The 70,911-nt window shown below is 40.9% G+C and overlaps 3 protein-coding genes, 2 long non-coding RNA genes and 1 pseudogene across 20 annotated transcripts in view; 3 read left to right on the top strand and 3 right to left on the bottom strand.

Annotated features, from left to right (window-relative positions):
- Positions 1-8,791, top strand: part of apc (APC regulator of WNT signaling pathway) — a 46,387-nt gene extending 37,596 nt beyond the window's left edge. For both annotated transcript variants that reach the window (XM_051412028.1, XM_051412027.1), the window contains exons 13-17: positions 1,814-1,953; positions 2,043-2,120; positions 2,203-2,319; positions 2,435-2,649; positions 2,734-8,791. In XM_051412028.1, the coding sequence (XP_051267988.1) occupies positions 1,814-1,953; positions 2,043-2,120; positions 2,203-2,319; positions 2,435-2,649; positions 2,734-7,744 (5,561 nt within the window). In that variant the 3' untranslated portion in view covers positions 7,745-8,791. The remainder of the gene's footprint in view (positions 1-1,813; positions 1,954-2,042; positions 2,121-2,202; positions 2,320-2,434; positions 2,650-2,733) is intronic.
- Positions 8,792-13,097: 4,306 nt separating this feature from the next.
- Positions 13,098-22,500, top strand: fsd1l (fibronectin type III and SPRY domain containing 1-like). Of its 5 annotated transcripts, none has more exons than XM_051412071.1 (14): positions 13,610-14,597; positions 14,838-14,940; positions 15,637-15,732; positions 15,840-15,968; positions 16,136-16,237; positions 16,340-16,362; positions 16,646-16,767; positions 16,957-17,193; positions 17,288-17,386; positions 18,831-18,960; positions 20,161-20,249; positions 20,765-21,019; positions 21,099-21,187; positions 21,774-22,500. In XM_051412071.1, the coding sequence occupies exons 1-14, from the start codon at positions 14,560-14,562 to the stop codon at positions 21,873-21,875; spliced, it is 1,614 nt and encodes a 537-aa protein (XP_051268031.1). In that variant the 5' UTR covers positions 13,610-14,559; the 3' UTR covers positions 21,876-22,500. The 5 variants fall into 5 exon arrangements, with proteins under 5 accessions (XP_051268033.1, XP_051268031.1, XP_051268032.1 ...); XM_051412072.1 differs by having other exon boundaries at positions 15,837-15,968; positions 16,142-16,237; XM_051412070.1 differs by having other exon boundaries at positions 13,611-14,597; positions 15,837-15,968; positions 20,164-20,249.
- Positions 21,163-21,693, bottom strand: LOC127370225 (uncharacterized). Of its 2 annotated transcripts, none has more exons than XR_007886170.1 (4): positions 21,599-21,693; positions 21,411-21,504; positions 21,275-21,368; positions 21,163-21,227 (listed from the first exon to the last, which is right to left on the bottom strand). It is a non-coding gene; the product is annotated as an uncharacterized LOC127370225 (long non-coding RNA). The 2 variants fall into 2 exon arrangements; XR_007886169.1 differs by having other exon boundaries at positions 21,411-21,551; positions 21,599-21,686.
- A 999-nt stretch (positions 22,501-23,499) lies between the features above and the next one.
- Positions 23,500-69,265, top strand: LOC127370203 (multidrug resistance-associated protein 1-like). Of its 9 annotated transcripts, XM_051412033.1 has the most exons (35): positions 25,880-25,966; positions 29,129-29,200; positions 29,277-29,323; positions 32,604-32,670; positions 32,777-32,818; positions 32,949-33,376; positions 33,735-33,914; positions 34,026-34,151; positions 34,390-34,527; positions 35,764-35,889; positions 36,532-36,593; positions 38,215-38,328; positions 40,278-40,490; positions 42,348-42,525; positions 42,865-43,026; positions 43,122-43,214; positions 43,289-43,492; positions 44,859-45,005; positions 47,541-47,628; positions 48,603-48,799; positions 51,788-51,964; positions 52,182-52,349; positions 59,961-60,150; positions 60,537-60,609; positions 60,801-60,909; positions 61,288-61,495; positions 62,365-62,675; positions 62,764-62,963; positions 63,229-63,355; positions 63,983-64,084; positions 64,340-64,486; positions 64,684-64,842; positions 66,268-66,434; positions 68,139-68,333; positions 68,535-69,265. In XM_051412033.1, exons 6-35 carry the CDS (start codon positions 33,335-33,337, stop codon positions 68,641-68,643), a joined length of 4,512 nt encoding a protein of 1,503 aa, XP_051267993.1. In that variant the 5' UTR covers positions 25,880-25,966; positions 29,129-29,200; positions 29,277-29,323; positions 32,604-32,670; positions 32,777-32,818; positions 32,949-33,334; the 3' UTR covers positions 68,644-69,265. The 9 variants fall into 9 exon arrangements, 8 of the variants coding, with proteins under 8 accessions (XP_051267990.1, XP_051267993.1, XP_051267997.1 ...); XM_051412037.1 differs by lacking the exon at positions 32,777-32,818 and having other exon boundaries at positions 33,311-33,376; XM_051412036.1 differs by lacking the exon at positions 32,777-32,818 and having other exon boundaries at positions 33,297-33,376.
- On the bottom strand, positions 26,007-54,955 carry LOC127370222 (uncharacterized). Of its 2 annotated transcripts, XR_007886166.1 has the most exons (3): positions 54,440-54,955; positions 50,919-50,964; positions 26,007-26,143 (listed from the first exon to the last, which is right to left on the bottom strand). It is a non-coding gene; the product is annotated as an uncharacterized LOC127370222 (long non-coding RNA). The 2 variants fall into 2 exon arrangements; XR_007886165.1 differs by lacking the exons at positions 26,007-26,143; positions 50,919-50,964 and adding an exon at positions 40,734-40,915.
- Positions 38,366-40,230, bottom strand: LOC127370211 (quinone oxidoreductase PIG3-like; annotated as a pseudogene).
- Positions 69,266-70,911: the final 1,646 nt, after the last annotated feature.

Raw genomic sequence — 70,911 nt, 5'->3', positions numbered from 1 at the left:
CCGCCACCAGGTGGCGCTCTGGTATAGTTATGAATATGAAATTCACAGGCCACGTGTAGAGTGGTGCCTGTAGCTCACATACCAAAAATCATGTTTGTCGTGGTTGTAGCGCCCCCTATAGAATTTCTAAAGAGCAGTCCCGGCGCCACGTTTCACCGATATGTATGAAACTCGGTAGGCATGTCCAACGTGCCAAGAAGTACAAAAAAGCCTCTGGGACCCATACCCCAAACCCCACGGGAAGTCGGCCATTTTGATTTAAATTTACACTTTCTGCAAATTTTTCGCCTTGTATTTGAACAAACCCGTTAAAATGTACGTATTAGATTGGGTTCAAATTTTGTCAGTAAAGTCAGAAAATGGTGCTGATTAAAAGTTGTGCTATTTGTGACTGTACATTGAAGGGCGTGTCCGTGGCGTGCCGTTAAAGTTGGTCATTTTGAACGAATGTCAAACTGTGATGTCATTTTTGGCATTTCAGGGCTTCTATTTTAACTAACTCCTCCTACAGGTTTTATTGGATCTACTTCAAAATTGGTCAGTGCAGTCAGTTTTTTTCGTGGAACATTGTGCCCGTGGCGTGGCGTCCCGTGGCATCCAATTTCAAACCTTCGCCATGAAAGAGGGATTCGTCATCTCAATGAAACTTCACATGTTTGATAAGAGTCCCACCCTGAACACGTCTATGTGATAATATTCAGTAAAAGTGAGAGCGCCACCTAGTGGTGAAAGGAAATGTCATTTTTTTATACTTCCATGTTCTACTCCTAGCAGGATGATCAGATCCAGCTGAAATTTACTTATGAAATGCAAAACACATTGTTGATGATATGTGATGAATGTTGTGAGTGGGTGTGTCTATGGCGTGGCAGGAAATTTTGATGTACCGCCACGAAACACGAATTCGCTATAACTTGAGTGTACATTGTCCAATCAGCTCCAAACTTCATATGTCTGATAAGAGTCCCGCCCTGAACACATAGTTATAGCGCCACCTAGCGGCAACAGGAAGTAAGTGCTGCGTGGCTATTTTGAGCTGATTTACGTGACATTTTCATTCAATTTTATTTGTATAGCGCCAATTCATAACAGAAGTTATCTCAGGACACTTTTCAAATAGAGCAGGTCTAGACCGAACTCTTTAACATTAATTACAGAGACTCAACAGTACCACCATGAGCAAGCACTTGGCGACAAGGGCAAGGAAAAACTGCCTGTTAAAAGGCAGAAACCTAGGACAGATCCTCCGGCTCTAGGTGGGTGGTCGTCTGTCTCGACCAGTTGGGGTGAGAGAGAGAGAGAGAGAGAGAGGCAGAGAGAGAGAGAGAGAGAGACAGACAGACAGACAGACAGGTGCACAGCAACAACAGTATTGGCAATGGCAGTCAAGCAGGACCATGGCAGGAGGCTCCACCAGGATCCATGAGAACCTGCGAGACGAGAAAGCACAAGAACTCCGGGGAAGAAGTGGAGTTAGTAACATGCATTAACATACATTAATGGAACATGAATGTTGTGGTCCGCACGTGTTACGACGGCACGTGACGCGGGCGCAGCCAGCCTGAGTTGCGTGGAGTGCGAGGTCCCGTCCAACGCTGCTTGCAGCTTTAATTATTATTATTATTATTATTATTATTATTATTACTATATATTTACTTTTCAACTTTTTAAAGCTGATTTTTATTAATGTTTAGCTTGATAAAATGTCATTTTACATTTGATCAGTTTTTTATGCTTTATAATGCAGATTTGTAAGGATATTTTGAGCGATATTGATATTTTCTGTCTCTGTGTGGGTTTTTTGTCCCTGCAGGTGGTCTGCAGGCAGTGGCGGAGCTGCTGCAGGTGGACTGTGAGATGTTCGGTCTGAGCAGCGATCATTACAGCGTCACGCTGAGGCGTTATGCCGGCATGGCGCTCACTAACCTCACCTTCGGAGACGTGGCTAATAAGGTCGGAGGAAAACACAAACATGTTTACGTGTTGTTCATGTTTCTCTCTTAACCAATCAGATCACAGCGTTGTGTTGTTTGTCCCATCAGGCCACGCTGTGCTCCATGAAGGGCTGTATGAGAGCGATGGTAGCCCAACTGAAGTCTGACAGTGAAGACCTGCAGCAGGTACATTCACCTGTTACCATGGCAACCATCTGACCCCTGTTCTCAGTTCAGTGTCTGATTTTGCGATTATTTTGTTTATCAGGTGATAGCAAGTGTGTTGAGGAACTTGTCGTGGCGTGCTGATGTCAACAGTAAGAAGACGCTGCGTGAGGTCGGCAGCGTGCGAGCACTGATGGGCTGCGCTCTCGAGGTCCAGAAGGTAAATAAAACATTGTATTTGTTTATTTTTGTTCTGTAATGAGATCTGTACTGAGCGTGCTCAAATCACTTCCTCTGTAGTTTTCACTTTGTGTTTTGTTCTTCTGCTCCTTCAGGAGTCAACTCTGAAGTCTGTACTGAGCGCACTCTGGAACCTGTCTGCTCACTGTACGGAGAACAAGGCAGATATCTGCGCTGTGGACGGCGCTCTGGCATTTCTGGTAGGAACGCTGACGCACCGGAGCCACACCAACACGCTCGCCATCATCGAGAGCGGCGGTGGCATCCTGCGCAACGTCTCCAGCCTCATCGCTACCAACGAGGCACACAGGTAAAAAATTTTAAACAAGTAAACAACTCCTAACTACAAGCACTGTATGGATTGCATCCTGACTCCCTGCGTGATGTCTTGCAGGCAGATCCTGCGTGAGCACGGCTGCCTGCCAACTCTGCTGCAGCACCTGAAGTCTCACAGTCTGACCATCGTGTCCAATGCCTGCGGCACACTCTGGAATCTGTCAGCCAGAGACGCCAAAGACCAGGAAGCATTATGGGAGCTGGGCGCTGTGGGCATGCTGCGCAACCTCATCCACTCCCGACACAAGATGATCGCCATGGGGAGTGCCGCTGCTCTGCGCAACCTGATGGCCAACCGGCCAGCGCGCTACAAGGACGCCAGCGTGGTGTCGCCAGGTGCCGGTGCACCATCACTGCACGCCCGCAAACAGAAGGCGTTATTTGAGGAGCTGGATGCCCAACAGCTATCAGAAACTTTTGACAACATCGACAACCTGAGCCCCAAGGCAGCACACAGGAAGGGGCGGGGCTGTAACAGCGCCGGAGGAGGTGGGAACACAACACGCTCATACGCCAATACGCCGGTGCTTTCGAGCCCAAAGAATGGAGATGGATCAAAGAGGACGAGTGAGGAAGTGGCGTATGCTCGGCCGGTGTTCCCGCCAAGTGTCAGAGCGTCCAGCGATAGCCTCAACAGTGTGACGAGTGCTGACGGCTACGGCAACCGCGGCAAGACCAAACCGTCATCAGAACCATTCTACTCGTCAGACGAGAGCGGAGCCAACAAGTGCTGTGTGTACAGGAAGTACCCGGCCGACTTGGCACACAAGATCCGCAGCGCCAACCACATGGCGGACGATGACGGGGCTGAGCTGGACACACCCATTAACTACAGCCTGAAGTACTCCGACGAACAGTTGAATTCTGGGAGACAGAGTCCAAGTCACCGTGGTGGCATCGAGAGTGACGAGGACGATGAACAGGACGCCAGGCTAAGGAGGCGGAATGACGGCGACTCAGCAACAACCAGCAGCCGCATAGCATCTGTCCCGCCGCCACGCTATGCCACAGCAGCATCAAACTACGGCGGTGACTCAACAGCTGAGCAGCCAATAGACTACAGCCTGAAGTATGGCACTGACACCGCCCGCAAACCGCTGTTCAAGCCAGAAGAGACCGCTGCCCCTTCAGTCCCCCCTCCGCAGTCATCCTCAGGCAACAAGCTCCGCCCCCCTCCGCCCCCAGCCAATCGGGCAGGGCCAAAAGGCAACCAGGAGTCGACGCAGACATACTGCGTGGAGGACACGCCCATTTGCTTCTCCAGAGGCAGCTCGCTCTCCTCACTATCATCAGAGGAGGAGGAGGAGGAGGAGGAGGAGGACAGTGATGTCATTGGGAGGAGGAGAGGCGGGAGCGTTGTCTGCGGCGGCGGGAGTAACGACTACCCGACACTTCCTGTCAGCGAGAAAGATGCGCATGAGCAGCAGCAGAGGCAGCAGAAGGAGGCAGAGAGCCAGACTGCTGCCGCTGCCGCAGCCGCCGCCGCCGCCGCCTCTGCTCCCTCCACACGGGGAAGACGAGGCCACCACCATCATCACGGTCACGCCCATCACCACCATCACCACCACCACGTGACGTCGTCTTCGGGCGCCAGGACTCCAAAGAGTCCTCCGGAGCAGCCTTATGCTCAGGAGACGCCGCTGATGTTCAGCCGTTGCACGTCGGTCAGTTCACTCGACAGTTTCTCCACCTCGTCCATCGCCAGCTCTGTGCGCTCCAGTGAGCCTTGCAGCGGCGTGCCCAGTGGTGTGGTCAGCCCCAGTGACCTGCCCGACAGCCCCGGACAGACCATGCCGCCAAGCCGCGCCAAGACGCCGCCACCAACTCAAAACACAAAGGAGCAGGAAAAGGCCAAGAAGAAAGACGAGGAGGAGAGCAGTGCAGACGTCCTGCTGCACTTCGCTACAGAGAGCACGCCACACGGCTTCTCCCGAGCCTCGAGTCTGAGCGCGCTCAGTCTGGATGAGCCATACATCGCAGCTGAGATGACGAAGAAGAAAGAGGAGGAGGACAGGGGAAACAAGGAGAGGGAGGAGGAGGTGGCAAAACCAATCCTTGATGAATCAGACGATGATGATGACATTGAGATCCTGGAGGCCTGCATCAACATGGCCATGCCCAAGTCGTCACGGAAACCAAAGAAACCGCAGCAAGCTGCGCCACGGAAACCCAGCCAGCTTCCGGTTTACAAGCTCCTCCCAACTCAAAGCCGTGCACAGTCCCAGCCGAGGAAAGATGTACCTCTGCCACCATCGGAAGAGGTACCGAGAGTTTACTGTGTTGAGGGGACGCCGCTCAACTTCTCCACCACCACCTCGCTCAGTGACCTCACCATCGACTCCCCACCCAATGAGGAGGCAGCAGCAGCCGTCATACCTGTAGCCCCTCCCACCTCTGCTCAAAGGAGGGAGGCTGGACTTCCTGAGGGCGAGAATGGCGAGGACATCCTCGCTGAGTGTATCAACGCCGCCATGCCCAAAGCCAAACCCAGAAAACCAATCAGAGCTGCAGCGAACAGTGAGCACCTCCAAGCTCCCCCCCTCCCCCCGCCTCTTCCTCCTCCAGCCCCGCCTCCTCTGGGCCCACAGCAGCAGCAGCAGAAGAAGAAGCCAACGTCGCCAGTGAAGCCGATGCCCCAGCGGGCGGCGTACAGTGTCGCCACGGCAATAGCTGCCAAAGCAAAACCAGGGTTTGCCTTTGACTCACCATGCCACTACACGCCCATCGAAGGTACGCCGTGCTGCTTCTCACGCAATGACTCGCTGAGCTCACTCGACTTCGACGAAGACGAGGGTGGCGAGAAGGACGAAGAAGAGAAGAAAACAAAAGAAGAAGAAGGAAGGAAGAGGAAGCAGCAGACGGCAGCGGTTTTTCCTCGAACGAAACCTGCGACCAACCCGCCGGCAGCGGACGAGAAGCAGAAGTTCGCCATTGAGGACACGCCCGTCTGCTTCTCCAGAAACTCGTCCCTGAGCTCTCTGAGTGACATCGACCAGGAGAACAACAACAAGGAGTTCGCACCGCCGCCGCCACCGCCGGAGCAGCAAGATGGAATCAAAGCAGGAAAAAAGTCACCTCCTCCTCCACAGTTGGAGTCAAAGCCCCGCCCACCTGCGGCCAGTGGCTACGCCCCCAAAGCGTTCCACGTGGAGGACACGCCCGTCTGCTTCTCCAGGAACTCGTCGCTCAGCTCACTGAGCATCGACTCGGAGGACGACCTGCTGCAGGAGTGCATCAGCTCTGCCATGCCCAAGAAGAAGAAGAAAGCCACCACTGTCACTGTCCCTGCTGCTGTTGCAACGCCACTTCCACTTCCCAAAACCAACAACGGCATTCTGGCTGAGGAGGAGCCTTCAGAGGCACCAAGAAGCCCTGCCTCCCCTGACTCTGAATCCTTCGATTGGAAGGCAATCCAGGAAGGTGCAAACTCCATCGTCAGCAGTCTGAATGCCGCCGCCGCCGCCGCCACCTCACTGTCCCGCCAGCCATCATCAGACTCTGACTCAGTCTTGTCCCTGAAGTCTGTGGGCTCGCCATTCCGCCTGGCAGCAGCTAATAACAACGCAGAAGAAGAGGCGGAGGAAAAGAAGGAAGCAGCGGCGAAGCGAGGGGCAAGGATCCTCAAGGGTGGAGAGCGCACCACGCTGGATGCCAAGAAGAAGAAGGAGCAGGAAGAAGAAGAGGAGGAGGCAGCAAAGGCGTTGAGAGGTGGGAAGAAGGTGTATAGGAGTCTGATTACAGGTAAACCGAGGGCGGAGCCCGCAGCCAGGGGGCGGAGCAAACCCAGAGCAGCAGCTGTGGCCAAAGCTCCAGGAAGTAGCGATAGTGCTGACAGAGGAGGCGGGTCCTCTCGGGACTCCACGCCATCTCGCTCGTCCTCTGCAACCAATCAGAAAGGAGGGAAGCTGTCGCAGCTGCCGCGCACAGCATCTCCAGGAAGTGCATCATCATCATCATCATCGGCCTCCAGACCGGTCAAACAGAGCACAGCGGCGAGGAGCAGCGGTGGCATCCCAAGGAGCGAGTCAGCATCGAGGGTCAGCAGCTCCATGGCGGCCAAGAAGCAGAGGGCGGAGCCAGAGAAGCCGACACTCGTCCGTCAGTCGACCTTCATTAAAGATGCTCCCAGCCCGACACTGAAGAGGAAGCTGGAGGAGTCTGCGGCGGCGGCAGCAGCATTAGAGTCTCCGACTAGCCCTGACACACAACTACCATCAACAACTAGGCGACATGATGTCAATCGCTCCCACTCTGAGAGCCCGTCACGCCCACAGGAAGTTACATCTTCGCGGTTTAGCCGCACCGGCACCTGGAAGCGGGAAAACAGCGGCGGGGGAGGAGGGAACGGTGGTAAACACTCAACATCGTTACCACGTGTTGGGACATGGAAGAGGACAGGAAGCTCGTCATCGGTTCTGTCGGCATCATCGGAGTCTAGCGAGAAGGGGCGGAGCGAGGAGGAGAGCGCCATGAGGTCCAAGGGAACATGGAGGAAGGCAAAGAGCGGCGGTGACTCATCTGCCGGGCGGAGCTTCACCGACAAATCAGAAGACGTGTGGGTTCGTCTGGAGGACTGTCCTGTCAACAACCCACGCTCGTCCTCTTCCTGTTCAGCCCGCTCTCCCACCGCTGCCAACGCCCCGCCCGTCATCGACAGCCCCGCCCTCTCAAAGATCCCCTCATCCTCCTCATCCTCCTCCTCCAACCTCAACCTGCGCCGGAGCTGCGAGAGCCTGGATGACAAGCCGCCGCCGCCACCATCTGAACGCCAGCAGCAGCAGCAACAGCGCAGTCAGCAGCGCAGTGGCGCCGTGGCGGCTCGAGTCAGCCCCTTCAACTACACCCCGAGTCCAAGAAAGAGCAACACTGATGTCACCACCACCGCCACACCAACCACCACCACATCATCATCTACAACCCCCACACGACCTTCACTCATCCCCACCCCCGTCACCAAGAAACGGGAGCCGAAGGGCGGAGAAGGTGGTGGCGGCGGCGGCGGTGGCGGCGGTGGTGGTGGCGGCGGCAGTGGCGGCGAACGTGGCTCCTACATTGTGACGTCAGTGTGAAAAAAATCTGGAAATGGTTGGACACAAAATGGCCGCCACTGTTGGGACAGTTAACAGGAAGCAGGAAGTGTAAATATGGAAAGTGTTTGTGAACTGTACAGGAAGTGAGTTCGTATTTAAGTGCTAGCCCCGCCCCTTCACCTCTTTCCTCCCTCCTCATTGGCTCCCCTCAGCTGTCAGTCAAGCTCCTTTATTGGACAAGAGAAAACTTTAAAAATGAACTTTTTATGTTTTTATACCACTAAAATTATGTGTAGCGCTTAGCTCCGCCCCTTCTGCCTATCCCCCTGCATGTCCCGCCCCCTACCTTAACAATGACAATTACCATGGTGACATAACGATGATGATGATGATATTTGTAGCGTCTGAGCTGATTCTGCTCTTTTGGAAGTTTTCATGTTATTTTGAGTTTGGTTCTGAAACATTTTCAGTCGACATAATAAATGTATTTTCTCCTTTTAGAGTCTGAAACAATGAAAATATAAAATTTTAGCAATTATAATCAATTTTTTTCCCCCAATTATGAGGATTTTCTCACAAGAGTCCAAATAATCCAAACGTGTGTTTATTTGTTGAATTCATCGTTTTCATCTGGAACATTTATTTTTAGATTTTTCCAGTTTGGGACTTTTTTGATCACAGACTTTCAAATTAAGAGCTGGATGTTTCAGAACCTCTCTCACAATCTGCATTTACTCCAGAGAGGGAAGTTTGCTGCCAACTGTTTCATTTGAGTCCGTTCTTGAATTCCTGGTGAACTCTGAGGGTTTTAGTTGGCTGAAAACTTCCCGCTCTGTCGCCTTGGAAACAAATAACACTGTAAAACGTAAGTTATTGCTGTAAAACCTTAAAACCTTTTAACTTTAAGCACATAATTTAAAACAAAACTGATTTTTGCCAAAAATGTTTCCACAGTGTTGATTAATGGCTGTAAGTTGATTTTCACTGTTTTTATGTTGAAGCTGGAGGAAAACGACGGAAAGGTAAAAGTTTTGGTGAAATATTAAACAGATGATAAACAATAAAATTCAACATTTTAGGTGCAAACTTGCGGTTTATTTGTGTGCTTGGATGAAATTGTACAGTTTGTGTTGATGCGGTATGGAGGCCCTGAAAGGACATGAGCTAGAACCCATTCAGGGCCTCCGTAGTGTGACGTTCTGGTCTATCCACCGTTTAAAGTTGTAATAACAGTCAAATATTCTGAGAAAAACTGAACACAACATTTGTTCTTCAAGCAGTCTTTGAATAATATATAATAATAATAATTAAAGCTGCAAGCAGCGTTGGGCGGGACCTCTCACTCCACGCAACTCGTGGTTTGCTGCGGCCACGTCACGTGCCGTCGTAACACGTGCGGACCGCAACATGAAATTTTCACGTCACCCCACTCACAAGCTCTCATCGCCTGAAGCTGAGGGAGACCACTCTACGTTGCCACACAATTCAGACACTGCAAATGACTTGCGCTTTCAGAGAGGCTCTTCGCTGTGAAAGGTGGAAATGCAGCGCCATGCCACGGACACACAGTTTGACACACAGTAAATATTTGATTAACTTATGATCACCAATGTGTCTAGACTGCAGTGATCAAGTGTCCTAGGATTCTGCCTTTTAACAGGCAGTTTTTCCTTGCCCTTGTCGCCAAGTGCTTGCTCATGGTGGTACTGTTGGGTCTCTGTAAATAATGTTTTAAAGAGTTCGGTCTAGACCTACTCTATTTGAAAAGTGTCCTGAGATAACTTCTGTTATGAATTGGCGCTATACAAATAAAATTGAATTGAAAAGAGTACTGTCCAGTTTTGAAGCAGATCCGATAAATTCCCTAGGAGTGTGTTCGTTCAAATACAAGACCACGGTATTCAAAACGGCCAACTTTGAGGACACACCACGGACACACCCTTTTACGTACAGTCACAAAATGAACAGCGTTCATTCAGCAACATTTTTTGACTGTACTGACCAATTTTGAAGCAGATCCGATAAATTCCCTAGGAGGGATTTGTTCAACTACAAGGCGAAAATTCACCGAAAATGACCACGGACTTCAAAATGGCCAACTTTGACAGCACGCCATGGACACGCCCTTCAACGTACAGTCACAAATCGTACAACTATTAATCAGCAAGATTATTGACATGTACTGTCAAGTTTTGAAGCAGATCTGATAAATTCCCTAAGAGTTCGTTAGTTCAAATACAAGACCACAAACTTCAAAATGGCCAAATTTGACGACACGCCACGGACCCACCCTTCAACATACAGTCACAAATTGAACAGCGTTCATTCAGCACCCTTTTTTGACTGTACTGACCAATTTTGAAGGAGATCCAATAAATTCCCTAGGAGGAGTTCGTTCAAATACATGCCCAAAAAGTCAAAATGACCACAAAATGGTGAAAATTTAAATAAAAATAGCAGACTTCCTGTGGGTTTTGGGACATGGGTCCAAGAGGCTTTTTTGTATGTCTCGGCATGTTACACAGTTTCATACATATCGGTGAAACGTGGCGTCGGAGCTGCTTTTTTAAAATCCTGTAGGGGGCGCTACAAACACGACAGACATGATTTTTGGTATGTGAGCTTCAGGCACCAGTCTACACGTGTCCTGTGAATTTCATATTCATAACTATTACGGTGTCTGCATAGTGATTTACCCTGCCACCAGAGCACCACCTAGTGGCGTGATTTTTTCCTTTTATGTCCCCAGATGCTACGTGCAAAATTTCGTGCGAATCGGACCAGAAGCACATGGATGGAGCACAAACACATAGTTTTTGGACATTTCAGGCTCTAGCGGAAAAAAAAATCTAGGCGGAAGTGGGCGTGGCCTATAAAGGGAGGTTCAGCTCCATTCACTGAACGCGTGGACTCGTTTTTGAATGTGAGACAAAGTATGCAGGAGTTATTAGCCTAAATGCATTTTGTATGATAGTAGCACACCTAGTGGCCGACCTGAATGTGACGCATAGAATATCCGATTTTACACCATGCCAGACAACTTTGCTATTATTAGATAGTTAATCCTTAGTTAGATATTAAGGATTAAATGTATGCAGAATTAAGGGTGTGGCCGCTTTGAGTGACAGGTGGGTGCCGTTACACTTTTCAGTAACCAGACTTCATTCAGCTCCGCCTCTTTGACCATATATGGATCAGCCAGAAGTCGGCGGAGTTAAGACTGCCAAGATGGCGACGCCCAGAGCCGATCACACTGACAGTTATTGATAAAGTAATTGATATGCACTTAATTCAATTCAGTTCAGTTTTATTTGTATAGCACCAATTCATAACAGAAGTTATCTCAGGACACTTTTCAAATAGAGCAGGTCTAGACCGAACTCCATATAACATTATTTTATAGACCACAAGTAGCTCTGCACTTGAGCGCAGTGTCCTCATGGGGTAATAGGGTACTATGAGCTCTTATACACATACAGTTATTGATAAACATATATAGGAAATAATTTGCAGGTCATCTTTTGAATTTGTGTCTGGTTGACTAAACAACAGCAACAAGATACTGCTGATAATCTGGTCCATACAGATGGCTGCATTTGAGCATCATCGATGGAAACAGAGTCCGCCTCCTCTCATCCGGCACTCCGTCTGCTCTTTTTCAGTGCAGTGGTTTTACAGTGCACTGGTTATAGTACAGTGGTTTTACAGTGCAGTAGTTTTACAGTGCAGTGGTTATAGTACAGTGGTTTTACAGTGCAGTGGTTTTACAGTGCAGTAGTTTTACAGTGCAGTGGTTATAGTACAGTGGTTTTACAGTGCAGTAGTTTTACAGTGCACTGGTTATAGTACAGTGGTTTTACAGTGCAGTAGTTTTACAGTGCAGTGGTTATGGTACAGTGGTTTTACAGTGCAGTGGTTATAGTACAGTGGTTTTACAGTGCAGTAGTTTTACAGTGCAGTGGTTATAGTACAGTGGTTTTACAGTGCAGTGGTTTTACAGTGCAGTGGTTATAGTACAGTGGTTTTACAGTGCAGTAGTTTTACAGTGCACTGGTTATAGTACAGTGGTTTTACAGTGCACTGGTTATAGTACAGTGGTTTTACAGTGCAGTGGTTTTACAGTGCAGTAGTTTTACAGTGCACTGGTTATAGTACAGTGGTTTTACAGTGCAGTAGTTTTACAGTGCAGTGGTTATAGTACAGTGGTTTTACAGTGCAGTGGTTTTACAGTGCAGTAGTTTTACAGTGCACTGGTTATAGTACAGTGGTTTTACAGTGCAGTAGTTTTATAGTACAGTGGTTTTACAGTGCAGTGGTTTTACAGTGCAGTAGTTTTACAGTGCAGTGGTTATAGTACAGTGGTTTTACAGTGCAGTAGTTTTACAGTGCAGTGGTTATAGTACAGTGGTTTTACAGTGCAGTGGTTTTACTGTGCAGTAGTTTTACAGTGCAGTGGTTATAGTACAGTGGTTTTACAGTGCAGTAGTTTTACAGTGCAGTGGTTATAGTACAGTGGTTTTACAGTGCAGTGGTTTTACAGTCAGTAGTTTTACAGTGCAGTGGTTATAGTACAGTGGTTTTACAGTGCAGTAGTTTTACAGTGCACTGGTTATAGTACAGTGGTTTTACAGTGCAGTGGTTATAGTACAGTGGTTTTACAGTGCAGTAGTTTTACAGTGCAGTGGTTATAGTACAGTGGTTTTACAGTGCAGTGGTTTTACAGTGCAGTGGTTATAGTACAGTGGTTTTACAGTGCAGTAGTTTTACAGTGCAGTGGTTATAGTACAGTGGTTTTACAGTGCAGTAGTTTTACAGTGCAGTGGTTATAGTACAGTGGTTTTACAGTGCAGTAGTTTTACAGTGCACTGATGTGGTTGCATGGTTATAGTACAGTGGTTTAACAGTGCAGTGGTTTTACAGTGCAGTAGTTTTACAGTGCAGTGGTTATAGTACAGTGGTTTTACAGTGCAGTAGTTTTACAGTGCAGTGGTTATAGTACAGTGGTTTTACAGTGCAGTAGTTTTACAGTGCAGTGGTTATAGTACAGTGGTTTTACAGTGCAGTGGTTTTACAGTGCAGTAGTTTTACAGTGCAGTGGTTATAGTACAGTGGTTTTACAGTGCAGTAGTTTTACAGTGCAGTGGTTATAGTACAGTGGTTTTACAGTGCAGTGGTTTTACAGTGCAGTGACCTATATCTCTAATGAAATGGAGTAAAAGGGGAGAGTGGGCGAGTGATATAAATAATGAATGAAAGAGAGAGAGGTGAGGCTGATTCTGTTGACTTTAAATCATTTCAAAATATTTTACAATTTTAATAATGATTATTATTACTATTATTATTATTATTATAGTTTTCTCTGTCAGTTTTCTCGTCAGACTCTTATTTTGACAATAAAGGAAGTGGGGCTGTGATGTGTATGACTTCACTTCCTGTCAGTGCACTGTCCTCGCTCTCTCTCTCTTTCTCTCTTTCTCTCAAGTGATGGACACACAAAAGGTAAGAATTTGATCGATTAATGATCAATACCAACATCTGATCTGTCAGTGAGACAGCTTGATAATACACGGAGGAGAGAGAGGGAGAGGGGGGAGGGAGAGGGAGGATTAGCTAGCTGTTAGCATCCAAAGTCCCTCGCTCTCTCTGTCATTCATGCTCTATATCTCTCTACTGCTCCCCTCTCTCTCTCTCTCTCTCTCTCTCTCTCTCTCTCTCTCTCTCTCTCTGGTCGAGTCAGCTTCACTTTGAATGAAGGATTTAGAGATAAGACTCTGTCTCTGGTCGTGTCAGTATCAGTTTTTATCTCTGAAACTTTATTCAAAAAAAATTTTCAGGTGTTTTTTTTTCATCAGGTAACTTGACCTCCATTATTCTCTATGTAACTCTATCTCTTTCTCTCTCTCTCTCTCTCTCTCTCTCTCTCTGTCTGCGTCTTGCTGCAATAATTTGACTTTTGGGCATTTCTCCCAGTAAATAGGGGAGTTTCTGTGTGTCTGATAATAATTCGAATTCGGGGTATATTTGGGAAATGTTTGCGAATTGTTTTTCTCTTAAAGTTTTGAATTTAGGGCATGAGGTTAGAAAGTGCAGCTCTGTCTCTACCTGTCCTCTGTCACACTGGGAGCAGAGTCTTTCCTCTTCTGGTAGCCAGTTCTGTCTGTGGCGACCCGTTTCTATGGCCAGGCTGTGTTCACTCAGTCTGTACATTGTCAACATTGTTCTTAATTTAGGACATTTTATTGTGCTCAGGTAATTTGCCAGTTTGAATTCTCTTTTTAGGGTCAGATAACATTGTAATTTACTTTGTGTTTTGGTCGTTTCTTTCCAGTGTTCAATATATTTTCTTTTTGCTTGTTGATAATTTGGTTTGGTCTGATTGAGTTGGTGTTGCTGTCCTGAGGCTGTTGGGGACATGTTACTGCAGAGAGCCTCAGGACCAGCTGGCTGAGGGGACTCTTCTCTGGTTTCAGCTCCTGGTATGTTGGGGCTTTGTGATGGTATGTCTGGGGGTCAACTGATTTAAGTGATTGTAAAATTGAATTGATCTTTTCTGTATTTTTAGTAGGAGGGGGTATTGGCCGAGTTCTGCTCTGCACAGATTATTTGGTGTTTTTCTCTGCACCTGCAGGATGCTCTTACAGAACTCGCTGTGGAAAGATTCTATGATTGTTTTGTCCCATTTGTCAAATTCATTATTTAGTTTTGGTCCCCAAATTTCGCTGCCATACAGAGTTATTGGTTCTAGTACAATTTGGAAAATGTTAAACCAGATTTGGATTGGAATATAGATTTTAATGTTTCTCTTTATTGCATAGAAAGCTCTCCTTGCTTTGTCCCTCAGATCTTTCACAGCCATGTTGAGGTTTCCTGTGTATGTAATGTTGAGGCTGAGGTAAGTGTAGTTTTTTGTATGTTGTAACTTAGTGGTGTCTAAATAGAAATTGTGTGTAACCTGATATCTGTATTGTTTCTGAAAGATCATTATCTTAGTCTTTGCTGTGTTTACTGTCAGGGCCCAGGTCTGACAAAATCTCTGCAGGAGATTAAGGTGCTGCTGCAAACCTTCTTTAGTAGGTGAAAGCAACACTAAGTCATCTGCATATAGCAGACCTCTGATCTCTCTGTTGTTCAGGGTGAGGCCAGGTGCCGTGGAACGCTCTAGAGAGAGAGCTCTAAAGAGAATTGGACTGAGATTGCATCCCTGCCTGACTCCCCAGCCCTGGGAGAAGAACGCTGTTTGTTTGTTTCCAATCTTTACGGCACATTCACTTTTTGTATACATGTTCTTAATCAGATCATATGTTTTTCCTCCAATGCCACTTTCAAGTAGCCTATAGAAAAGGCCCTCGTGCCAGATGGAATCAAAGGCTTTTTTGAAGTCAATGAAACATGCATATACCTTTCTTTTCTTAATTTTTAATTCTTGATCAATTAAAGTCTGGAGGGTAAATATATGATCCGTTGTGCGGCAATTTGGCAAGAAACCAATTTGGCATTTATGCAGAATATTGTGGTCATCAAGAAAGTTGACAAGTCGTTTATTAATGATGTTGCAGAATATTTTTCCCAGGTTACTGGAGACACATATTCCTCATATTTATTTCCGGATTTATGAATTGGGGTTATTAAACCTTTGTTCCAGATGTCTGGAAAAGCTCCAGTTGACAGAATAGTATTAAATAGTTTTAGTATAGCCAATCTGATTTTATGGTCTGAGTATTTGATCATTTCGTTGAGGATTCCATCAGTGCCACAAGCCTTTTTTCCTTTCAGGGACTGGATGACTTCTGTTAATTCTTGTTCTGTTACTCTCTGTGTGTCTCTCTCTCTCTCTCTCTCTCTCTCTCTATCTATCTATCTATCTATCTTATTATTCAACATAAATCATTCAACTGTAACTGAATACTCTAACTGAATACTGTGTTGAACAGGAAGCTCTGCGCCGGATCATCAGCACATTGGCCAATAAGAACGAAGAGCTCCAAAACTTCCTGGAAACAGTCGACAACACACTGACAGGACTGCAGGTCAGCAGCTGATTGGCTTAGAGGAAGCAGATGAAGGGGTTTAGAGAGGTGGGAGGGAATAACTTAAATTAAAAAAACACACTAAACTTGATCTGTCCAATCAGAAGGAGTCATGTAAGGTGACGTCAGCGCTGGAAGCGGAGCTTGAACTTCTGAGCTCCGCCCTGGAGGAGAAGGGGGCGGAGCTTCGTGGCATCATTAAAGAGGAAAAGTTGAGGAAAGAGGCGGAGCTTCAGGTAACCTTTTCCTCCATTTTTATTTATATTCATATCAAATGTTTATATTTATGTCAGATTTTATATCTGTATGTATATATTTCATATTTACACATGTATATATTTTCTGATAAACTCACAGGACCGTTACATTCTCTGAGGGTTGTTGATTGATTGTTGTTCCTCAGAAGCAGCTGTCGGACGGGAAGGTCGCTCTGCTGTCGTGTGAAGACCTGCTCAAGTTCGCAAATCAAACACTGACGATCACCAACGAAGAAGAATTCCTGACGGTAGAAAAAACATCACAATGTGTCATAAAACTGTAAACAAACGACACTCAGGGGTTCATTATTGGAAATTACTTTATTAATTCATATTTCAATCTTTTACAGGCTGCCAAACAAATCAAAGAAGGGTACGTTAAAATATGATCTTCATGTTTTAATGATGTTTGTGTTCATTTATCCTGTTTGTCGTCACATTGTAATTATTATTGTTTTTTTACCTTTCTGATTATTTTTTGTTGATTTCAAATATTAACACAGTTTAAACCAATAAATGAAAGTTTAGCGTTATAAACCAATCACAGCTCTGATTTGATGATTGGCATGTAAACCCCACCCCTCTAACAACCCATAACCCGCCCCCTTTGCACACATAACCCCCGCCCGACTGGCTCCCGCCCCTCCCGTTACCAGGGTAACCATGGCTCCAGCGTTTCGGCTGACGACTCGTCCAGCGGCATCAGACAACATGTCGCACTTTACAGTCGACTTTAGCACGCAGAGGGCGGGGCTTCAACGACTTAACTTCCTGCCAGGTTAGTCACACGTGGTCCGTTATCTTGAAGTGATGGACATTATTCCTGAGTGTTGATCAGGTGAAGTCGTAGCAACGCATCACAGTGTAACTAGTTTCCATGACAACAGAGCAACTTGCTGTAGATGAAGACTGTAGAAAGCTCCAGAAGCAGCCAGTAAGAGGACCTTTATTTGAGGTATGTTTACAGTTCCCAGGGCTCCAGAGATCGACGTCTCCAGCTGCGTGGTCCGGGACAACGCCATCATGGTATCCTGGCGACCAGCTACTGAGGTTGACAGCGAGGATGACATCAGTGTCAGTGGACCAATTGAACGCTACGAACTCGAATACCGAAAAACAAACTGCGACAGCTCGCTGAGAGCCGCAGGAGGGGCATGCTGGGAAAAAATTAACGACATCAGAGAGACACACTTCTCTGTCTCAGGTAAGAGATCGGAGGTCGTCGCCTCAGCTGTACTGTGTGGTCAGTTAGCTAACATGAGTATTTATTGATTTATTGATTATTTGTAATATTTTAGGTCTGAAATTTGACTCTCGCTTCATCGTTGTTCGCGTTCGAGCGAGAAACAAGGCGGCTGCCGGCGAGTTCTCAGAGCCCGTCGCCATGGAAACCAGAGGTGAAGACAGGAATGAGTGAATTAATGGGGGGGGGGTGACAACAACAACAAAAGTAACAACAATACAAGTAGAAATGACTAATAATAACAATAATAATAATGCGTTTATGCTGTGTGACACTAAGACCTCATTAAAATAGACATGAAGAACACTGTTGGATCAGACTGTAGGTGTCTGTTACAGTGTGTAACAGTAGTTTTACAGTCTGTTACAGTAGTTTTAAAGCTTGTTACTGTGTGTTACAATAGTTTTACAGCATGTTACTGTGTGTTACAGTAGTTTTACAGTGTTACAGTAGTTTTAAAGCTTGTTACTGTGTGTTACAGTAGTTTTACAGTGTAACAGTAGTTTTAAAGCTTGTTACTGTGTGTTACAGTAGTTTTACAGTGTTACAGTAGTTTTAAAGCTTGTTACTGTGTGTTACAGTAGTTTTACAGTGTTACAGTAGTTTTACAGCGTGTTACAGTGTGTTACAATAGTTTTACAGCGTGTTACAGTGTGTTACAGTAGTTTTACAGTGTGTTACTGTAGTTTTACAGCATGTTACAGTAGTTTTAAAGCTTGTTACTGTGTGTTACAGTAGTTTTACAGTGTTACAGTAGTTTTAAAGCTTGTTACTGTGTGTTACAGTAGTTTTACAGTGTTACAGTAGTTTTACAGCGTGTTACAGTGTGTTACAGTAGTTTTACAGTGTTACTGTAGTTTTACAGCATGTTACAGTAGTTTTACAGTGTGTTACTGTAGTTTTACAGTGTGTTACTGTAGTTTTATAGTGTGTTACAGTAGTTTTACAGCATGTCACAGTAGTTTTACAGCGTGTTACAGTGTGTTACTGTAGTTTTACAGCATGTTACAGTAGTTTTACAGTGTGTTACAGTAGTTTTACAGCGTGTCACAGTAGTTTTACAGCGTGTTACAGTGTGTTACTGTAGTTTTACAGCATGTTACAGTAGTTTTACAGTGTGTTACTGTAGTTTTACAGTGTGTTACTGTAGTTTTATAGTGTGTTACAGTAGTTTTACAGCATGTCACAGTAGTTTTACAGCGTGTTACAGTGTGTTACTGTAGTTTTACAGCATGTTACAGTAGTTTTACAGTGTGTTACAGTAGTTTTACAGCGTGTCACAGTAGTTTTACAGCGTGTTACAGTGTGTTACTGTAGTTTTACAGCATGTTACAGTAGTTTTACAGTGTGTTACAGTAGTTTTACAGCATGTCACAGTAGTTTTACAGCGTGTTACAGTGTGTTACTGTAGTTTTACAGCATGTTACAGTAGTTTTACAGTGTGTTACAGTAGTTTTACAGCGTGTCACAGTAGTTTTACAGCGTGTTACAGTGTGTTACTGTAGTTTTACAGCATGTTACAGTAGTTTTACAGTGTGTTACAGTAGTTTTACGGTGTATTACTGTAGTTTTACAGTGCACATCCTGTTTTGTTGCAGCGTATAACTTTGGGTTTGATGCGGCGACGGCTCACCCTGAACTCAAGGTTCAGAGTGACACTGTGACCTGGGAGCCGCAGGGGGTCAAGGGTCATGACCCCCGACTGAAAGGAAAGGAGAATAAGAGCAGGTGAGGAGCTTTTGATTGTATCACATGATCTTCCTCAGCAAACACTGATTCAGTTTTATTTGTATAAATGATCTTAAGACACATAAATATATATAAAATAATACATATATTAACATATTTCATTCTTTAATGTAAAACTGTATAAATAAATATATTGCTGTTATTGTAATTGATTATGTATCAATATGACAACTGATCTCAGAACAGCATCATTCCAACACTATAAAGAGGTCAAAGGTCGACACCTAGAGAGTGATCAATAACCAATCAATCATTACTGTGATGGTCACAGAGCTTCAGTTCAGACTGCAGGATCCACGAAGAGCTGCTATTGATCTATTGATCTATTGATCTATTAATTGATCATATTTATTTTATTTTATTTAATTTTCGGTTTGTTTTCATCTTCAGTTGTTTGACCTTTTTGTCCCTCTGCAGTCTCCGTACTCTTCAACACGCTCAGGTAGAATCTGTCATTGCTGACCGGTTGCCTAGCAACCACTGTGTCACTAATCACTTTCTTCATCCATCACTGCTGACATCACTGCTGACATCACATCTTTACAGTTCAATAAAATCTTCATGTTTGTGTGTAATTTGTTGTTAATTGATGTTTTCATTTCTTTAATTAAAATCTAATTATCACAAACATTTGACTGACTTTATATAAAGTTCAGTGTTTGTATTTATTTAAGATTTATTAATTATTAATTTAAATTCTCTTTACCATAATATTACAGTTAGATACTTATCTGTTCTCGCTAATGTTGTCATTGCTAACGCTGCTGTTAGCGCTAACACTGCTAACACTTCTAACATTGCTAACAGCGACAGATGATTTCTGTCCCTTTATGTTTCTGTGTTGTCGCTGGCTCCAAACCTGTTGTTGGTTCTGGATGTTAAATCCTGTTACCTTAACGACCCAATAGATCAGGAAATGCTTTAAATAATATTTATAATTTATTATTATTTTGTGTTGTTATTCTCATATTTTTCATCTTTCTCTTTGCTGCATCATCGCTTTGGCACGACCTCATTGGCTGTTTCACCTCACTGTTGTTCCACTGTGGGCGGGGTCACACACTCACGAATGTGCACCAAAGAAGAAAAGATGCAAATTCTGTCATGTTATTCTCTCCGAGATTAAACATACCTAACTGTTTCACCTCTGACTTGTTTTTTAACGTCTCATTTTACTAGCAGCAGAAGTGCCACACCGTCCCCCAATAAGACAGCAGGAAGTCGAGCAGGACGCGATCGATTCGCTGGAGAGTCGTACACAGTGCTGGGTACTTCCACTGTAGTTTGATCTGTTCTCTCAGGACACTTATCAAATAGACCACACTCTTTATAAAATGATTTACAGAGACCAGTTAGAGAGAGAGAGAGAGATAACAAATATAATAGTAGAAATATGACATAATAATGATAATAATTAATATATGATAGTACTTATGTTAATGAATGCTGTATTTGTACATTAATGTGAAATACTAATAAAATTAATGTACACATATTTTATATTTGTATTAGATATAATTTAATATAATAAAATAATAATTATTGATTATTCTAGTTGGTTTTTATTTGTAAAAAGTCCTATTGTTGACTTTTATTTTGACATTTATAACAGGAACACCCATTGTTTAATCTTAATGACTATTATTTTGAAAGTTGCAACAGGACAGGCTTTAAATATAAACATTTTAATTTAAGAGAAAAGTTCTTCAAACTTTTATATATTTTTTGTTCATGCTGGAAAAAAGGCACATTTCTTTTTTTTTTCTCTTCTCCCGTCTCCTAGGTGACCAGGAGATGAGTGGCGGGTGTCACTACTGGGAGCTCCGCCCCCTGGATGACTGGAAGTCATTCAGTGTGGGTGTGGCCTACCGGGCAAGTCTGGGCCGCTTTGACCAATTAGGGAAGAGCGCTGGTTCATGGTGTCTCCACGCCAGCCAATGGCTGCAAAGCTTGCTCGCCGCAAAGCACAATAACCGAGCGAAGGCATTGGATTGGCCGCTGCCGCAGCGGATTGGGATCTACTGCGACTACGACAACGGTACGAAACAATATGAATAAATGTTTTATTTAAAAATATGTCCTGTTTTTATTCGTCACTGAGTCTGTTTGTGTGTTAGGTGATTTATTGTTTATCGACGTCGAACACCTTCATCTTCTTCATGCCTTCAAAACGAAGTTCAACCAGTCGCTTGTCCCCGCCTTCACTGTGAGTACTGCAATAATACTACATATAGTACTACATCTACCTTCACTGTGAGTACTGCAATAATACTACATATAGTACTACAGATACCTTCACTGTGAGTACTGCAATAATACTACATATAGTACTACATCTACCTTCACTGTGAGTACTGCAATAATACTACATATAGTACTACATCTACCTTCACTGTGAGTACCAATAATACACATAAGTACACATCTACCTTCACTGTGAGTACTGCAATAATACTACATATAGTACTACATCTACCTTCACTGTGAGTACTGCAATAATACTACATATAGTACTACATCTACCTTCACTGTGAGTACTGCAATAATACTACATATAGTACTACAGATACCTTCACTGTGAGTACTGCAATAATACTACATATAGTACTACAGATACCTTCACTGTGAGTACTGCAATAATACTACATATAGTACTACATCTACCTTCACTGTGAGTACTGCAATAATACTACATATAGTACTACAGATACCTTCACTGTGAGTACTGCAATAATACTACATATAGTACTACAGATACTCGCACTACTGACCATATTAAAACTGCATTGCAGGTTTGGTGCGGTGGTATCAACATAACTACGGGCCTGCAGGTGCCGAGCTTTATGGGTAATCTCCTGTCGACCAGTCGGAGCCTCAGCAACCTGTCACAGTAGTTCGACCTCGTCTCTGTTTAATTGTATTATATTTGTATTAATTATCAATAATTTATTAATTTAATATATTTGAATTTATTCATGTCAATGTAAGATCATAAATAACACTTATAATGTGATATTATAATAATAATGAAATTATTTGTGAAATTGTTATCAATGATTATTTTAATTTAAAAACCATAAATACCTTTAAGAAAATATATTAACTTGATTTTTCTTGTCTGCTCTTATTTTGACAGTCTTGACCTGAAGCCATAGTTTTAGTGTGAGTGCTTGTGTGAAGTAGTGATATTGTCTAAGCTAAAGCTTTTATTTTGATTGAATTTGTATAAAAGGAAAACATTGTTTTTAAATAACATTTTATTTGAGTCTTTTATTTTGAAGGTTATAACCAGATGAAATTTATTTTGAAGTCTGTGAGGAAGTTCTGTTTAATTTGTGTGAAAGACCTTTATTATGAAATACCTTCTGGCTTTTATTTTGAAGGTTGGGACTGAACTTCCTGTCATTTGTGCCAGGAATCAGTAATAATGTTTGTATTTATTGATCCATCCTGTGTGTTAATGTCACATCTGACCTGGAATCATCATTCTGATCAACAATAAAAGTTAAGATTGCAAAATGTCTGCTTTTATTGTGAAGAAACTAGGATAATAATCCCTGTGCAGTCGCAAACAATGCTGTTGTGTTGCTGTGGTTGTAAGTAAAATGCAGAAATGGAGTAGCAGCCATATATGATTCAAGTGTTTTAATTGATCCTAGAGTAGGCTTAAGACATTCCTCTTTGATAAAGCTTATAGTTAGGGCTGGATCAGGTGAGTCCTGAACCATCCCTTAGTTATGCTGCTATAGGCCTAGGCTATCGGGGGATTTCCCATGGTGCACTGAGCTCCTCTCTTCCTCTCTCTTTCTGCACTCATTCATGTTCCATTAATGCATGTTACTAACTCCACTTCTTCCCCGGAGTTCTTTTGCTTTCTCGTCTTGCAGGTTCTCATGGATGCTGGTGGAGACTCAGTATTACTGATATTATTATTATTGTTATTTCCACCTAGAGTCTGGGTCTGTGCGAGGTTTCTGCCCCATAATAGGAAGTTTTTCTAACTTTGGATAAGAGCTGAACTGAAGTGTTTTTACTCTTTGAGAAAATAAAGAAATTCATAAACTGTTGTTTTATTGTTTGATGAGTAAAACACATTTAGAAAGAAATGTTCTTTTTCAGATCGTTTTTATTGGTCTGTCGTGTTCTTTATACATTGAAATGCATCCGTCTGATGATCCGTCGCTGTGACAACAGAAACTACAGTTCATTATAAAAACACTGTGAAGAGACCGATGATACACCTGTAGGAGAGGTGTTATACTAACAAAGTTTGATTGATTTTTGATTGATTGATAGCATTAAATATGGTGTCAAACACATGTGAAAATGTATATTCATACAGTACATCTGTAGGTACTCCTTCTCCTCCTCCTCCTTTTCTTCAGGTTACTCTTCCTCCTCTGTCCTCCTCTTCAGCGTCCCTCTGGCAGACCTCATACAGGCGGAAGGAGGTGAAGGCGGTGGCGAGCAGACAAGAAGCGCCGAGGATCAACCACCAGCTGAAGGAGGAGAAGGAGGCTCCCTGCAGAGAAAAGAAGGAGGAGGAGGAGGAGGTGGAAGAAATGATGTGATATAACTGCTGTTACCTGTTCAGGTGAATTCCCTCCACCACAGACACTACTGAGGTCCAGTGACTGTCAGCTGATTAAATGTATAATCTGTAGCATTTCCCCTTGAATCTGTGTATAAACACTATCTACTATCTCCAATAGTCGAACAGTTGACGCACTTTCCATTAGTCGGATATTAAAACACAAAAACAGCGTCTAACAGGAGCTGCTCCTCGTCCCTGGGACAAGGTATCAGAGGATTGTTGCAACACAGACCTTTTCTCTTGTAACACAGGAAGTCTCTGACCACTGCACTGCAGGCTTAATTTGTAATCAACACTGCTGAGTCACTTCCTTATGACAGTTTTTATTACACTTCTATGGCATATTTTGGTGGGGGGTTTTTTTATAGGTGAGATACTAATATACACTTCACTGTTACGGCTTTCTTTCACAAATAACTCAAAGTGGGCTTGATCTTGATCTGTTTATGGCTTGTTTATTACATATTTTCATAGTATATTGATGTGGCGTATTTCTTTTGCAGCAGCTGTCAGCTCAGTCTTTCTATGGGAAGAGGAGGCCTGCTGTGCCACAGATTGTTGTTGTGCCAGCCCACCTAGACATCACTGACTTTGATTTGCAGCATAAAACTGAAACTTTTTAAAAAAGTCAAAAAAGAAAAAATGTCTTCTTATATCCATCAATAACACTCCAGGGTTGAAATTTTCCATTTCAATGAGTTCCCTATAAAGGGTTAATATATATGTTTATAAAGCAGTGATCAAATAAATATATCCCTTCATCTATACATTAAAATACATTATAATAGTAGAAATAAAGGCTATTATGCTCAATGATGTTGTTGTGTAAATATGGTATTAAACCCCAATAATCATAATCGTACCCATTCATTACAACCACATTAATAATAATAATAGAGTCCAGTCATTTAGTTTGTTCAGTCACTCACTGATAAATCAATACTTCTGATCAGTAGGAATATCTGATTAGATGATGAGATCACTAGTTGGTTACCTTGGTGACGCAGTAGAGTCCAAAACAGACGAGAGCGATCAGAGACACAATGTGAACACACAGATGAGGACGAGAATCCTGAGACATGATTGGTCCTTTCAGAATGTCAGCAGCCAATCAGGACGCTCCTTTTTGTCGTTAAGGTTATTAAAATTTCATCCAAATGAAATATAATCTGAAATTAGAATATAAAAGAAGAGATAATAAAGGAATATATTTAATGCATCATCATAGAAAATGTAAATTCATGTTATATCAATCTAACCAGAAAAATAAAACTAATCAAATAAAGAATAAAAGTAAACAATAGTGTGTGTGTGTGTGTGTGTGTGTGTGTGTGTGAGAGAGAGAGAGAGAGGCAGACTTTATACCTGCAACTTTAATCCAACACTCTAAAAAATCTAATCCGAAACTATTAGTTAATTAACACAAACTGCAACACTGTAAAAGTCTGTTAAAAATACTTTATATTTAATAATGAAATGTGACTTCACAGAGACATTTTTAATGTTTGATATTGTCATCACTCACTAACATATTTAATGTAAAAATATTAATATGTTTAATGTTAATATGATTCATGTTTAACTATGTTCATTCCATCATATATGGTGTGTGTGTGTGTGTGTGTGTGTGATTTGTATAAAATAAATGCAACCATTTAACATGAAAATGATATATAAGTTATATAAGTTTAATTTGAATCAACTTAATGAATCAAAGATGTTTTTCTGTTTACGCTGCATTCAGTCTGGATTAGCATTTAGGGCTAATCCTCCATTCACTGTGATGACAGTGTGTGTCGGCTCATATTGCCCCCTTTGTGAGGACCAGCTTCAGTTTTAACCATCATTGTCAGAAAGGTTCAGACTATTCAATCAATAATCTATAGTCAATAAACAGTATATAAACTAGAGCTATGTGAACTGTTCATGTCTAATATTAATCTTTGATATTATGATAAAGACATTAACTTATCTAAGTTTTATTATGAATTAATTTAATAATCTTTTTATAATTTATATATTATAATTGATACTAGATATATATAATAGTATTACTTGCTCTTTAAACTCAAATAGACTTTATCAAAACTGATTATTCACATTAGTATAAATAATTTTTTTAATGATCTATTTGATATTTTTCAGTTTTGTTTAAGTGAAAAAAATGTAACAAAATCTGTTTGGAAGAGAAAAACACAGAAAAACATGAATCAGGTTTTAATAAAAATAAAGAATTAAACAAAAACAACAACGAGAGAACGAGAGGGGAGGGGCTGTGGGGTGAGGAGGTCATCTCCATGGTAACAGAACAACAGAGCACAAGAGAGGAAGAGCAGCAAAAGACTGAGAGAAGCAGAATAAGAAGAAAGAAAGAATAAAGTGGATCAACAGGTGAGCAGGAAACACATTTCCCACAATTCCATTCAATTCAATTCAATTCAATTTTATTGGTTTAGCGCCAATTCATAACAGAAGTTATCTCAGGACACTTTTCAAATAGAGCAGGTCTAGACCGAACTCTTTAAAACATTAATTACAGAGACCCAACAGTACCACCATGAGCAAGACCTTAGAGACAAGGGCAAGGAAAATCTGCCTGTTAAAAGGCAGAAACCTAGGACAGATCCTTCGGCTCTAGGTGGGTGGTTGTCTGTCTTGACCAGTTGGGGTGAGAGAGAGAGAGAGAGAGAGAGCGAGAGACAGACAGACAGGTGCACAGCAACAACAGTATTGGCAATGGCAATCTAGCAGGACCATGGCAGGAGGCTCCACCAGGATCGATAAGAACCTGCGAGACGAGAAAGGACAAGAACTCTGGGGAAGAAGTGAAGTTAGTAACATGCATTAATGGGACATGAATGAGTGCAGAAAGAGAGAGGAAGAGAGGAGCTCAGTGCACCATGGGAAATCCCCCGATAGTCTAGGCCTATAGCAGCATAACTAAGGGATGGTTCAGGACTCACCTGATCCAGCCCTAACTATAAGCTTTATCAAAGAGGAATGTCTTAAGCCTACTCTTGAATGTGGTGAGGGTGTCTGCCTCCAGAACCACAACTGGAAGCTGGTTCCACAGGAGAGGAGCTTGGTAACTGAAGGCTCTGGCTCCTGTTCTACTTTTAGAGACTATAGGAACCACAAGTAGCCCAGCATTCAGAGAACGTAGTGTTCTAGTGGGGTAATAGGGTACTATGAGCTCTTTAAGATATGAAGGGGCCTGACCATGAAGAGCTTTATAGGTGAGGAGGAGGATTTTAAATTCTATTCAACATTTTACAGGGAGCCAATGCAGAGAAGCTAGTACAGGAGAGATGTGATCTCTTTTTCTAGTTCCTGTCAGTACTTGTGCTGCAGCGTTCTGAATTAATTGGAGCATTTTAATGGACTTATTGGGGCAACCTGATAATAAAGAGTTGCAGTAATCCAGCCTTGAAGTAACAAATGCATGGATTAGTTTTTCTGCATCTGTCTGTGATAGTATGTGTCTAATTTTTCCAATATTACGTAAATGAAAGAAGGCAGTCCTAGAGGTCTGATTTATGTGGGAGTTAAATGACAAATCCTGATCAAAGATAACTCCAAGATTCCTGACAGTGGTGCTAGAGGCCAAGTTAATGCCATCTAGAGTGACTATGTCTTTAGACAATGAGTCTCTAAGGTTTTTGGGGCCAAGAACAAGAATTTCGGTTTTTTTCTGAGTTTAACATCAGAAAATTGCAGCTCATCCAGGATTTTATGTCCTTAAGACATGTTTGTAATTTAGATAATTGATTCATTTCATTGGGCTTGATTGATAGATATAACTGCGTATCATCTGCATAACAGTGAAAGTTAATGGAGTGATTCCTAATAATGTTGCCTAAGGGAGCATATATAAAGTAAATAGTATTGGTCCAAGTACAGAACCTTGTGGAACTCCATGACTAACTGTAGTATTTATTGAAGATTCATCGTTAACATGTACAAACTGCGAGCGATCTGATAAATATGACTTAAACCAGCTTAGTGCGGTTCCTTTAATGCCAATTTGATGCTCAAGTCTCTGTAAAAGAATATTATGGTCAATGGTGTCAAATGCAGCACTAAGATCTAATAATACAAGTACAGAGACAAGTCCATTGTCAGAAGCAATCAAAAGGTCATTATTAACTTTAACCAGAGCTGTCTCTGTGCTGTGATGAACTCTAAATCCTGACTGAAAATCCTCAAATAAACTATTGTTATGTAGAAAGTCACATAAACTCTTTGGCGACTACTTTCTCCAGAATCTTAGAGAGGAAGGGGAGGTTAGAAATCGGTCTATAGTTGGCTAAAACCCCTGGGTCAAGAGTGGGCTTTTTAAGAAGAGGTTTAATTACAGCTACTTTAAAGGACTGTGGTACATATCCTGATAATAAAGATAGATAGATAGATAGATAGATAGATAGATAGATAGATAGATAGATAGATAGATAGATAGACTTTATTAATCCCCAGAGGGAAATTGGGTCGTCATAGCAGCCAGGTACATTAAAATACAATAAAATACAACAATAGAATAAAATACAGCAATAGAATAAAATACTTAGAAAAGATAAAAAAAAGATAAATAGGTAGGTAAGGTGCAAAGAGTTGTAGTTGCAAGATGGTGGTAATAGTACTGATGACATGATGGTAGTGGTATTGTTAAGAACAGTATATAATAATAACAGTATATAATGATAATATTAATAATATTTATAATAAAATAATAATAATATGTGTATATACTATGATGATTGAACGATATACATGTATACACATAGATATTATACATTAATATTGATATAATGTAAACATGTGTCATATATTCAGCCTGTGCAAGGTGTGCATACATACATACTGTAATATATATACACAATATATAATATAATGTACACACACATATATATACACAAGATATGATATGATATAAAGCATATGTATAATAGATACTTGACTATACAAGAAGATATACATACAATAGATAATATCTCATATATTGTTATATAATAATAATAGTACTATATGATATAATAATAATAATAATAACAATAATAATAATAATTATAGTAGTAATAATAATAATAATAGTAGTAATAATAATATATTATTAATATAATAATATATTTTATAAATATGATATATAATATCAACATCAATAATAACAATAACACATATCACATATGATAGTATATGTTCCACAGGTAGATTTAGTCCAGTTCTGTGATTGTGGATCTGACAGAGGCAGATGAGTTATACAGTCTTATAACAGTGGGGAGGAACGATCTCCGGTATCGTTCCTTAGAGCAGCGTGGTTGAATGAGTCTGTTGCTGAAGCTGCTCTTTAGCTTGTCCAGTGTTTTGTGGAGGGGGTGGGAGGGATTGTCCATGATTGCCAGCAGTTTTGCCAGCATCCTCTCCTCCACCACCTCCTCCAGGGTGACAAACTTACATACTTGGTGCCTCATTGTGGAGATTACAGAATAAATCTGTATTTATATCATTCATCATTAATCATTAATGATAATTACTACGTAAATATCCTGTTGTTTCCAGCGACCTGTTCAACCCAAAGTTCTCTCCAAACACCAAAGAAGAACAACGACGAGATGGAGGAAGACTGCAGAGGTAATACAAACAGACAGACAGACAGACAGACAGACAGACGGAGAGAGAGACAGACCTGTTCTTGTCTGTGTTTTAGATGGAGCAGAAGTCTTGATGGAGATTGACCAATCAGCAGGGGAGGAGGTGAGGAATATCAGTAACATTTAATAATAATAACATTTGGGTGCCCGGTTAGCTAAGTTGGTAGAGATGGTGACCCACATATGGAATTGCTGCAGCGGCCCGGGTTTGAGTCCGACCTGTGGCCCTTTTCTGTGTGTCATCCCCTCTCTCTACCCCCTTTTCCTGTCTGTCTTTGGCTGTCCCTATCTAATAAAGGCATGAAAAGGCCAAAAAAAAACCTTAAAAAAAATAAAAATAAAATAAATAATAATAATATTTAACTTCTACACTGACGAATAAAACCTTTACGAACTGAATCTGAGAAAGAATTGGGGAGGCATTTGAATCTATTGATCTGTATGATCAGTTAAATGTAAGAATTAAGTACAGTACATTTTTGGATGTGGAGGACAGTTTGTTCTGGGAAGGTTTGGGATATTCCTTAATAACTTTGATCGCCGGGTCTTGTTCATATGGCAACACAAGCAGTGGCAGCGAATCAGAGAAGTTGACAAGTAACGGTGAGCGATGCAGGCGAGGACCAAAGAACCAGTAATAAAATTATACATCTCTCCAATGTTCTTCAGTGTGTTAGTCATTGTAATAGTCTCTCTCTCTCTCTGTCTGTCTCTATCTTTTTCTCTCTCTTTCAAATTCAATTCAAATTCTTTCTCTCTCTCTAGCTGTCTCTCTCTCTCTCTATCTGTTTGTCTCTCTCTCTCTGTCTGAAAATCTACATCCTGTTTTACCCTAGCCTGACTCCGCCTCACGTTGCAGCGCCAGATCGTATGTAAACAATACATGTTGAAATGTTTTGTAATGGACGATGCTGTCGTGTGCCACATTCACCCTTCACCCCCAAAGTCCATCGAACAGAAACTAATATCCATACACATTCACACACCAATGCATGGCATCGGGAGCAATTTGGGGTTCAGTACACATACTTCGACATGTGGCACCAGGAGTGGGGGGTTGAACCCACAACCTTCCGACTAAGGAACGACCCACTCTGCCTCTGAGCCACAGCCACCCTGATGCTATCTCTTTTTATAGACCGACACCCTCATGTGGAAACACATTCAGTAAGTGTGTGAATGTGTGTTTGTCCACTTTTAACAAACATTCACACAAATAATCGAACAATAATAATACATTTGATATAGAATATATATTTGGAGTTGTCACAGTTACGTCACTGCAGTTGGAATGTTTAACAATCAGACTTAATATTCTTCTTTTGTCACAGATTCACTGTTTTCTTCTCATTGTTGTCATCAGCTGTTGATCAGAGACTGAAGCTCTGACACTGTACACTAATCAATAATAATAATAATAATAATATACACTGTGATCAATAATAATAATAATAATATACATTGTGATCAATAATAATAATAATAATATACACTGTGATCAATAATAATAATGAGAATATACACTGTGATCAATAATACAATAATAATATACACTGTGATCAATAATAATAATAATATTAATGTACACTGTGATCAATAATAATAATAATAATGTACACTGTGATCAATAATACAATAATAATATACATTGTGATCAATAATAATAATGATAATATACACTGTGATCAATAATATAATAATAATATACACTGTGATCAATAATAATAATTATTAAAGCTGCAAGCAGTGATGAACCGGTCCTCACACTCCACGCAAATTACATTTCCTTTTACCACTAGGTCTTTCACCACTAGGTGGGGCTCTCACTATTACTGAATATTATGACATAGACGTGTTCAGGGCAAACGTGTGATGTTTCATTGAGATTGGACCATGTACACTGAAGTTGTGAGGACGTATTCAGGGTGGGACTGTACACTGAAGATATGTCTGTTTTATGGCCAATCAGAAGATTTGACACGTCGCGGGCATGCAGTTAAACCTACAGTCACAAATAGCACAACTTTTGATCACCAATGTGTCTAGGTTGCAGTGATGGAATTTGAAGTCAATCTGATAAAATCTGTAGGAGGAATTAGTTAAAACAGAAGCCCTTAACTGGCATGGCATCACAGTTTGATTCAACCTAGCCAACTTTGACGGCACGCCACGTATACGCCCTTCAACGTACGTAGACAAATAGCACAACTTTTAATCAGCAACATAGTTTGACTGTCCTAATTTTGAAGTAGATCCAATAAATTCCCTAGAAGGACTTTGTTCAAATACAAGGCAAAACGTTTGCCGAAAGTGAAGATCAAAATCAAAATGGCTGACTTCCTGTGGGGTTTAGGGTATGGGTCCAAGAGGCTTTTTTGTAGGTCTCGGCATGTTACACGTGCGTACCAAGTTTCATGTATATCGGTGAAACGTGGCGCCGGGGCTGCTTTTTTAAAATCCTGTAGGGGGCGCTACAAACACAACAAACACAAATTTTGGTACGTGAGCTACAGGGACCAGTCTACACGTGCCCTGTGAATTTCATATTCATAATTATTACAGTCTCCGCACAGTGATTTGCCATGCCACCAGAGCGCCACCTAGTGGCGGATTGTTGACACATTTTGTAGTGAGCCTCAGGGAGCCATGGGCAAGCAAAAAAGTAGTTTACAGACATTTCGTGCTCTAGCGAAAGAAAATTCTAGGCGAAAATGGGCATGGCCTTTATGGGGAGATTCTGCTTCATACACTGCACGCGTGTATATAAGGTTTTTGAATGTGCGACAAACTGCAGAAGTTATTAGCTTTAACGCATTTTTTTATGGTAGTAGCGCCACCTAGTGGCCAACCCAAAAGCGACACATAGAATATAAAATTATTCGCCACGACTGACATGTGCGCCGCCATGTTTCATGAGTTTTCGAGCACGGGAAAGCTTCCAAATATGCGTTTGTTTAGGAGAAAAAAAAAAAGAATTCCTATAGGGCCTTTGCACGGTGCTCGGGCCCTAATAATAATAATATACACTGATCAATAGGTGGTTTACAGGTGGTTTACAGGTGGTCTACAGGTGGTTTACAGGTGGTCTATGAATGTTTCAGCAGATGCAAACTTAAACCAAACTTAAGGCGGGAAAGCAACCCAGCTCTGTAAGACCTTTGGCCCCTCCCAACCCTCAGGTACCTCAGCACAGGAAACCATACAAACCCTAACCCTTACCCAATTAGTTTTTAATTTATTTTACTAATTAATAAATCAAAGCGAAAGTGGAAAGAATCACCACAAACAAATGTTACTCAGACTAATACTGTGTGACTAATACTGTGTGTGTGTGTGTGTGTGTGTATGTGCGTGCGTGTATGTGCATGTGCATGTGCATACAGGAAGCAGCTGGTGGAACCTGATGGTTTGATTGACAGACACAGAGGAAATACCTTATAAGGAAGTCAGGTAAGAAAAGAGTGAAGGAAGGATGGAAGGAAGGAGGGAATGAAGAAAATGTTTTTGTGTCCTCCAGAGTCTCTAGAGAGCTAATAAGAATGTGTCGTTGTCCGAGGGGGTGGAGACATCATCGGTGGGCATCGGCTACAGACCTCCAGTAGGTGTCAATCAAATGTTTCAGTCAGTGATGTCATCAGTTAATGATTAAAATAATTGATCATCAGGGCAGAACCTGAACCTGAATTACTGCCTGTCGAGGTGAGCTGCTGTTTGTCTCTGTTCTCTAGTTCAAAGACGGGGCTGCTTCCTCCTCTTCCTATTACCAAGGCAACTGAAACCTCCTGTCGATTAGCCACAAGTCCCTGAAGCAGATGCTGACTAAATCTTTACCCACAATTCAATGTTCATTTCCTTTGTATGAAATGTTCTGATTTTGGTTGATGTTTGTATTTTACATTGAAACTAAAAATAATTAAAATGGATTCAATTCAATTCAACTCAGGCAGAAACAGAGAGAGAGAGAGAGAGAGAGAGAGAGAGAGAGAGAACAGAGAGAGAGAGTATCTGTGTAACACACTAGCAGCAGAATCTTACAGCAGAAGGGGGGTAACCCTAACCCTACCTCTAACCCAAAGAACACTACTTACAGACAAGAAGCAGAAGCGTTGTATAAATGGAGGATCTGTGCACTGTTAGTGGTCTGGATCCTCTCTGGGTGAGTCTCTCATTAAACATCTGACCAATAATCTGATTAATTTAAAGATACTTTTTAACCCTTTTAAATCAGTCATATGTTAAGTTCATGTTTATATTAAATTTAACTGAAATATAGTACAGTCTGTATCAGTCAGTGTTTGGTTTGTCCGTTGTGGGTTATAGTAGAAACATGTGTCTCATTCTAAGGTAACAGAAACACATTAATTCTTATTTTCAGGTGGTTATAGACTAATGAAAACACAACTATGGATATTATATTTCAGTAATGTGACACACAGGAGCTTTCAACTATTTCAACCTGTTGACACGTCACTCACCTGTGAGATGTGAACACTGATGGTGTTTTCTGGTTTCAGGACTGGAATCTGACCTGGTACACCTCGCAACCAGACCTGACCCAGTGTTTCCAGCACACTGTACTGGTTTGGTCCCCCTGTGTTTACCTGTGGACCTGTTCTCCTCTTTACCTGCTGTACCTGCAGCTCCGCCCACACCGAGGCTTCATCCCACTGTCCAAACTCTGCTGCAGCAAGACGGTAAGACCCAGTGCTGATGCTGAACCAGGTACCAGGACTCAGAGGACTCTGGTTTAACCCTGGTCTCTGTGGTTTTTGTTCTAACCTTGGTCTCTTTGGACCCTGTTGCAGCTTCTGGGTCTCAGTCTGGCTTCGTTCGGTCTTCTGGAGATGTTTTACTTCCTGGTGAAGAAAAATGAAGAGACCCAGAACCACCTGTTGATCCTGATGGGTCCACTGATTCGGAGCCTCACTCTGGTACGTTATTCTTCTTCTTCGGTAGCTCAGGAGGTTGACCGGGTTGTCCACTAATCATAAGGTTGGCAGTTCAATTCCTAGTTCTTCCAGCTGCATGTTGAAGTGTTTTTGAGCAAGATATTGAACCCCTGTATGAATGTGTGTGACTGTAGTGTTAAAGTGCTTTGAGTATTCAGAAGACTAGAAAGGAACAATATAAGTGCAGTCCAATTACATTCTTCTTCCTCCTTCTCCTCAGGTTCTTGCTGTTGTTATAATCCAGGTAGAGAGGATGAAGGGCTGTCGTTCATCTGTCCTCCTCTTCCTCTTCTGGACTCTTCTGGTTCTCTGCTCCCTCGTTCCTCTGAAGGTTGACATTGAGCAGATAATTTATCAGGTATCAACCCAGTTGAGAAACTACAGTACAGTCAGTGTTTGGTTTGTCGGTTCTGGGCTACTGTAGAAACATGCTGGTTCCTGGCTCCCTCTGTAAATAAAAACGTCTCATTCTAAGATAACAAAAACACGATGATTCTTATTTTTAGGTGATTATACACTAATGAAATAATAATGATGAAGTTTTATATTCAGGGAGTAATGGATTATGAGTTATCCAATCTGGATAAAAAACAAATATTATCCATCACAGTTACAGAAAAAAAGACAAGTCAGTATAATTTATTGCCAAATTTATTCAAAGTACAAAATGTATATTTTACCCTCTTAAATAATATAGTCAGAGGGACATTCAATTCAATTTTATTTGTATAGCGCCAATGGCAAGTTATCTCAGGACACTTTTCAAATGGAACAGGTCTAGACTGAATTCAGTTTGACCTACTGTATTGGCTCAGGTCAGATTTTCTTCAGTGTCAGACTGAGATAAAGAGAAAACCTCAAATATTTAAGTGAACATTTTAACCTTTAGGAGATAACTGAAGGGCCCCTGTTCTACTTTTCCCCTCCTATAAGACCTGGGATAAGTGCTGGGAAATTGAAGGAGGTTTTCTGTTTAATGATCTCCTCACTGCCTTCTTGTTTCAGTCTGTCTGTTTTCTTTTTCTCTTTTATGTCGCCCAGCTCTTTCTCCACTGTACACCCTTCCAGTTTGATTCTCCTCTTCTTCAACAGCTTTTCTTCTCTGTTCTTCTCTTTCAGCTGCAGTATTTCACAGCTCTCTGAAGGTTAAAGTTTCTCTGGCAGGGTCTAAATGTACTTTCTTCTGAACGTGTGAATACTGTATATGAGTTTGTGTTAATCATTTCTTAGAAAGCAGTTCATATGTAACTGATAATTACATACAAGGCTTCCTGGAAAAGACAGAAGACTATTAATCAACAGAGTTCGGTAAAACAGATACGAATAAAGCAGGTGGACAGCTGATAAGTATCTACTGGGTTATTAGAGAAAGGTTTGTTAAAGTTTCTACTGTGACTTCTCTTTTGTAAAATTTTCTCAGACCTTTATTAATATCAACAAAATTTTAACAGCAAGGGAAATGTTTTCATTTTTCAACATTCAAGTTTGAATTCTTCACTTTTAGTAGTGATATCAGATATGTGATATTTAAATACAAAAACATCTTGAGTATTTCTATCCTATAACTTCTGACCTCTGACCTCTGCTTTTTCAGGGGTTTTTGTCAGACGCTGTTCGTTTTGTGGCATTCTTCATCTGTTTTTTTCTTCAACTAATTGAGCTCGTCCTCAGCTGCTTTTCTGACCACCGAACAGTCTCTGAAAAACACACCTACATACAGGTAACAAACACACACCTACGCAAAGGTAACACACCCACACCTATGCACAGGTAACACACCCACAAAGCTACGTACAGCTAACACACACACACACCTACGTACAGGTAACATGCGCACACCTACCACCTACGTACAGGTAATACACATGCACACCTACGTACAGCTAACACGCACACCTATGTACAGGTAACACACACGCACCTACGTACAGCTAACATACGTGCACACCTACGTACAGCTAACGCGCGCACCTATGTACAGGTAACACACACACACACACACCTACATACAGGTAACATGCGCACACCTTTGTACAGGTAACACACACGCACCTACGTACAGGTAACACACGCACACCTACGTACAGGTAACCCACACGCACCATCGTACAGGTAACACACGAGCACACCTACGTACAGGTAACCCACAAGCACACCTTCGTACAGTTAACCCACACGCACACCTACGTACAGGTAACACACACGCACACCTACGTACAGGTAAGACACACACCTATGTACAGGTGAAGTCATTTTCAAACCTTTTGATTGATTGATTGTTTGATTATCAAAGGAATATTCTCTCTTTATCATATGTTTTTAATTGAACATTTTTTATTAAAACATGGTTCTTTCTTGTTAGAACCAATGTCCAGAGGAAGATGCCTCGTTTCTCTCCAAGTTTTTCTTCTTGTGGTTCAGCAGGTACAAACATCACAGCTGAAACACTCACATCACCAAAACACCACAACTCATGAGTCCACATTTAGTTCTTGTTATTGTATAGTTGATTTAAATTGTTATTATTATTATTTAAGATTTAACTCCTCTTGTGTTTACTTTTTCTTTAAATAATTTAACTACTACTACTACTACTACTACTACTACTACTACCATAGGCGGAGCTAGGGCATCATGGGCAAGCTAAATTAGGAAACTGGCCCACCAGTGCTCCCGATGGCCTGTAGAATACTGAAAGTTTGTTCAAACTTTGAGACTGGTTTTCTGGAGGGCCTGAGATGCAACATGGATGATGTGCAGGGCATAGAGCACAATCACACACACAGGATTCCAGTCTTCCCACGCTGTAACGCAGGCCTGGAGTCCCTGAAGTCTCAGTAAATCTGCAAAACTCAGTGTGGTCATAGAGTGATAGAGTGGTCATGATGAGTTTCTCACAGCTGACACATTATACCATCTACAGTCCCACTGTGTGTTGATAAAGGAGGTGAAACCACTTTGATAGATAGATAGATAGATAGATAGATAGATAGATAGATAGATACTTTATTTATCCAGAGGGAAATTCAAGCATCCAGTAGCAGCATACATAAATTAGACATACATTAAACATACATTCATGCATTAAACATACATTAAAATTAACCACATTAAGTACAGTAGCCATACATTAAATTGGATAGATTAAACTTTTGCAGAGGAAATAAATATGTGCCGAGAGAGAAAATAAACTAGAAAAATAGAAATGAAACACGTGTTGAAGGTGCTGGAGAAATCAAAAAACATGATTCTCACAGCGCCGCTCTCCTTGTCCAGATGAGAGTAGGCCTTGTGGAGCAGATAGAGGATGGCATCCTCCACGCCCACTTTCTCCTGGTATCCAAACTGCAGTGGATCTTTTGCGTGGTGGACCTGGGGTTTGATGGGATGGAGCAGCAGCCGTTCGAAGGTCTCTGGAAGCCGGTGGCGAAAATAAAACAGGACACACATGACTACAATATAAAACACTAATGGACATGACAGTAATACTGCTACTACTACTGCTACTACTATACCAATACTACGATAACTAATACTAATACTACCTACAGTCAAACTACAACTTCTATAATGACTAATAATTGTAACATTATTATTAGTGCTGTCAGATAAATGCGAAATTTACTTTTAAAAAGTTGCCAAATGGTTCCATTGACAAGACCAAAGTGATCTGTGTGTTTTGTCGTTGTGAACTGAGCTATCATCGCAGCACGTCCAGTCTGAAATACCACTTGATGGCCACGCACACAACTGATGCGAATTCTCCGCCCCCTCATCAAAGCCAGGCAACAATGGATGATTTTTCAATAAAAACAACATTTGCACAAAGCAAGCCGATCCACCTTTCCATGTTGATAAGAGCATTAAAATGAGAAAAAATAATGGGACAAAAAGAAATCAAGGGACATTTAGAATAGATAAAAATGTGCGATTAATTGCAAGTTAACTATGACATTAATGCGATTAATCGCGATTAAATATTTTAATCGTTTGACAGCACTAATTATTATGAATAAATATGTGTTATGTTTCATATTCCTGTCAGTTTGGTGGTTCGAGGTTACCGATGTCCCCTTCAGGCTGCAGACCTGTGGCCTCTGCGGGACCAGGACTCATCGCTCCAGATCATGATGGACTTGGAGAAGTGCAAACAGCTGCAGTAGGACACTTTAATTACGACACTTTACATTTTAATATTAAGATAAATGATACTTAATCTGAATGTTAACACTTAATAAAGAAATAAATAAACATGTCTGTCACAGTGATGTCAGAGTGACATTACAGTGATGTCACACTGCTGAGGCTGATTTCTTCTATGTGATTGGTGTCAGTTCAGCTGCTGATTAAACTCAAACTTACTGTAGATGTTTCCAAATAAAAGCCCCCTGACTCATTGAAAGGCTTTTTAATGTGAAACACTACAACCAGACAAGATAAAAGTTTCTTCCTGACTGGCTGTCAGTCTCTACCCTGTCATTGGGTGTCAGTGGGTTTAGCTGATGGATGGATTAAAACAGTCATTTTTTTTTTTTTTTTTTAAAGATTCAAGGGTTTTATTTGTTAATATGCTCATTCAATACTGTATGTGCAGTGAAATACAAGGTGGCATTTTATTAAGGTTGTGCTTTAAGACTAATGTGCAATAAGGAGTAATAATTACAGTAAACATTTAGTAGTGGGTTAATAATCACTATTACAACACTACAGAGGAAACAGCACTGTACAAAAATCATCTTTGGTGGATTGGTGGATAAAACATATTTAAAATAATGATCAACAAACAAATAACACTGTGTTGTAAGATTAATCAAATTCAGAGTGATTACATGTGTTAATATCACTGCACCTGAGTTTCCTCACTCTGTGGAATCACATTAACGACAATCTTCCCCGTGTTCTTGTTGGCCTCCATGTGCCTGTGAGCTTCTGCGATGTCCTCCAGGTTGAACGTGCTGTCAATCACTGGCCTCAGGGAGGATGTCTGGTCTGAGAAACACGGTAACACTCTGTGTGAGAAAGCTTTTACCAGCTCTGCTTTGTACTGAAGGCTGCAAGAGCGGAGGAGGCTGCTGAGCAAGCGGCCGCGCTTGGAGAGCAGTTTGCCCAGCAGATCTCCCTCTACCGCCCGGCCTCCCATGGTGCCGTACAGCACCCACCGGCCGTCGGTGGCCAAAGAGCTCACATTTTGCTCCCAGTTACACCCACCAATGCAGTCGAGGATGACGTTTGCTCCCTTGCCTCCTGTAAAGTCATGAACTCCCTGTGCGAAGCTCTCCTCTCTGTAGTTAAACCCAGCTGCTGCTCCCAGGCTCTCAGCCATCTTCAGTTTTTCGGGGCTCCCCGCAGTAACGATGGGCACGGCACCAAACAGACGAATCAGCTGAACAGCAGCTGTTCCGACTCCGCTGGCATGAGCCAGCACCACATCACCCTCCTCCACCTGAGCTACGAAAACCAGCAGCTGAAAGGCAGTGAGCCAGGCCTCTGGGATCGCAGCGGCCTGGCAGAGTGTGAGATTAGGGGGAACGGGCATGAGGAGGTCCTCAGGCACAGCAACATATTCTGCATATCCTCCTCCACAGAGCAAGGCCATGACCCTGTCATCTGGCTTCCAGCTTGTTTTCACCCCTGGGCCCAGAGTATCCACAGTACCAGCCACCTCCAGGCCTATGATATCACTCTCACCACCCTGTTGAGAGCAGTTGCGTGAACTTTAATTAGGATTTCCCGGTCTTTAGGCTGAGGTCTCGGGACAGTTCGCAGCAGTAAATTCTCAGGTCCTCCTGGTACGTCGACACACACTGCCCGCATCATCTTGGCAAAGCTAGAGTAGCACTTATTCCAGGCTGACTTATGGGTGTTTCCCAGTAAAAATGTTCCAGTGCACAGGATGTGATGCATTTGACAACAGCCGGTGATGTCAACTGTTCATCACCTTTAAGGCGACTATTTGTGTTTTTGGGAAGTTTAGTTGAGCCATCATGCAGACTGGAGATGAGTTTGGCGCGGGAGGGCAAAAACAGTAATTTTTAAGTGAAGGTCATTGGTACATTAGTTCAGACCCTGCCCCCCAAAATTCTTCTTACTTGTATTGATGTTTTGCAGGAAAGAGCCTGTGGGTTCTGGACCATTGTGGTCCTGTGGTTCTGCTGCAATGACAGAAAAAACTTACCTGCTGAGGAAGAACAGTAAGGGGCAGGACTATAGCCTCCTCCTCCTGCGCACTCTGGGGCGGACCTTTGGGCTTTACTTCCTGTGTGGTACTCTGTGTCTCCTTTTGCACGATGCCTTCATGTTCGCTGTGCCACAAGTTCTCAGGTGAGTGTCAGAGAGGTCACAAATATGTTTTCTGATGTCTCTCTCTGCTCTCTGACGTTTACAGCTCCAGTTTCATCTATTCTATTCAATTCAATTCAATTTTATTTGTATAAATAATAGTAACGGTAGTAATAATAATAGTAATAATAATAATAACAATAATATCATGCATCAGTACAGGTGCACCTCAGGGCTGTGTAAGCTCACCGGTCCTGTTCACCCTTTAATTTCGATTCAATTCAATTCAATTCAATTTTATTTGTATAGCGCCAATTCATAACAGAAGTTATCTCAGGACACTTTTCAAATAGAGCAGGTCTAGACCGAACTCTTTCAAACATTATTTACAGAGACCCAACAGTACCACCATGAGCAAGCACTTGGTGACAAGGGCAAGGAAAAACTGCCTGTTAAAAGGCAGAAACCTAGGACAGATCCTTCGGCTCTAGGTGGGTGGTCGTCTGTCTCCACCAGTTGGGGTGAGAGAGAGAGACAAAGAGAGAGAGAGAGAGAGAGAGAGAGAGAGACAGACAGGCGCACAGCAACAACAGTATTGACAATGGCCTTGTCTCTGTACTTGTATTATTAGATCTTAGTGCTGCATTTGAGACAGAGAGAGAGAGAGAGAGAGAGAGAGAGGGAGACAGAGAGAGAGAGAGAGAGAGAGAGAGAGACAGACAGACAGACAGACAGACAGACAGGTGCACAGCAACAACAATATTGGCAATGGCAATCTAGCAGGACCATGGCAGGAGGCTCCACCAGGATCAATAAGAACCTGCGAGACGAGAAAGCACAAGAACTCAGGGGAAGAAGTGAAGTTAGTAACATGCATTAATGGGACATGAATGAGCGCAGAAAGAGAGAGAGAGGAAGAGAGGAGCTCAGTGCACCATGGGAAATCCCCCGATAGTCTAGGCCTATAGCAGCATAACTAAGGGATGGTTCAGGACTCACCTGATCCAGCCCTAACTATAAGCTTTATCAAAGAGGAATGTCTTAAGCCTACTCTTGAATGTGGAGAGGGTGTCTGCCTCCCGAACCACAACTGGAAGCTGATTCCACAGGAGAGGAGCTTGGTAACTGAAGGCTGTGGCTCCTGTTCTACTTTTAGAGACTATAGGAACCACAAGTAGCCCAGCATTCAGAGAACGTAGTGTTCTAGAGGGGTAATAGGGTACTATGAGCTCTTTAAGATATGAACAATAAAGTATATTCTATTCTATTCTCTAGTTCGCTGAGCCTCACCTCCAGCGCAGTAAATAAATTTCACTTAATACAGGTTTCATTATTACTAAAGGAGGCAGAGGAATAGCTAAACATCTGACACACTGAGCAAGAGAGAACAGCAGAGGAAGAGGGAGAAGCCATGCTAATGAAGCAAGCGTGTGATTTTTTTTTTTGCATAAAGTCACTAAAAGAAAGAATTGGCTCCGAGTGCTTAGGTAGAACTAGTCTACGTTTAAATGTTAAGCGGGTAAATAACCGCTGTAACGAGGAAAACTAATTTGTTTTTAGCATTCACTAGACAGAGCTACAGCAGCAAACACTGTACACAGGAGCAGGAAGTAAACCAGAAAGGACTCAGTAAGCTTACCATTGCACTTCAGCACCGTGAATGCAGTCTCTTGAAATGTGTAATACAGAGCATTGAATCTGGTGTACATATTCAGGAAAAGTTTGTCTGGTTTTTAGGTGACTGCTGATGGTTTCAGTCAGTTTGTCGTTTGAAATAAAACGTTATTGAGACGTCAAAGACACAATAATGTGATGTTTTGGGTGATTTAAGTAAAATCAACAAACTGTCTGCACTTATTGTTTATTCTTGTTTTTGCTTATCGTTGTTGTTGTGGCCAGCTTGCTACTGGGTTTCATGAGGGACAAAAACGCTGAGATGTGGAAAGGTTTCCTGTTTGCTTCGTTGCTTTTCCTGCTGTCCTGTCTGCAGTCTGTCCTCCATCATCAATACATGTTCCACTGCTTCACTGTCGGGATGAGACTGAAGACAGCTGTCATGGGCCTTGTCTACAGGAAGGTAGCAGACAGATAATACTATTTTCTTTTTATTTATCTGATAAGTTGAACACAAAAAAATTTTCTGATTCCACTGAGCCTCACTGCTGTGACACTGTAGGATAGCTTTGAATCTGTATGACATCACTTGAGAATATTTTTTAGACTCCACATAGTTCCCTCTGGAGACACTGAAAGCTTTACACTATCTTAAAACATCTGCAGGTGAACCTCCTGACACCTGGATACACCTGGAAACATTGATGCGCTCAGCTAACATTTCAGAGTCAGTGTTTGCGCTCATCCAGTGTCTACTGATCAGCAGTGCAGTCAATAACATTTTCTATGTTTGAATCCTCAGTGTCTATTGATCAGCAGCGCAGCCCGGCAGCAGTGTACTTTGGGAGAAATCATCAATTTGGTTTCAGCCGATACACAGAAGCTGATGGACTTTGTGGTTTATTTCAACTGTATTTGGGTCACACCCATTGAGATCACACTCTGCTTCTACTTTCTGTGGCAGGTAACACACAATATACACACAAGGTTGATTGATTGACTGATTGATTGGTTGATTGGTTGATTGATTGATTGATTGATTGATTGATTGATTGACAGCTCCTTGGTCCACCTGCCCTTGCTGGCATTGCTGCTGTTGTTTTAATCTTCCCTCTCAATGGATTCATCGCTAAAGTGAGGAGCAGACTGCAGGTGAGAGATCAGTTTCATTGCCCTAATCCAGAACTAGATCCTGGCTCAGAGCTGAACCACAGTCTGTTCCTCAGGAAGTTCAGATGAACTTCATGGATGGTCGGATCAAACTGATGAACGAGATCCTGAGTGGTGTGAAGATCCTCAAATTTTACGCCTGGGAAGAAGCATTCCTCAGACGAGTCGGTGTCCTGAGAGATGGAGAACTCCACGCCCTAAAGAAGTCTCAGATCCTGTACTCTGTCTCTCTGGCTTCCTTCAACTCCTCCTCCTTCCTGGTGAGTCTCACACCTTCCTGCTCAGGTAAGCCTGACCCAGTAGCTGACTCTGATGAACTGTTGTACGTTATTGATCAGCTGAAGAGACTGGAGAGCCAGGGTCCTATCACACTCATGTGCCCACTCAGAGTACTGAGTCACTGTAAAGACTCATCCTGTCACTTCATTCTAACACTAGTTTTATCAGACATACAGTATCTCTGCCTGGTATCTTAAGTAATCTGATCACAAGCTTTAAGTAGGTCAGTTTACACCATTACAATGCATCTCCAGTGACCTCTCGTGATTTGATCTCTGTCATTTACAAAATCAGAATGTGGTCACTCAGTGTCCATTCCTTTTTGTACTTTTGGCTGTTCACTACCAAGATTCAACTATTTTTTCAGTTCAGTTCAGCTCCATACTAAACTCTTCCATCAGTGTTTTACATGCGCCGTCTGCAGCCTGCAGCAGGTGCATTGTGGGATTTTATGACTTAACTTTTTGAACAGACACACACTTTTACTTCCTCTGACTGTGTGGGAACCTGATGTTTCAGCTCATAGATGATGCAGAAAGACAATAATGTCAGAGAAAGTAAAAGTGTACATCCAGTGGGCTGCTCACAGGCTGTCAGTCCATCAGTCACTCACAGTGGACACCAGTGGAGGAGGTTGGACCGCCGTCTATTTTTTAAAAGAAATTAATGGATAACATTTACTGAATTTACGAGACAGTTCAAATAATGATCTGTGGTAGACAGAATTTCTCTTCAAATGGAGTCTGGTGATATTGTGGTTGCTAGTTCAGCGGTCAAATCAGTTGAAACAGAATGTGTGTTTACAAACATCTGCTGATGATCTCAAATATGACCCAATTGGACTGCGTGTTTCTGTGTTCTTACAGGACGTCAGTAAGTAGGCGGGCATTCAGTGTGGACCAGGACTCATTAGAGTGCACACTATAAATGATTTATGGTCTAATGGGTCCCAGACCACCTGGTTTGATTTGATTCACAATTAAGTCCTATTTATCAGATCGTTCTCAGTTTGTACATGTCAACAATAAATCCTCCATGCACACTAAAGTTATTCATGGGGTTTCACAAGGTTCTGTGCTTGGACAAATTCTATTCAACTTATACAGTATATGCTTCCCTTAGGCAACATTATTAGGAATCACTCCATTAACTTTCACTGTTATGATACCCAGTTATATCTATCAATCGAGCCCGATGATTAGGATTTCAGACGTTTTTATCAACATGTAAAAAAACTCATTTTACGCTTCTTCATATATTCTTTCTAATGAACTCCAAATCATCTGTGTTGTTAATTATTTTTGAAAATGAAAAAGTTTCACACGTCTTTGTGTCTTCTCTTATCAGATTGCCTTGTCAGTGTTTGGAGTCTATGTGTTGACTGATGAACGGAACGTTCTGGATGCTCAGAAAATCTTTGTTTCTGTCGCTCTCATCAACATCCTGAAAACTCCTTTAAGTCAGCTTCCCTTCGCCATGAGCACCACCATGCAGGTGACTCACACAGTTTTCACAGTTTCTTCAGTAAAAAGTATTTTTTATTGTCATTTTTAACTGAATTTCCCAGTCCAGCTCTGAGCTCGCTCACATAAAATATGAACAATAACAAACATGGACAAGTCACAGCACAGCAGCAAGTGCCGTCAAGTTAAACACATAATCAAGACTAGAAAAACACAAAAGAGCTGACTGTGTACATTCATATGACTAATTATAGTATTATGAGTATTATTATATATCACTGATTACAGTATATAATATTATAATAATAATATAATATATAAAAATCACTATAATATCAAAGTAGATCTGAATATGATTATATTTGTATATAAAACATTTTGTGAAAACTACCTAAAAGGTCTGATGGTACAGAGTAGTCTCTATATTGAAACACACCTAAAGATATAATAAACTAATCACATTAAACTAAATGTGAATAATAAAATATATTGCTCAGACCAATATATTCTGTGTGAGACAAACAGAAAATATAAAGGCATTGTTAAACAGGCAAATGAAAACAAAATATTACATTATTATAATATATTTCACAATGGTCAGTAGAATTACTTGAATATGTTTTAAATACAAAAAGTACAAACTATAATATCATATGTACAGTCGTGGTCAAAAGTTTTAAGAATGACACAAATATTAATTTTCACAAAGTCTGCTGCCTCAGTTTTTATGATGACAATTTGCATATATTCAGAATGTTATGAAGAGGGATCAGATGAATTGCAATTATTGCAGAGTCCCTCTTTGCAATGAAAATGAACTTAATCCTAAAAAAACATTTCCACTGCATTTCAGCCCTGCCACAAAAGGACCAGCTGACATCATGTCAGTGATTCTCTCGTTGCTCACTGAGTGTTGACAAGGACAAGGCTGGGGATCACTCTGTCATGCGATTGAGTTAGAATAACATAGTGGAAGCTTTAATAGGGGGGTGGTGCTTGAAATCATTGTTCTTGTTCTGTTAACTATGGTTACCTGCAAGGAAACACGTGCAGTCATAATTGCTTTGCACAAAATGGCTTCACAGGCAAGGATATTGCTGCTAGTAAGGTTGCACCTAAATAAACCATTTATTGGATCATCAAAAACTTCAAGGAGAGAGGTTCAGTTGTTGTGGAGAAGGCTTCAGGGCACCCAAAAAAGTCCAGCGAGACCCAGGACCAGGAAGTTAAATTAGTTGCGGTATTGGGGTACCACATGTGCAGAGCTTGCTCAGGAATGGCAACAGTCTGGTGTCAGTTCATCGGCACGCACAATGAGGCGAAGACCTTTGGAGGATGGCCTGGTGTCAAGAAAGACAGCAAAGAAGCCATTTATCTCCAGGAAAATCATCATGGACAGACTGATATTCTGCAAAAGGCTCGGGAAACAAAACTTCGAAATTTTGGGTCCATGGCCAGGAAACTCCACAAACCTTAATCCCATTGAGAACTTGTGATCAAATCCTCTAAAGGTGGGTCCAAGCACTGATTACGCAAGAATGGGCTGCCATCAGTCAGGATGTGACCAAGAAGTTAATTGACAGCATGCCAGGGTGAATTGCAGAGGTCTTGAAAAAGAAGGGTCAACACTGCAAATATTGACTCATAAACTTAATATAATTGTCAATAAAAGCCTTTGACAATTATGAAATGCTTGTAATTATACTTCAGAATACCATAGTAACATCTGACAAAAAGATCTAAAAACACTGAAGCAGCAAATTTTGTGGAAACCAATACCTAACCCTAACCTAACCCTGTCATTCTCAAAACCTTTGACCACAACTGTAATATAATAAATAATATCAGGAGGGTCTACTTATGAATGGTGATGTCATTGGTTGGTCAGTAGGTGGAGCTTTAATAGAGTTGATGATCTGATCTGGAACTTAACCACAGCAGCTGTTCAACATCAGTTACCATGGTGATGTATGTCGGTATTAAGTGGCCGACCATCATAAACCTGAAAACCCTGAAGGGTAAGTCCTGATCATACCTCACTGAGCCCAAATCCTGCTTCAGAGTACAGGGTCCTGAAAGTACTGTGACATTATCCAAGAGATACAAGGCTCTGATTGACCAGGTGTTCCCCTGAATAGATCTGGCTTTCAGTTGTTTAAACAGTGTCAGTAATTGGAAGTTGTGGTCTTTTAGCCATTGAATGAAGACCAAGTGCAGCTTCTACAACCACAGGGAGTCACTCAAAGCAGTTTTAAAAAGCTGTTGCAGTAAACACAACAGGAGTATTTAATTTCTTTAAAAATCAAGAGAGACAACAGTTTATCTAAAAAAATAAGCAGCGAGTGATTTTCCAGCAATCTGACCAAAGATTCAAGACCAGACAAAACCGTTTCAGAACTGCTACAGAGGAGACCTCGACTCAACCTGGAAAAAATATGTTATTTAGTTGAGATACACTCCTCCCACTTCTCAGGTGTCTTTTGTACTGTACTTTTATGTTTGGTAAAATATGTGATTATTAATCTGTGTTTAATGTTTCAATGATGGATGTATTTTTTATGATCAGGCCATCGTCTCTCTCAGACGTCTGGTGAAGTTCCTGCATCAAGATGAACTGAAGCCCGACAATGTGGAGAGACTTCCTCATAGTACAGGTATGCACACCTGTCTGACTCATGAAGACAAAACTCAGTTGACCTGTGTGTCCAGTACTGAAACTGTTAGACTAGTTTAGCATGCAGACTGGAAGCAAGGAATAGCTTAGCACAAAGACTGAAAGAAGGGGCAAACTGTTCAATTCAATTCAATTTTATTTGTATAGCGCCAATTCATAACAAATGTTATCTCAGCACATTTCAAATAGAACAGGTCTAGACCGTACTCCTTATATCGTTATTTACAGAGAACCAACGGTTCTCACCATGAGCAGGACATTGGCGATGGCAGCAAGGAAAAACTTCCTTTTAAGAGAAACTGTTGAGTTTTAAGAATTAAAATAAACTACATAGAACAATTCAATTCAATTTTATTTGTATAGCGCCAATTCATAACAGAAGTTATCTCAAGACACTTTTCAAATAAAGCAGGTCTAGACCGAACTCCTTATAACCTTTACAGAGACCCAACAGTACAACAGTACCACCATGAGTAAGCAATTGGCAACGGGGGCAAGGAAAAACTGCCTTTTTAGAGGCAGAAACCTAGGACGGAAAGAGAGAGAGAGGAAGAGAGGAGCTCAGTGCACCATGGGAAATCCCCCGATAGTCTAGGCCTATAGCAGCATAACTAAGGGATGGTTCAGAACTCACCTGAGCCAGCCCTAACTATAAGCTTAATCAAAGAGGAAAGTCTTAGGCCTACTCTTAAATGTGGTGAGGGTGTCTGCCTCCCGAACCACAACTGGAAGCTGGTTCCACAGGAGAGGAGCTTGGTAACTGAAGGCTGTGGCTCCGGTTCGTGTTTGAACAATATGAAACCATGTATTAGAACATGTATCAAAACAATTTGGAACCTTGTGGTGGAACCACATAGAACCATGTGTAAGCATGAGGAACCATATGCTGTGGAACCATGTGTTTGAACCACATAGAATTGTGTGGATCCATGTGGAACCATGTTCTGTCTTCAGACGGAGATTGTGTGGTGATTGAGGGTGGGTCCTTCTCCTGGACCAGTGACGGACTGCCGTGTCTGCAGGGAATCAACATGAAGGTGAAGACGGGCTTGCTGGTGGCCGTGGTTGGCAATGTTGGCTCAGGGAAGTCGTCTCTGCTGTCAGCCATGTTGGGAGAGATGGAGAGGAGGAGTGGCTTTGTCTCCATCAAGGTGACAACAGTTATTATTGTTACTCTTTGATTATTCATTTTTAAACTGTGAAAGTGTTTTTTTACGTGTGTGATGTCATTTTAGTGGACAGAGCCAGGGAGGGAAACAGTAATGAGCATGTGCAGTACAACATACAAAAACCTTTAGGGAGTTGCTGTTGCTGATGGTTTGTTATAATGGTTGTTTGGTTTATACTCATTAATCTAGTTCTTCTGATATATTTACAGCTTTGTCTCCAGACAAACACTGCATCAGAGAGGAATGTTTTATGGGTAATTGCAACATTAAAAATACAAAATTTCATCTTCTGTTAAAATAAACAATAAACAAACAGTGGCTGTTTTTCCATGACATCAGACCAAACTAAAATTTCAGCTCTGCTAAACTATGCAAGCAGTACCAGCAGCCAGAATTTAAAAAATACTAATCTGTAACATTTTCACATTCAGTATTCACTACAGACCTATGTTATATATTCTATTGAGTTGTGTACTGACATTATTATATTATTATGTCTCCAATAATGTTCAAACCCAGAGATATAAAACATATTTTATTCAGGTAACGGTGCATTTCCGACTTGTCTCTATTTGCTATAACTTAATGGATTATTATTTCTTAAGGTGATTCATTATGAGCACTTTATATTATAGGACACTATTTATAGTGCCATTTATCTAGTGTATAGCTTTGTCAGATTGTCCTTAACTCACTATATACTCTATTGCTTTGTGATTGAATACTGACCTTTATACCATGGTCTGTGTGAATACTGGACACTGATTGGCTGCAGGGTGTCCATTACTTCCTGATGTAGGACACTTACTGAGTATTTCCAGTAGTGCTGTCAGTTTAACGTGTTATTAACGGCGTTAATGCAAACCCATTTTAAGGGCGTCAATTTTGGTATCGCGAGATTAACGCCTAGCACACTTTGTAGTTTTTTTCACATGCTGTTGCAACAACTAGTAATGTTAGAAAAACTACAACACCACACCGGATCTAGCTAGACTGGAAACAAAACAACAGGCACGCCACACACACTTGTTTAAGAGTAAACGCTACGTTTTGAGTGGATGGCAAGTGCGAGACGCCAAAATGGATGGATTCCTTGTTGTCTGAAAATGTCAACAGGCTTGTCTGTTTGAGTAACCGGCTCAAAGCAAAGAAGTAGTAGGCTTACCTTTTATTGGTAACCGTTACTGTTCATTCTTTCTGAAATAAGAGGCTGGGTTAAAGAGCAGTAGCCTGACTGCTATGTACAAAGCAAACTTGAGAAAAGTATTAAGCCATGGTTTAACTGCACTATAGGCTGAGTCCTAGTTTACCTTACATGTGCACTTTGTATTTTTATTTTGTATCGCCCTGTTTTGATCCCTTAGAAAGGGCTGTTGAAGGGGCTGTTATTTTTTTCACCCTTTTATTGATGGACAGTGTTACATAGTGTGAGAGATTATTTGCTCCAAGTGAGAATGTTAGTGTGAAATTGAACAGTACAGTATATGCCAATGTTGTTTTCAATAAAAACATTTGCACAAAGCAAGCCGATACACTTTTCTATGTTGATAAGAGCATTAAAATGAGAAAAAATAATGGGACAAAAAGAAATCAAGGGACATTTAGAATAGATAAAAATGTGCGATTAATTGCTATTAATTGCGAGTTAACTATGCCATTAATGCGATTAATCGCAATTAAATATTTTTATCGTTTGACAGCACTAATTTCCAGTGAAACTGTCCGTTCACTGTTCTGAATGAATGAAATAAACTGAATGAAAATAGATAGATAGATAGATAGATAGATAGATAGATAAATAGATAGATAGATAGATAGATAGATAGATAGATAGATAGACTTTATTTATCCCAAGGGAAATTCAAGTACCACAGCCACTACACTGTCCATTTGAACTCACTGATACTCCCATTGCATTGGTTGTTCAACTCACTACTACAGGCTGCGGCCATCAGCGCAATTCAATTAAATTCAATTTTATTTGTATAGCGCCAATTCGTAACAGAAGTTATCTCAGGACACTTTTCAAATAGAGCAGGTCTAGACCGAACTCTTTATAACATTATTTACAGAGACCCAACAGTACCACCATGAGCAAGACCTTGGAGACAAGGGCAAGGAAAAACTGCCTGTTAAAAGGCAGAAACCTAGGACAGATCCTTCGGCTCTAGGTGGGTGGTCGTCTGTCTCGACCAGTTGGGGTGAGAGAGAGAGAGAGAGAGAGAGAGAGAGACAGACAGGTGCACAGCAGCAACAGTATTTGCAATGGCAATCTAGCAGGACCATGGCAGGAGGCTCCACCAGGATCGATAAGAACCTGCGAGACGAGAAAGCACAAGAACTCAGGGGAAGAAGTGAAGTTAGTAACATGCATTAATCGGACATGAATAAGTGCAGAAAGAGAGAGGAAGAGAGGATCTTAGTGCACCATGGGAAATCCCCCGATAGTCTAGGCCTATAGCAGCATAACTAAGGGATGGTTCAGGACTCACCTGATCCAGCCCTAACTATAAGCTTTATCAAAGAGGAGTGTCTTAAGCCTACTCTTGAATGTGGTGAGGGTGTCTGCCTCCCGAACCACAACTGGAAGCTGATTCCACAGGGATGTGCACATGTCCTATCATTGATAAAAAAATCTGCATATTGATTTGGGGACAATGAAATGTTTAGTCTTGTTAAACATTCTATCAGATTATATTTACTAGTTTAGTTTGTTAACTTTGAATCTTGCTAGCATAATGTTAGCTCTCTGGCTCGTTACTGAGCTGAAGGGCTCTATAAGCGGAGGGAACTAGAAATATGATTGCATCACCTTATGGGATGGCAATGCTTGTCCCTTGTATTAGTCATGCTCCCCACATTTTGCCCCCAATGTCAATTCCACCTGGCTACATGTTATCTGTTGAACTGATGTACTTTATAGCAGAATCCATAGCGATAATAATACTTATCCTCACTTGGGTGGTACAGGGTTCAGTGGCCTACATTCCCCAGCAGGCCTGGATCCAAAACGCCTCTCTAAAAGACAACATTTTGTTTGGGGGAGAGAGGAAGGAGAGCTGGTACCATCGTGTGCTGGAAGCCTGCGCTCTGCTGCAAGACCTGGATATCCTACCTGCTGGAGACAGCACTGAGATTGGGGAGAAGGTATAAATACTTCCCCCCTCAGGGGTTAGATTGCATCTGAAGGAAATGTAAACGCTGTCTGTCTGATCACAGGAGGACTGATGTGCTCTGAGTGTTTATAGTTGGCTGTTTGTCACCCTGACTGTTTATTGTTGACTGTTCATTGCTCTGACTGTTTATTGTTGACTATATGACTTCTGTTTTTGTTTACTGATTATGCATTTACTGACTGAGGTAGGGTCTGAATCTGTCTGGAGGTCAGAAGCAGAGAGTGAGTCTGGCTCGGGCCGTCTACAGAAAATCAGATGTTTACTTGCTGGATGACCCGCTGTCGGCTGTTGATGCTCACGTGGGGCAACACATCTTCGAGCGAGTCATTGGACCCAGAGGACTCCTTAAAGACAAGGTAAGAACTTGTACCTGCTCCACCTGTATCCAGCGGGTTGCCATGGACATTGTTGGTCCTTTGGTGAAGAAGACTGAGTTTCTCTATAGGCCAAAGGAGTAATAGCCTAAACTGGATGTGGATCTTGATGTGATTCCTGCAGATGACCCAGTGTCACCAGCCCCCTAATATATTATTTTTCATCTTGGATGAAACTGAGAACATCTGTGGCTATGTTTTTGAAGATCAAGGAAATTGTAATGTTGTTGAAGAGAAAGCAGTTTTGTGCTTCTGCAAGCCTCCTTAAGGACAATCTAGAGACTCAAGCACATGAAGTGGAAAGAAAGATTCAGACGTTTAAAGTCACATTCAAAGGCCAAAGTCCTAATGATCTTGCTAAGGCAAAGCAGTCAATAATTCAGTATGTACAATGACACAAGTTATAGCTGAAATTGCCTCAATGAAGAGTGACATTAATTATTAATTATAAATATTGTATAAATGCAGTGTGGAGGCTTATCTGCAGATGGGTTCCAGTGTCATCTATCAGGTCTCATAACGGCATTACCTTTGTTGGAGCCAATCGTGAGCTGAAATAAAGTCTGGCTGGTCTAAGTCATGGCAAAATTGGACTTTGGTCAATAATGGCATAACATTGAACTTGAACACACCAGCAGCTTCTCATCAGGGTGTTGTTTGGGAGCACCTGATTTGTTCGGTAAAAAATACAATTAATTCAATTAATTATGATTTTTATCCACAATTAAATGGAGGACTGAAAGTGCCACAATTAAATAAAAAATACACCATTAAATAATTACTTAAATGTGTCATTAATTAATTAAAATTGGAATGAAATACATAAATGTGATATTAAATGTGTCATTAATTAATTCAAATACCGATTCATTTAATGAAAAATACATATATAAATATTTCACTATTTACATTTACATTTCATGGTCCTGCGTTGCAGTGCTTCATGAATTACTTAAAACTGTCAAAGCCAGCCATCAAACTCAGTGGGTGGGGCCAACGCGGATCTAGCCTGATCCATTGCTTTGGTCTGAAGTAGAGTGCCTGGAAGATCTTCATGAACTTTCTAGGGCAGAGGTCGCTAACAGGCGAGTCTGGACCCAGACACCGTCCTATGCGGACCCAGACCTATAATCAATTAATTATTGAGGATTCTAAATTTTGATGGGGAGCTTCTATTTTAACCAGCACAGCTTTTTTAGTCTTTACAGTATTTGTTTAGCAGATCAGGAAGCTCACAGACCAATCGCACGCTAGTTAAGCCATCCCACGTGATGCTGCTCAGCCAATCAAATCTGTTTAAACAGCGCGAATGAATACAGAGATGAGAGCGATGAGAGAGGAGAGACAGACGGAAAGAGAAGTCACAGATACATGGAGAGGAAACGGAGAGATGAGTGAGCGCGAGACAACAGAAGATTTATGGCGCTCTCTAAGAAGAGAAAAGTGGATAGAAAATCGAGCTTTTAATGGACAGATTCATTCACATTCATTCTTCCCACTGGGAGCACATAACCAGTGTGTCTCATATGTTCAGAGACCGCGGCGCTGATTAAAAGTGCCAGTGTGAAACGCCACTATGAGACAAAACACAAAGTTTTCATCAAACATACCCACTCAAGTCTGAACAAGGTCACAGAAAATAAGCAGGCTCAGATCCCAATATGATCACTCAACCAGTATCCTGACCAGTGTTGGGAGTAACGGCGTTTAAGTATAACGGCGTTACTAGCGGTGTTATTTTTTCAGTAACGGAGTAATCTAATTAAGTACTTTTCCCATCGCTGCAACGCCGTTACCGTTACTGAGAATGTAAAGTGGCGCGTTACTTGCGTTCCTACAATGTGGTGAATGAAGTGCAGCGGTGTCAGGCTTTCTGACAGCCAATTAAATTTTTCAATTCAATTTTATTTGTATAGCGCCAATTCATAACAGAAGTTATCTCAGGACACTTTTCAAATAGAGCAGGTCTAGACCGAACTCTTTAACATTAATTATAGAGACCCAACAGTACCACCATGAGCAAGCACTTGGCGACAAGGGCAAGGAAAAACTGCCTGTTAAAAGGCAGAAACCTAGGACAGATCCTCCGGCTCTAGGTGGGTGGTCGTCTGTCTCGACCAGTTGGGGTGAGAGAGAGAGAGAGAGAGAGAGCGAGAGACAGACAGACAGACAGGTGCACAGCAACAACAGTATTGGCAATGGCAGTCAAGCAGGACCATGGCAGGAGGCTCCACCAGGATCCATGAGAACCTGCGAGACGAGAAAGCACAAGAACTCCGGGGAAGAAGTGGAGTTAGTAACATGCATTAATGGGACATGAATGAGTGCATAAAGAGAGAGGAAGGGAGGAGCTCAGTGCACCATGGGAAATCCCCCGATAGTCTAGGCCTATAGCAGCATAAGTAAGGGATGGTTCAGGACTCACCTGATCCAGCCCTAACTATAAGCTTTATCAAAGAGGAATGTCTTAAGCCTACTCTTGAATGTGGTGAGGGTGTCTGCCTCCCAAACCACAACTGGAAGCTGGTTCCACAGGAGAGGAGCTTGGTAACTGAAGGCTCTGGCTCCTGTTCTACTTTTAATTCAATTCAATTTTTTATTTGTATAGCGCCAATTCATAACAGAAGTTTTAGAGACTATAGGAACCACAAGTAGCCCAGCATTCAGAGAACGTAGTGTTCTAGTGGGGTAATAGGGTACTATGAGCTCTTTAAGATATGAAGGGGCCTGACCATGAAGAGCTTTATAGGTGAGTGAATTTTAAATTCAATTCTACATTTTACAGGGAGCCAATGCAGAGAAGCTAGTACAGGAGAGATGTGATCTCTTTTTCTAGTTCCTGTCAGTACTCGTGCTGCAGCGTTCTGAATTAATTGGAGCGTTTTAATGGACTTATTGGGACAACCTGATAATAAAGAGTTGCAGTAATCCAGCCTTGAAGTAACAAATGCATGGATTAGTTTTTCTGCATCTGTCTGTGATAGGATGTGTCTAATTTTTCCAATATTACGTAAATGAAAGAAGGCGGTCCTAGAGGTCTGCTTTATGTGGGAGTTAAATGACAAATCCTGATCAAAGATAACTCCAAGATTCCTGACAGTGGTGCTAGAGGCCAAGTTAATGCCATCTAGAGTGACTATATCTTTAGACAATGAGTCTCTAAGGTTTTTGGGGCCAAGAACAAGAATTTCGTTTTTTTCTGAGTTTAACATGAGAAAATTGCAGGTCATCCAGGATTTTATGTCCGTAAGACATGTTTGTAATTTAGATAATTGATTAATTTCATTGGGTTTGATTGATAGATATAACTGCGTATCATCTGCATAACAGTGAAAGTTAATGGAGTGATTCCTAATAATGTTGCCTAAAGGGAGCATATATAAAGTAAATAGTATTGGTCCAAGTACAGAACCTTGTGGAACTCCATGACTAACTGTAGTATTTATTGAAGATTCATCGTTAACATGTACAAACTGCGAGCGATCTGATAAATATGACTTAAACCAGCTTAGTGCGGTTCCTTTAATTCAAAGGTTCAATTTGATGCTCAAGTCTCCCCAAAAGAATATTATGGTCAATGGTGTCAAATGCAGCACTAAGATCTAATAATACAAGTACAGAGACAAGTCCATTGTCAGAAGCAGTCAGAAGGTCATTATTAACTTTAACCAGAGCTGTCTCTGTGCTATGATGAACTCTAAATCCTGACTGAAAATCCTCAAATAAACTATTGTTATGTAGAAAGTCACACAACTCTTTGGCGACTACTTTCTCCAGAATCTTAGAGAGGAAGGGGAGGTTAGAAATCGGTCTATAGTTGGCTAAAACCCCTGGGTCAAGAGTGGACTTTTTAAGAAGGGGTTTAATTACAGCTACTTTAAAGGACTGTGGTACATATCCTGATAATAAAGAAAGATTAATCATATCCAGTAAAGAAGTGCCAATTAAGGGAACAACTTCTTTAAGCAGCCTAGTTGGGATCGGGTCTAATAGACAGGTTGATGGCTTCGATGAAGAAATGATTGAAGTTAACTGATGAAGATCGATAGCAGAAAAACAGTCTAAATATATATCTAAGTTTACATTGACAGAAGTCCCTGAACTTGGAGAGCCACTGATAACTGTTGATGGCAGTTGGTGATAAATTATTTCTCTAATAGTAATAATTTTAGAAGAAGCTCATGAAGTCATTGCTACTTAAGTTTATGGGGATATGTGGCTCAATAGAGCTGTGACTCTCTGTCAGCCTGGCTACAGTGCTGAAGAGGAACCTAGGGTTGTTCTTATTTTCTTCTATTAGTGCTGAGTAATAGGCTCCACACATCAGCTGCCGGGAGAGGGCAGGGTGGTGATGATGACACCGTTGCAAATGCGATGATGATTGGCTGGGTGGGCGGATGCCAAGACAGAGACAATGGCGACGAGCTAGGGAAATTCAAAGGTAGCAATATCAAACTGGAAGTACCGACACTACTACTCGCTTACTGAAGTTAAAGGCAAGAATGTTTATGTAACGTGTGAATTTTATTTTCAATATTTATTTTTTATATATTTTTATTTCTATGCATATGGCCGGCTGTAATATATTGAGTTCAAATAAATACCAAATGTTCTAAAATACTGTATATAGTGTTTTATTCTTTATTCAGTGATTATAAACATCTTTAACGTTATAGAAGATGTTATAAAATGTAATTATAGACCATAAAAAATAACATCACAGTTACTTTGCTGAGTAACTAATTACTTTTACAATGTGATAACTGAGTTACTATCTCAGTTACTTTTTGGGATAAGTAATTTGTAACTATAACTAATTACTTTTTTAAAGTAAGATGACCAACACTGATCCTGACCCATTCATTCACTGCCCAACGAGGAAGAGAGGTTAGAGCTCAATTCTCTCACTGAACAACAGAAAGTGTATAGAAAGATATAAAAGGGAAAGAAAGAGAAACTGTTCAATTGTAAAGATGTGTTGATATTCATTTATAAAATTTGTTGAGACTGTTAATCAAGATATGAAACAGTTAACAAAGAAAAAGGGAAACTCAAGCTGCTGCTACACTTTATTTTTCAAAGTTAAACACTTTATTTTATTTTTTAGACTTAGCAGAGGATGTGGAAGCAGGAGCTGCTGACCCAGAGCATGTAGCGAGTAAAGCAGAGGAACTTATTGAAGTTCTTGGAGTTATTTCCGCACTTTCTGACCAAGATATTGACCACAGAGTGACTGCAGATTTAGAAGAAGTAGTCCAATAGCGCCACCCAGTGTATTGGAATGTGTTCACTAGCTCTGCATCGATCCATTATCTGGAATTGATTTGTCTTGGCTTGATGGGCAGGGTAACCAATGAGGCGTTAGGTTAGGTCAATTTTATTTGTATAGCGCCAATTCATAACAGAAGTTATCTCAGGACACTTTTCAAATAGAGCAGGTCTAGACCGAAAATATATGTATTTTACATTAAAAGAATCGGTATTTGAATTAATTAATGACACATTTAATATCATATTTATGTATTTAATTCCAATTTTAATAATTAATGACTTATTTAATGGTGTATTTATTTATTTAATTGTGGCACTTTCAGTCCTCCATACAATTAGGGGCAATACAATTTGTATATTGGGTAACACTTGGGCACCTGAGGTTATATGAAGAAATAAACCTTTACGAAATACAGGAAGTTTGAATGGACAATGGACTTCTTTTGCCTGCATACATTACAGGCCCATGGTGCAGCAGGGACCCATTTGATTCTGAGTTTGTTTTGATTCTTTGACAAATGGCCACTACAACCAGGTTTAGGTAGTATCAAAATAGCGAAGAGGTGTTGGTTCTTCAGTTGCACCTTTTAATTCAGTAAATCAGATTGTTCAGTTTGAATCACACAACAGAGTTTGCTTTGGTCACATTTAAATTGTCTGAAGTCATACTGGGAGAGTCACATAGAAGCATTGTTAATATCAGTTAGTAGTCAGTAGTATTGATGGAGGCCCCTGAAGTTGGTCTTTGCAGACCAGCTGTTGTACTTGGGGTCCTTTTACTGTCATTTTTAGACTCTTCCTATGCCTGTTGGACGAGGTAACCTGCCTATTAACCTAGCAGCATCTGAACACAAAAACCATCTCACACATGTTGGGCCTATTAGTGGAGTAAAACACAAGCTGGGGGAAATCATGGGTCAACCTCTTTTTAAATGTATTTTGCCTGTAACATGTAACAGTGATCAACACAAATTATACACTGATCAGCCATAACAGCCTGAGCACTGACAGTTGAAGTGAATGATTATCTGGTTATCATGGCTCCTGTCAGTGGGTGGGATATATTTGGCAGCTAGTGATCTTTTTGTCCTCAAAGTTGGTGTGTTTGAACCGAGATAAACCTAATGATGTGGTTACTACTATGTATCAGTAAAAATCCATGTTCAGCTGACTTCAAAATGGACTTGGAGGCACACTACAGGTTATGAAATACTGTAACTCTGTGTAAAAGGAATCATTGTGTTTGTCTCTGTAGCAAACTGGCCTATAAATAAAAAAGGAGGGGGGTATTTCTTTTCCAATACAATCCAATCCAACTTTATTTGTTAAGCACTTTAAAACAACCAAAGTTGACCAAAGTGCTGTACAGAAGAATAAATAAGACATCATAAATAAAAGACATAACAGCTCACATGAGGCACAAAATTACAACAATAAATTAAAAAATTTTTTATGCAAAACAGTTTTGATCTCACTCTGACTGTATGATAAATATTAAATAAAGAATGGAATTGTACTTATAAGTTAGCCATGGTAAGAAAAATATCAAATCTAACTTCAAATGTGTTTTTTTCCCTTTTACTTACCTGCTGTCAATGTTTCAGCCTGTGAGAGATGGTCCTTCTGGAATGTGTCCATCTTTGAGAACACTGTAAAAATCTATTTCTATACAATGTTTGCTTTTTATGTTATTCTCTGACTCTCAGTCTGACTCTCAGTCTGACAGTCACCATTGGACACTATTTCTGAATATATTCTGTTGCCTCTTCTTTTTTATGGTTGCGGGATGCATAGAGCCCTTCTTATAATCCCATTAACGCACTTTTGAAGAAGGCTTTGCCATAATTTTCTCTTCTTTGCTGCCTCCATGCATGCATCCACCTCATTAGTCCAAAGAGAAGAAATTGTTGATTGTTCCATGAATCCTCATCACTCATGATCAAAATATGATTATGTGAGTTTTTTAAAACTGCAGGATGACAGTGTAGAAAAATGGCTTCACCTTACTGCCTACCAGTTTGCAACTAATACATCCCCCTCAGAGCTCTGACCAACAAGGACCAGAAGAACCTTGTCACCAGACTTAGGAGCTTACAGCCATCTGGATCGTTAAATCCTGAATGAATTATTATGTTGTCCAGGCTTCAGCACCAGCAGCAAATTCTTCATCCGGACCTAAATCCCATTTCAATTTTATAACGTGTGTATTGTTGTTAAATTTCGTAATGTGTGTTGTTGTGATTGAAACTTTGTTAAACATCTATAAAAAGTCTTCTGCAAACCCTGCACCCCGTCTCATAGTGTGCTGATATGTTTTTTTAGACCCGGGTGTTGGTAACTCACGGGCTCAGCTTCCTGTCCAAAGCAGACCTGGTCCTGGTGATGGAGCAGGGTCAAATCTCTGAGATGGGTTCCTACATGGAGCTGATGGACAGGAAGGGAGCCTTCGCCAAATTTATTCACACCTTCAATGGAAACCAGCGCAGAGAAAGCTCCACCCCCAGAGACAAGAGTAAGACAGTTAATTTAACAGCAATGTTGGGCTAGTAATACAAAAACTGGAATTTATTACTAGTTACTCTTTTCAAAAGTATTAGTACTGTAAAATTATTATTAGTAATGCCTTACTGCCTAAATTATTGTCAGAATTAAACTATAATTAACTAAAGTAACTAGAGATAATCAACTGTTATCAGTTGAAAGTGTGGGCCATCTGTGAGATTTCTAACAGTCAAAATATCAGTAGAGTGAAAACGTTTAAATTCGAATTTCTTTATTAATGTAGATGCAGCAGAATTAAACTGCAGTCTGATTTAGATTTAGATTGCTTATCCTGTGTTATGTGTGTGCATTTATATGTCTATATTAATATATATTCATGTATATTTGTGTTTGCAGGCAGCAGGAAGTCAGTGTCTCGTCTCAGTATGACTGATTTCTCCATTGATCTTTCTCAGGAGCAGCTGATTAGGTAGAGAAACTACAAGTGTAAACGAATCCTAAACACAAAAACACATTCAAATAATAAAAAAAAAACACAACAGTAAATTAAATAAAGTACATTTGCATAATATTACATTCAGGACCTCCAACGTCCTGAAACCATTATGATCACATTATTGATCTATGAGCTCATTGTTTGTGTGTGTGTATGTCTTCCAGCTGTGATATGAGTAGTGCAAGTGTTCAGGTGATGAAAGCTGTCAATCAAGACTTGGACACTGAGGATGCTGGAAAACTTACAGAGGCCGACAAAGCTCACACGGGCAGGGTAGATCCTTCTTTGAACGTATTAACTACATTTATATGTACCACATAAGCTCTGGAACAGAATAGAAACTAAAATCAGAAACTTAATCCATGATGTTAAGAAGCAAACTAATTAATTAATCTCAGGGACTGAGAATTGAAACTTTATGATTCTTTTTTTCTGATTATTATTATTATTATTATGTTTCCACGTGATCTGAATTTGACAGCTCTTAAGATGCAGTTATGATGCAAAGAAACAACCACACAAACTCACGCTTTTTATTGACTGTAGAGCTTAAAACTTAAACAGATGTAATAAATGGATGAAAATGAGACTGAACACTGCAGAACATGCAGTATCTTTGTGAGATTAACAATGTCATTCTTCTGTTCTCAGGTAAAGCTGCAGATGTATAGAGAGTACTTCAGGACTGTCGGCCTGACGTTCATCATGACCATCATCTTCCTTTGTGCCTTCCAGCAGGCCGCCTCATTGGCCTACAACTATTGGCTGAGCCTCTGGGCTGACGAGCAACCGATCAATGGCACACAGAGTGACCATGAGCTGAAGCTGAGCGTGTTTGCAGCTCTTGGCTTCACTCAGGGTGGGTCAAAGGTCATTACGCACCACATAATAATGAGAGACAGACAGACAAACAGACAGATGGGTGAATGGATAGATAGTTTTACAAGAAAAACTTCAATTCAATTCTATTTCATTTGTATAGCGCCAATTCATAACAAAAGTTATCTCAGGACACTTTTCAAATAGAGCAACCTTCCAATTAGTGGACAACCCGCTCTACCTCTGCGCTTGTATAAATGAGTCACTAAGTGTCAATATTCTTTTAAAATTAAACTACCAGAAAATTACCTACCTTCTTAGCAGTTCGCTTCTCAGAGTTTCTATAAATTTTTTTATATTTATTGTTTCCTGCCACCTGGGTCATTTGATTGATAGATATGTACTTTATGAAACCCCTATTGGGGAAGTTGTTCATGCTTCTCCGGTTCCCAAGCCAAGTCCCTACAGATTGAGCTACTGCCGCCCAAGCTAATAATATGATGATAATAGCTGACATGAGTGACTGAAATAGCAGACTGAATGAGAGGGAAATAATGGTTGCTTTTACATTTATCCATTACAGCCTAAATTGTCTGTAGATGTTTATTGTTGTGTCTGTGATCATGTGCTGTTCTGCAGCAGTTTTTTATTTTCAGTTGGTCAAGGCAGACGGCCACCCACCCATAGCCGGAGTCTGTCCGAGGTCTCTGCCTCTTCAAAGGAAGTTTTTCCTTGCGTCGCCAAGGTCTTGCTCATAGTTGGGAACTGTTGGGTCTCTGTAAATAATATTATAAGGAGTATGGTCTAGACCTGCTCTGTTTGTGTCTGAGATAACATTTGTAATGAATTGGTCACTATACACATAAAATTGAAATGAAATTGAATTGAACTTTATCTTCTGTATTTCAGGTATGGCTATGTTTGGTACAACACTCGCCATCGCGCTCGGTGGTATCGTTGCGTCGCATCACCTTCATGCTGGTCTTCTCCTCAGTGTCTTGCACTCACCCATGTCCTTCTTCGAGGTGACACCCAGCGGAAACCTCCTGAACCGCTTCTCCAAAGAGATTGATGCCATCGACTGCATGATTCCTGATGGGCTGAAGATGATGTTGGGCTACCTGTTCAAGCTGTTGGAGGTCTGCATCATTTTGTTGTTGGCCACGCCCTTCACAGCACTGGTGCTCCTCCCTCTCACTTGTGTCTACATCTTCATACAGGTAAAGGTTTATCCTGAATATTATCTGGACATCACTGAGTTTAAGCTGAAGCTTATTGTTAATATCAGTGTATGTTTCTGGTCTCCAGAGTTTCTATGTGGCCTCATCGTGTCAGCTACGACGACTGGAAGCGGTCAGTCGCTCGCCAATCTACAGCCACTTTAATGAGACCATGCAGGGCACTAACGTCATCCGAGCCTTTGGTGAACAGCGCCGCTTTGTCCTGCAGGCTGACCGTCGCATTGACAACAACCAGGAAGCTTATTTTCCTCGCTTTGTCGCCACCAGGTTCATGCAAGATATTGCTATGATGTTTAACAGTATTAGAGTATTTTACTTATTATTATATTACATTTGTGCTGATGTTTCTATATTGTAGTTTTGAATGTGGTTGTATTGTACATGTTGTAAAGGATATTAATCACTTGGGTGGTTTCTCCTGAATAGTACCAATAATTTACTCTCATGACAGCATTGTAATGATATTTTGTATGCATTTTAGTATTTGATTGATGCAGATACTTAGTTTTTTATTGAATGTGTTTTTTATCAGATGGCTGGCAGTGAATCTGGAGTTTTTGGGGAATCTGTTGGTTTTGGCTGCAGCCATCTTGTCGGTGCGAGGTCGAAATGAACTCACTCCGGGCATTGTGGGATTGGCAGTGTCACATTCTCTCCAGGTTAAAAACTGTACCTCTGTTAACTGAACAGTTTTTTGTCTCAGGTTCACACTGCAGCACAGAATGGCTTGCAGATAGGTCACATTGTCACATTCCCCAGGTTCATCTCATCTGCCTTTCCTGGGGCTCCAGGTCAACCCAGTATTTGTACGTTAAAACATCAGAGTCACACAACACAACCAAAGTAATGGAGGCAGCAGTACAAGAGCAACTCCCATGTTCTAGAGGTAAAACTTTTGTAGCTTTGAAAAGAACATAGATGATATGACGTGTTCAGTTTCCCCTGACAAAAATCATCATCATTGTCCTCATATAGTACAGGGAGATGAGAAACAAACACTCAACAAGTTCACTGTGAGTTGTGACATCTGTTCCTTACAATGTGATTGGTTGATGCCTTTATTTGTGCTGTGAGAGCTCAGAAAATACACTTCCATCCCAAAAAAAAGGTAATTTCCTTGTTGCGTAATATTCATTTTCTGCGTGAAAATACTCAACAAAAACATATTAATTTGTGAATTAACCATCTGAAAAAAATACACCCTGTGTAAAGGCCTTTAAACATGAACTTTTAGCAATTGAAACAAAGAATGCTTCAGACGAATGACAAATTTTTTTTTTTGGTAGGTGACAGGAATCCTGAGCTGGATTGTCCGATCATGGACTGATGTGGAGAACAACATTGTGTCAGTGGAAAGAGTCAAAGAGTACGACAACACACCAAAAGAGGTAAGCTGCTGTATAATAGGACCTGGTTTAAATGGAAACTGTAATCTTACAGTCCAACATCTTTGAGACTCCGCATTTAAGCCAGAAATGCTTAGTAACAGTACTGGAGTAAAGAAATGCTATATTATTGTTCTGCTGTTTCTTTTGTATCCTCACAGTGATTGTAGTGTTTATTTTTTCTAATGAACTTACTGATTGTGGAGCTGTCGGTGTTGATCATACAGCCCTCCTGACCTGCCTAATGTGTCTCACCAGGCAGTGTGGACCCTCGAGGGCAGCTTGCTGCCAGCAGCCTGGCCGACCTCTGGAAACATCCAGTTTGAAGACTACGGACTGCAGTACCGTAAAGGTTTGGACTGGGCTTTAAACAACATCTCCATTGACATCCAGGACAGGGAAAAGGTCAGTCAGAAAGACTTTATTATTCATCCCAAGGCAATGGCAATATGTCAGGAAATAGCACACACTGTAAAAATATGTGGAGTTGAATTTTTTTTTCAGTTTTCAGTTATACTTCTTTGACTTGAGTTATGACTTTATCATGTGAAATAAATCTTATATAACATGAATAACTATTGATCATAATAATGAAATCGCAGGTGGGGATTGTTGGAAGGACGGGGGCTGGGAAGTCTTCTCTGGCTTTGGGAATTTTTCGGATTCTGGAGGCAGCGAAGGGACAAATCTCTATTGACGGGATCAACATTGCTCAGATTGGCCTTCATGATCTTCGCTCCAGAATCACCATTATCCCTCAGGTCAGTGCTGTAAATACTGCAGTATAAGTACTTCAAAACATTGCAAATAGTTCAGTACAAATGCTGTAGTACAAATACTTTATCAATGGGATTAACAAAACCTTGATCGGCTATTATGATACCTCCAGAATTACCATCATTCCTCAGTACTACAGTATATCATTAGAAGTGACAAATACACTTTCATATAGTTACTACAGTATACAGTGAGTACTTCACGTAGTAGAAAGCACAACATAGATACAATCCTCAAAGAGAGGGTTAGGGTTAGGGGTTCTGAATATCTGAAATGTTTGTTATCATATGTCACTGCACAACACAATATTTATGATAATTTATGGGAATTTTTTTTATCATACTTGATTTCACAGTAGCAATGAGCCTTATTTATTATAGGGCGGCTGTGGCTCAGAGGCAGAGTGGGTCGTTCCTTAATCGGAAGGTTGAGGGTTCGATCCGCGGCTTGAGCAAGATACTGAACCCCAAATTGCTCCCGTTGCCGTGCATCGGTGTGTGAATGTGTATGAATGTTAGTTTCTGTTCGATGGACTTTGCCATCACTGAGTGAATATGTGTGAAAGGGTGAATGTGGCACGTAGTGTAAAAGCGCTTTGAGTGGTCGGAAGACTAGAAAGGCGATATACAAGTACAGGTCCATTTACCATTTATTTTGTTTCAAATTAGACCAAAACTACTCTCTAATTAGCAGAGATGCTCGCAAGTCAAGTCTGAAGTCTTTGAGGGGCAAGTCCGAGTCAAGTCTCAAGGTCTTATGATTGCAATGATTGTTTTATCATCTCATGCATATCCGGTCTGCTTAGAACACTGCATAGCTATATATAAGGAATTCAAAGCATGTACCACTATATCATCATCACTCCTTTTTCTATTAGCTTACAATATCAGCATTGACTTGTTATTAGGTATATGATCTATTGCAAGATATATGATAAAAATACATAATGAAAAGAAGTTGATATAGACTATGCTTACTCAGGAATACATTCCCAACATTATTAAGCATGCAAAATAACTCTAATATATTTTTCAATAACAGAGTACAACCATATTGTATAATTACAGTGGGTGTCCAACTAATGACAGTTTATAATGTACTGTAATTTAATTCATCATCCTAGCCTCTCAAACCCAGTGTAATGGTAATCTTGTCAACCTGTTACATTGTTTGGTTAACATTAAACTTGTAATCTTCCTGTAGCCTCAATTAGTAACTTGCTTGGTCTTAGTCTGACAGCCTGATTTTTATAACACAAATAACTATTTAAACAAAAACTGCGAGCTTTTCAGTCCACATCTTTTATTAAATATGATGTTTTCTAAAGGCTAGGAGGTACTAAAATAAATCACAAGATTTCTGAGCATTTATAAAAGGCTTTAAAGTGACCTCTGACCTTCCATTACCAGGACCCAGTGTTGTTTTCTGGTTCTCTGAGGATGAACCTAGACCCTTTTGATACCTGTTCAGATGAGGATCTGTGGAAAGCTCTGGAACTGGCTCATCTCAGCAGCTTCGTGTTGGCACTGCCACAGAAACTGAACCATCAGTGCTGTGAAGGAGGAGAGAACCTCAGGTAGATCCACCTGTAGTCAGCCTGCCATTGGCTGACTATTTTACTACATCACTATATCCTGGGCTTAGAACCGCACAAGACATTTGTGCCATACAAGAGGCAACATCAAAGATTAATCCATCCATGATTTATGATTACCTGACAAAGGGAGTGCTGTATACTAATGGAATCATTTTTAAACCATTTAATTTTTAAATGCTTCAGAAACAGGAGCTTAAAGAAGAGCTTAATATATATAATAAAATACATTTACCCGATATTCAATCTTCATTAAAGTACTTGTGCTGATCAGAGGTTGATATTCAATTCAATTCAATTTTATTTGTATAGCGCCAATTCATAACAGAAGTTATCTCAGGACACTTTTCAAATAGAGCAGGTCTAGACCGAACTCTTTATAACATTATTTACAGAGACCCAACAGTACCACCATGAGCAAGCACTTGGCGACAAGGGCAAGGAAAAACTGCCTGTTAAAAGGCAGAAACCTAGGACAGATCCTTCGGCTCTAGGTGGGTGGTCGTCTGTCTCGACCAGTTGGTGAGACAGGTGCACAGCAACAACAGTATTGGCAATGGCAATCTAACAGGACCATGGCAGGAGGCTCCACCAGGATCGATAAGAACCTACGAGTCGAGAAAGCACAAGAACTCCGGGGAAGAAGTGAAGTTAGTAACATGCATTAATGGAACATGAATGAGTGCAGAAAGAGAGAGGAAGAGAGGAGCTCAGTGCACCATGGGAAATCCCCCAATAGTCTAGGCCTATAACAGCATAACTAAGGGTTCAGGACTCCTGATCCAGCCCTAACTATAAGCTTTATCAAAGAGGAACGTCTTAAGCCTACTCTTGAATGTGGTGAGGGTGTCTGCCTCCCAAACCACAACTGGAAGCTGATTCCACAGGAGAGGAGCTTGGTAACTGAAGGCTCTGGCTCCTGTTCTACTTTTAGAGACTATAGGAACCACAAGTAGCCCAGCATTCAGAGAACGTAGTGTTCTAGAGGGGTAATAGGGTACTATGAGCTCTTTAAGATATGAAGGGGCCTGACCATGAAGAGCTTTATAGGTGAGGAGGAGGATTTTAAATTCTATTGTACATTTTACAGGGAGCCAGTGCAGAGAAGCTAGTACAGGAGAGATGTGATCTCTTTTTCTAGTTCCTGTCAGTACTTGTGCTGCAGCGTTCTGAATTGGAGCGTTTTAATGGACTTATTGGGGCAACCTGATAACAAAAAGTTGCAGTAATCCAGCCTTGAAGTAACAAACGCATGGATTAGTTTTTCTGCATCTGTCGTGATAGTATGTGTCTAATTTTTGTAATATTACGTAAATGAAAGAAGGCAGTCCTGGAGGTTTGCTTTATGTGGGAGTTAAATGACAAATCCTGTTCAAACACAACTCCACGATTCCTGACAGTGGTGCTAGAGGCCAAGGTAATGCCATCTAGAGTAACTGTATCTTTAGACAGTGAGTCTCTAAGGTTTTTGGGGCCAAGAACAAGATGATGATGAAGTGAATTTCTTGGGTTTTTTTTTTTTTTTTTTTTGCAGTCTTTTTAACAATCTCAAACCTGCCAATTAGTTAGGGTTCTATTTATTAGGGTTGTTTACATGAATAAAAGTTTCTTTCCATGATTGTATCATTTCATCTATATCCATATCAATATGAAGCACATTATGAAGTGTAATCAATTTTTCTGAAGTCTTGGTCAGAGGCAGCTGCTGTGTTTGGCCAGAGCTCTACTGAGGAAGACAAGGATCTTGGTTTTGGATGAAGCCACAGCAGCTGTGGACCTGAAGACGGACCAGCTGATCCAGTCAACCATTCGTGCTCAGTTTGATGACTGTACAGTCCTAACCATTGCTCACCGCCTCAACACCATCATGGACTACACTAGGTACTACCAATACTGCTTTACTGTAATATTGTCATGGTTATTAATATTCTGTTTTGCAATGCTCAGATAGTTATTAAAAATGTAAGTGGTACGTGCATTCATTTTCATATTTATCTTGTATATCTAACTCGTGTTCTTACCTCTGTGACTTTTTATCTCTCTAAACAAAGTTGTCTCATTTTGTTATCTCTTGGTCCTCAGGATAATAGTGATGGACCACGGCACAATTGCAGAGATGGACTCCCCCTCTCAGCTCATACGCCTGCAGGGTAAATTCTATCAGATGTGCCTTGAGGCTGGTCTGGTTTGATATCATTTTTTTGTTTGACTTTTTCCCAATATATTAAAAAAATGTTGTCTGTAAAATCTATTGAAAATGTCCAGGAAATGTGTTTTAAATTTTAAGAATAAATTGTTAATTTTATTGTAGCATGGAAATTCATTACACCATAAACTATAAACTCAACCTTCTTATATTTAGACAAGCCTCTATATGGTACAAGCCTTTAATTCCTTTTGTTCATCAAAGATGGGAAACCAGTATGAATATTATTTCTATTGAATAACATGTAAATTATGAGTCATTCTTTTGATTGTTTATTAATGTAAAATGAAGTGAAGGATGTAATTGTGATACTGATAACTGATAACTAACTAGATCTCACTGATATAACAATGTGAAGCATGTCCATATTAAAAATAAATTATATTTGTGTAGGTGATCTAAGCAGGGGCCTTTATTTATAATAACTCACCCAGATTTTTATTGACGTTTTATAAAATAAATGACATTTGGTTCAACTATGGCAATACTAATTCACAAAGTATGCATGTATTCCGTTATTTGACCATATATCACTGTCAAATACATAAAAATACTGTTAATAATTAAAAATGTCTGATTGCAATAAAATAACTAATGGAAAAAAAAAGTTTTGTCATTCTGCATCACTTAACCAAAAGGAGTAAGAGGGTTATGATAGGGGAACTGAACTCGACCCCCCACATTTCGGGGGTGGGATGCAATTATTTATTTATTCATGTATTTATTCATGTATTTATTATATATAATTATATATTATATAATTTATAAATTAATAAATCCCAAATGAACTAAAATAAGATGAAATCAAAAATGAAAAAACGTTTTTAACTTAAATATTTTTAAATTTAAATTATTATTTATGTGTGTCTTGTGTGCAATGTTTCGACCGTATAGGTCAGGCAAAGGCACACAAACTGAAAAAACATTGCTTGTGTGACTGGCAGAGCTGCTGTCTGTTCTGTGGTCAGAGCAAGAATGAGACTGGAATACCATCACCCTCCCTTGTATACCCGCCCCTCAACATCAGCTACAACTTGGTTACCAAAATAAAAGCTGTGTTTTTAACTCAATTGATGTTATGAGTTCCAGTTTAAATGAATAGGGATAATAGCCAGGATGATACCTCGGAGGTTGATACCTGGGTGAATAACTTTGTCTGTATTTGTGCTAGAGTGATGGAACCAGTGTCTATCCCCCCATTATTGACTATGTCCTTTCTATTGGTCCCAGTCTCAAGTTGGTGGGACCTGTCGTTCAAAATAGGCCATTTAGAAGATTGAAAAGTTGGTATCTCCGCAACCGAAAGTCATAAAGATCAGGGAAACCTCTGGCTGGATTACTGTAATGCACTTTATATGGGGGTTAGTGGGTCCTCCATTTCTCGTCTTCAACTGGTACAAAATGCTGCTGCACGTCTTTTAACTGGCACACGCAAGTATGAGCACATTTCACCTATTTTAGCTTCACTCCACTGGTTGCCCGTCCATTTTAGGATTCATTTTAAAATTCTTTTATTTGCTTTTAAAGCTTTGAATGGCCTTGCCCCTTCTTACCTCTCTGAGCTGCTGCACCCCTACACTCCCAGCCGATCTCTCAGGTCAGCTGACCAGCTGCTCCTGACAGTGCCTAAAGCTAGGCTTAAGCTCAGAGGGGAACGAGCGTTTGCCGTTGCAGCTCCAAAAGTTTGGAATGGATTGCCGCTGCACATTCGACAGGCCACCTCTCTGTCTCATTTTAAAACTCTTCTTAAAACCCACCTCTTTTCTTCGGCTTTTGATACCATGTAGAGCGTTGATTCTATGTGTATACATGCATATTTTTATCTTGTGTGGGCAGTGCTTTTTATTTATTTCTGTTATTTATTTTATTTTATTTTATTGCTTTTATCTTTTATTGTGTATCTTCGATTGTGTTATCTATTTATTCTGTATATCTTTTTGTGCAGCACTTTGGAAACCTTGTGTTTGTTAAATTCGTGCTATATAAATAAAGTGGATTGGATTGGATTGGATTGGTGTGTTCAAAAGGGCTGAATTATGGTAGAAGGAGTTATTCGACCGAACGTGCGTCCATTCATTGTTAATAGAGCGAAGGTATGTTGAAAAATGACACACCTGGTATGGACTTTTCAGAAAGTGTCTAGGAGCACGTTTCAGGTGTTTCATTTTCATTTTGAGTGGATTGGTATCCACTTTTTTTTTGACACAAAATTTGTTTCTGAGTCAACAGATACTTACTGTAGCCACCGACTAT

The sequence above is a fragment of the Dicentrarchus labrax genome, unplaced genomic scaffold, assembly GCF_905237075.1.
Source record: "Dicentrarchus labrax unplaced genomic scaffold, dlabrax2021, whole genome shotgun sequence".
Lineage (NCBI taxonomy): Eukaryota > Metazoa > Chordata > Actinopteri > Moronidae > Dicentrarchus > Dicentrarchus labrax.
The sequence above is the reverse complement of the archived record's forward strand: the minus strand, read 5'-3'. Positions and strand labels throughout refer to the sequence as shown.

Bases quoted from the DNA above. Each gene is read 5' to 3' on its own strand.
- fsd1l (XM_051412069.1), top strand. From the start codon at position 14,560: ATGTTGAGGTTTCCTGTGTATGTAATGTTGAGGCTGAG. The intron at 16,238-16,339 runs GTAGAAAAAACA...AATCTTTTACAG, and splicing joins ACGAAGAAGAATTCCTGACG to GCTGCCAAACAAATCAAAGA. The intron at 18,961-20,160 runs GTGAGGAGCTTT...TCATTTTACTAG, and splicing joins GGAAAGGAGAATAAGAGCAG to CAGCAGAAGTGCCACACCGT.
- LOC127370203 (XM_051412030.1), top strand. From the start codon at position 33,335: ATGGAGGATCTGTGCACTGTTAGTGGTCTGGATCCTCTCTGG. The intron at 36,594-38,214 runs GTACAAACATCA...TATTCCTGTCAG, and splicing joins TTCTTCTTGTGGTTCAGCAG to TTTGGTGGTTCGAGGTTACC. The intron at 52,350-59,960 runs GTAAGAACTTGT...ATGTTTTTTTAG, and splicing joins GAGGACTCCTTAAAGACAAG to ACCCGGGTGTTGGTAACTCA.